Below are 65,171 nucleotides of genomic sequence, written 5' to 3'. Positions count from 1 at the left end.
CTGGTGTCCATCAGGGGCAGTCCCCCAGCACAGTCTGGTTTACAACTACAGAAGTCTTTCTTAGGTCCAGTGGCTGTATTTGCTATAGACACCTCATACGAGAACGGGCAAACCCATTAGCTCTCCTGTGTCTTGGCTTGGCAGCCACAGAAATAGGGGTTAAATGCAATTTCCACCTCACAGCTGAGGTGGCAAAGATAAACTTATTACCATGAGACATCTAGATACAACGGACTTCTGGGCCACCTGAGAGGATATCCGCTAATGTGTCTGTGTTTGGCTTTGTAATATTTAGTTTGTTTTTATTGTACAATATATTATGATTTTAATTAAACATTTTGTATATCACTGGTCACAGGGGGATAGCTGGAACTTCACCTCTGTTATGCCCTTGGTGAGATGCTACAAGCACTTTTCTTGCAAAATTTATTATTATTTGCATTACAGATCCATTCTCACAATAAAAATTATGTGTATTGCCAGCATGCTGCAGCATTGCCAGCCATAAATCACAGAGAGCTATAAACATGTCACCCAATAAACTATCAGGAGAAAATCATGCCTGCTGGGAGAGCATCATAAATGGAAAAGATCATTTACTTCACACACTGTTTTCACTGGTACACCTCACGCTGTTTACGCATGAGGAGCTTGGGATCTGCGCGGCTCCCGGTTGATTGGACGGGGTCGGTCCTCGGGGCGCGTTATAAGCGCTGCCCTCCTGACGCTGGGACGCGGATGCGGGTTCTTCCTCTGCATCACAAGGGGGTTGTGCTGCCTGCGCAGGTCGTAAAGGCCCCGGGCCCCAGCTGCCGCGCTTGGTAAGTACCCTGGGCAATTACGAGACTCTGCATCATCGCACTCTTCTTTTACTAGTGCGGTGGCTGTGGTTTATGGGGCTGGGCACCAACTCGGGTGGGGAGCTGCATCTCCGAAGCGTTGCTCGGGAGGTCTGCACCACTCCATGGGACCCGCTGGGTGGGACGTGCTGGAGGAAGCGGGCGGCTTTAATTTCAGGCAGTGCTGGCACCACGGTACTTCAGGGAATATCTAGCCATCGCGGTGCCGCTTGCCGTTGTGCTGTGGGCTTTGTGCAAGAGTCAGCCTGCTCTTCCAACGTCTGCAGGCCTGGCTCAGCTGATGGGAATGGCACATTCCTGTCCTTGCCTGTAAAGTCAACAGAAATTCAGTTCTGTGGGTGCTGTGTCCCCAGAGTCCCTTTGCTAAGCCTCCTCCCTGCACTGAGCGGCTGAGCCCTCGCTTGGATGCTTGAATTGGCAGCGATGCAGTTGTGAAAATAGCAAAGTCTCGTCTTGGGAAAAAAGCGGCTCTTTTGGTCTCATCCTTCCCCAGCTCCCAAGCCCCTGCTCTTGCCTACGCTGAGAAGAACTCTTAAAGCACCAGTACTTTGCTTAAGTACTAAGTCAGAGACAGCCGAGAAATCAGGAGGTGGCTTTTGAAGGCTGGAGAAGGAGGGACTGCACCATGTCCTCCATGAGGCATCTGCATTCACCCCTTCCCCCAGGCAGTCTGGAGCAGCTCCTGGGGAGCAGAAACGCCTTGGGTGCTGAGCAGGCGGAGAGTTTTCTCTCTGTGGTAGGATGCCTTTCTAGGCTAACAGCAAACACCGCCTAGGTGCTGCCATTAATCTTTAAATTTGTATCCTCTGCTAACTGGAGGTTTGTTTCCTTGTCAGCACTTGGCTGCAGTGTGAAAGGTATATTTGCTTTCCCATGATAGTCAGCTGGGAGGTGTAACATATATATGTGTGCTATATGTTATGTATACACATATAAATGTACATAAACATAAATAAGCATGCATGCTTGTTTATATATTTTATATATGATATGTATCTTATATATTTTTATACATATCTATATTATTTATAGGCACATATATATACACACACACACACACACACAAAAAACCATGGAGGGGAAAAAACTGCTTGGAGTGGGATCCGTATCAGTAACGCACAGGAGAACATAACAAACGAGAGCAGCTCAGGGAGGAGCAGAGCTAGTAAAGCCCATTTCTAAATAACTTCATATAACGTGGTAGGAGCTGCCGGTGTCTAATAAACTCAGATTCGCATGAAGGTTTTCTTGTAGTAGGAGTATCCCTTACAGACCCCAGTGAGTTCTCACCAGTCCTTTCTTTCCCACTGTGCTCTAACAGTCTCTCTTCTTTATCCACCTCCATATTCCTGGAAACCTCTTGAATCTCAATATCTTTGAGAACTCTGGATATCTGCCAGATGCTGCTGTAAAATAGACAGTCAGACAAACAGGCATGCACGCACACTTTTTTTTTTAGTTTTTTTTAACCCAGCCTCCAGAAGAGACTGAATTGCAGGAGTCTGCAGACGAATTCTCGCTGCTCAGATGCTGTTGGATTGGCAGAAAGGGACAGCTCTTACCTTTGGGGAGCTCCAAGCCGCCACTTAGGACCAGAGGGACCTCTGGACAGTTTCCTTTTGCCAGCCTCGGCCGCTGTCGATGCGTTAGGGAAAGCGCTGGCTGCCCGTCCACGCCTGTGCCGTCCCACGCGCCAAGGAGCCTCTCCTGAAGAAGGGCTGCGGCTTGTCCCTTCAGCAGCTGACATGGCAGGGCGACCTGCTGGCCAGGCGATTCCTGATACTAGGAATCGTGTAGCTTTGCAATGAAGGTAAAGTGACCCTGCCTGGAGGAAATGAAATGATTTTGGGTCTTCCCCAGTTCCCGTCAGTTATGTGTGGCTTTTGCCCTGGAGCAGGAAGATGTTTATCCTTGTTAAGCTTTGGGATTTATTGCCACATTCGACTTTCAAGCAGGCTGAGAGTCTAATGGAGCAAAATCATATTAGGAACATAATAAATATGCCATGGAAGATACGTGTGTTTATTCAAAAATGAACTGCATTATAGTAAACACTCTTGCTCATAATTCAGGCATTCTTTGACCCGCTTGTTTTGTATCCTGCAGAAGGTGCATTAAGACTGAAGCCACAAGTATTTCTTTTCCTTTAATTAGCTCGTTTTTCACATTCACTGCTTTCCCCCATCCACCCAGCCAGTCATTCTGTCACAGAAGGCACAGAGAGGGCTCGGGGACCCCGTCAGCCTCTCCGGCATCTCTGCTAGGGTGCATTGGCATGTACAGTGTAGGAACCTGGATTGTGCTGAGGTGGCTGGATCGTCCAAGAGCACTGAAACCCATGGTAAGATCACAGGCTCATAGGTTCGTTGGATAATTCAGGCTGGAGAGACTTCATAACATCTCGAGCCCAACATCCTGCTCAAAGCAGGGCCAGCTATAAGGTCAGACAAGACTGCTCATGTTTATCCAGTTGGGTCTTGAAAACTTTTAAGGATGGAGATGCACAGCCTCTCTGGGCAACCTGCTCTGATGCTTGACGGTCCTCATGGGGAAACATTTCTCATTATATCCAGTCTAAATGTCCCTTGTTTCAACTTATACCCGTTGTCTCTCCTCCTCCCGCCATGCACTGCTGTGAAGAGCCTGGCTCGGCCTTCTTGACAGCCTCCCTGTAGGTAGGGGAAGGCTGCTGTTGGGTCCCTGCAAAACCTTCTCTTCCCCAGGCTGAACAAGCCTCTTTCCTTAGTCTCTTATCCCAGGACATTTCTCCAACTCCCATCCATCCTAGTGGCCTTCTGCTGAACTCACTAGAGTAGACATCTGCTAGATTTCTGTAAAGACCTCACTCACCTCATACTCTTGATCCCTGTGTAAAAACCCCACCATTTCCCCTCCGATTCAGACCCAGAGACTTTCCGTGGATGCTTCCACAGTGCTTCTGACCCTGCAACTTCTTGTGCTTTGGCTTGCACTTGCCTGTTATTAATAAAAGTCATGGGCACCACACAAGTGGGGTTTTGCTCATTTATTTCCATTCACTTGATAGTAAGGTAGATGATTGTGAAATGAGCAACAACTTGGATGTGAGAGCCACTGAAAATCCACCTTACCCTGGTGGCCACCTTCTGAGCTGGGAGCAGTAGCGTCTAAGTGCCTGATTCTCTGTTATATTTTGCATTTTCTTCCAATGTTGATTTCTTAACTAAGAAGTCAGAGTTAAACTTTCACCATTTTCATGTCCTTTGATCTCCAGCTAGCACCAAAAAGAAGGCAGCTGCTTAGCAGCTTAGTCTTGGTTGGGATGACTGTAGAAAAAGCATTTGCTTACTCAATAGAGCATCTCAACCTGTGGAATTCAAGGACAACTGTAAAACAGTAGCACTTACCAGGAATGTTTTCACCTGCATTTTAAGAAAAAATGTTTTTCTTTTTTTTGTTTTTAAGAAAAAATGTCCATCCTTTTCCTTCATTTTATAATTGATAAACAAGAGTGTAGTCATATGTGACACTATGGTAATTACAACAGTGTCCTAAACCGCATGGGGGCATCTGCATAGGTTGGTGGGGAGGTGGAGGGATGTGGTGCTTGTCATTACCCACTTCTATATTCAGTAGAGAGTCCAACTACGTGGAGTTTCTGTTGATTTGTTTTAGGTATAGGTCATGTGAGAGGTGAACTGGGATGGAGCATGACTCACATACCACGTGGGAATTCAATGGCTCTTTCTATCAGCCTTCAGCTTTCCTCATGATGGGCATCCCAGGCCTGGAAGCCCTTCACCACTGGATCTCCATCCCTTTCTGTGCACTGTACCTTATTGCTCTCTTGGGAAACTGCATGATCCTATTCATCATAAAGAAGACCCCAAGTCTTCACGAACCAATGTACTACTTCCTCTCCATGCTGGCAGTCACTGACCTGGGCTTGGTTCTATGTACGCTGCCTACTACTCTGGGCATTTTTTGGTTTAATATGCGAAGGATTGGGTTTGATGCTTGCCTCACTCAGATGTATATCATCCACCTACTGTCCTTCATTGAATCCTCTGTGCTCCTGGCAATGGCATTTGACCGCTTCATTGCCATCTCCCATCCACTGAGACACTCATCTATACTGACCAAGACGACTGTCATAAAAATAGGTCTGGCAATTATATTGAGAGGTATGGTCTCCCTCCTTCCCATACCCTTCTTGCTCAAGAGACTAACCTATTGTGGGAAGACTGAGCTTTCTCATTCTTTTTGCTTCCATCCTGATATCATGAAACTAGCATGCGCAGATATAAAAGTCAATGTCTTCTATGGTATGATTATTCTCTTATCAACGGTGGGGATGGACTTCATTTTCATTGTGCTGTCCTACATCCTGATCATTAAAACTGTTATCAGCCTTGCAACCAAGGAGGAGTGTCTCAAGGCATTGAATACATGTGTCTCCCATATCTGTGCTGTTCTGGTGTTCTTCATCCCAATGATCGGACTGTCCATGATCCATCGCTTTGGAAAGAACGTTCCTCCTCTGGTTAACACTTTGGTAGCCTACACTTACCTTATAATTCCCCCTGCTCTCAACCCCATTATCTACAGTATAAAATCCAGCCATATCCGCGAGGCTTTGCTCAGGGCACTGAGGAGGAAGAGTGAATCTGACTGGTAGCTTCCTCCACCAGTTCTGCCAGAAAGTGCTAGTGGACTGGTTTCTTGGTCAGAGCTAGTGGACTGGTTCCTTGGTGCTCCATCCACGTGGGTCACTGCCAGATGAAAGAACTGCAGATCCACTCGGATGCTATCCCTCAACCTACAGCTGTGATCTTCCATGTTTTGTCCTAGCACGACGCTTTCGTCCCTTCCAGCAGCCTGTGAACACCCCAGGTATTAATGCCAGTGATACATACAGATGGAAGCCCCAATTCGAGAGAGACAATTAAAGAAAAATGGGCTGCGTGACTTTCTCTTTTCAAGGCATGCGATGGGATGGATCAAGGAACATCTGCAACGCATGTTATGCAAACTCTAGTAGCCAGATAATAGTGTGTAAGCTTCACTCAGACTCCCTTGCATGGGGTCATCATTCCCTCACTGAATGTTAGAGCATAGCTAACCCAGGCAGCAAGATCAACACGACAGGGCTTGGGCCAAGAGTTTGGAGCCACTCTGAATATTCCAGTTCAACTGGAAACATCCCACAAGATGGAGCTAAGCTCCAGAGGCTGAGCACAGAGTGTTTTCTGAAGATTAGGTCCTGTTAAGTGGGCCTGCAGCAGTCCCACTTCTAAAAAAAAGGCTCAGCCTTCATCTTCGTCTGTGTTTCTAAAGTGCCATACACATCTACAGCGGTGGAAACAGCGCTGCTTTTGCATCTCTTTTTGACGTCATTGAGTCTTACCATCTTGCCAAGTCTAATGTTCAGCCACTGTTTTGCATTGGATGTTATGTATGTCTGCAATATCTTCAATAAAAGACATCTATTCGATGTAAAAGGTCAAAAGACTTGATGAAGCCATTTTTTCCTGTTTATATGATGCAGAGTTATTAGGTTGGAGTTGCTTAAAATCTTCAGGATTTGCTGTAGATGAGCACAGGATTGTATGAATTAGATATGCATCAGGCTGGTTCTTGGGGGTCTGGTGTGGCTAGCTCTCTTGCTGAAAAAAAGGGGGTTTCAAAAATAAAATAGAAATGGCTAAACTTCCTGACACTAAGGACCACATACTACATCTTCCCGCTGAGATCTGCCAGGTACTGACTGTACCCCTCAGAGGGATGGGAGGAGATGATCTCCAGGGGCACTCCACGGACGGGAGATGACGGTGTCTCCCAGCATCTTATTGCTCTGCTGCAGGATGGGTCTCAGCCAGGCATGCAGAAAGGTTTTATGATCCTCCTGGCTTGCATCCTCCCACAGACAGAATAAAATGGCCCAAAATCTTTCATGCATCCAAATTATGGAGCTGTATTTTTGTTGATCTTAAGCCATGTTTTGGCCAGTCTTGGCCATGGTGGAGAATAAGAAGAAATGGTCATTGTTCACCCTGGAAGGGTGAAGCAGCAGAAGGTATTGCGACAGGATTGCACACCAGAACTGGCCTGTTTCTGCCTGCTGCTAAGTGCTTCACACTTCAGACTAACCCAGGATTAGTGTCTTTTTCTATTCTGCTCTACACATAACTAACATACCTGGAATAGAGAAAAAAGAATAATGAGAGAACATCTCCATAAAAAAAAATGAAAAGGGAGAAGGGAAGATTCCCGAGGGGAGGATTCCCAGGCCACTGTTTGCTTTGTGTTGTGCGAGTTATGTTGCTGAGGATCCCAGTGGGCCCTTGCGCGGGGTGAAATACTGTTCAGCAGCCCACCCCCAGAATCTCTGCCTGAGCGCTGGTGCAGCACGTCTTGGGGTGGAGGTCCTCTTTGCATTGAGACAGCATGCAATGGGAGCACTCTTTACTCAAAATATCTAAGGTTTAACCTGGTGCTTGTAGCCAGCTATTATCAGAGGAAAGATTAACATACAGGAACAAACACAACTTCCAGCAGAAAAGCCTAGAAAAGAGCTTTGCTGGAGAGATGCTTAGCTTGCAGGATCCTTGCACAACACTGCTCTCATTCTGAAAACTTCAAGAGTTTCTCCCTGGACGTCCATCCTTCCTGGCTACGGCCGTTCTCTGAAACAGCAAAAGCCCAAGGAGCCTCTGCTGCAGCAAGCAAACGCTCGGGGGGACAGCCAGGGAGAAAATCTGTGGGAGAGTTATTAGCACATTTATTAGCACAGCTGGAGACCACGGTGTAGTGAGGCTTGCAGCGCATTTGGTGCATCTCCATCACCCAGTTCAGCAGAGCTTCATCTGCCACCCAGTTTCCTTCCCAGCCTGTGTAGCTGGAGGGTAACCAAACAGATGCTCAAGATTTGGGAACCTCTATATAAGGTACTGTCTTTTAGGAACATATGTTCAAAAACCTTTGTGGCTGCCTCTGGGAGTGGGAAATTTAATTGTGGTTTAACATCTGTGTGAGAGAAAAAAGAGATAGATGAACCACTTAAAGCTGCTAATTCCTATTCTGTGATGCTCTGAGCTCTGCACTTTGTACCATGGGATCAGTTACAGTAGTTGACAATGGATTTATTTCCTGGAAGGCACAGGAAGAGCAGTGTGAGACATATCAGAGGCATATCTTGGAGACGAGAGGAGAGGAGAAGGAGGAGAGAAGGATGGGAAGAGGAGGGAAAGGGGGGAATGAGACATGGAGAGACAGAGAGACAAAGAAAGGGAGAGAGGGGAAGAGGAAGGGCAAGGAAAATGGGGAGAAGGAGAAGGAGAAGAAGAAGGAGAAGGAGAAGGAGAAGGAGAAGGAGAAGAAGGAGAAGGAGAAGGAGAAGGAGAAGGAGAAGCAGAAGGAGAAGCAGAAGGAGAAGGAGAAAGAAGGAGAAAGAAGGAGAAGGAAGGCCATTCCTGCCACCTCCATTTGGTTCCCACTGCCAGCTCCTCCCATCCTGAGCCCTCTCTGAGCCCTGCACTGTGCATCTCCTCTGCCCTAGGAAACTCTCCCGTCACCCTCATTCATGCGGAGCCACACTGCAGCCCCTGCTGTGCTCTGTGGCTTTGCCCACACGCTAATTAAAAGAGGGATAAGGACAGTTTCTCTGTCCTGGAGACACCTGGTACTTCTCGGCTACATCCATGTCTATCCTCTCTTCCTTTCCTAACCAGGATGGCTTTACTCCGTAGCCCACTGGACATTATTCCCTGTCTGGTGCTACCCCCTCTTTCGTGCCTGGGCACTGCCTGGGGCAGGGCAAGCTGGCAGCAGCCAGGGATGTCCGTGGAGGCGAGGAACAGGATAACGGTGTGGGTGATGGTGGGATGAAGCTCCAGCCTCTGCACTTTAGTACAGGCATATCTTGTATGACTCCAAGTACAGCACGTGCCTGCCCAGAGTGACCGACTGAGCCAGGACCTGGGCATATTTATAAAGTAGCAGCAGAGCTACAAGCAGGTACAGCTTTTCTGTTTACAAGTGATGATAAACAGCTAGAAAAAAAACCAAAAAACCCCACATTTGATCAAACCATCAATGAAGATGAACTTTAATCTTGGTTCAAAAATGCTTTGATTTCGAGTGATGCCTTGTGGTTTTAATTTTTCTTTTCTCTTTTCCCTCTGAAGTAATATTTTGGCTTGATGTATGCTTTTTTTTTCTAGTGAGATGATATGGGAAAATGGCTACTTATTCAAAGTGGCTCAGAGGGCTTTTGAGGGGTATATATATTCCCCCCTCACTGCCACATCGCAGGAGGGAGCAGTGGAGAGATGGATTCAGATGGTGAAGACTGTCCCATTGCCTGCTCCGTCCTGGGAAGTTGGTCCCAGACCAATTTTGGCTCCGTGGGACAAGTCTGGTCAATGTTTATGAGCATTTACTGAGATCAGCTGCTGGGGCTGCTGCTAGTGGTCCTCTGGCTTGGATGGTTTTGCTGTCTGAATGTGCATGCCTCTTGTTACAGTCCACCTCTGCCGTTAAATGCAGTTACTGGGGCTTGCTGGCGGGAGGATCACTGTAGGAAAATAAATCTGCCTTTACTGGTGTTTTGTAAGACACAGATATAGTTTTCATCTCTACAGAAAGCAAGGTCCTTACAGTACCTGGTCTTCATCCCACTAGCAATCCAAAATCATTAGTCACTTCTGAAAACATTGGTGCATTTATCGATGCCAAAGAACTAAAGATGAACTGAAACATCCAGGGATTATTTACTTTCTGTATCTGTCTCTTACAGTCACATTTTCTCAAAAGAAATCAATAGGATGGCAGATATTTTACAATGAGACTCATATTGTCATTACACTTCAGTGGCTGGCAGGTAAGTTGGCTCAGATACTTGTTGGCAATTACTGAAACGTTTTGTTCATTCAGCTTGCATCTTAATGTAAGTGGTTTGCTGAAAATTTCATCACTAAAATAGCTTTTAGGCAACTTGACAGTAACAGTCCACCTACGCTGTTTGTAAATTGTGTATAAAAAGCTAGAGTATGAGTCTTATTTGTTATAGATTCAAGATGGAAAAAACCCACATCAGGGAAATAAATCATGATTGCTATTTTAGGATAAGGACTTCACCACAGATGTGCAGTACAAAAAAAAAAACAAAACAAAACACCAAAACATTTTTACAACCAAATGCTACTTTTAAAATAGCTGTATTAATAGCCTGCAGAGCTTACCATAAAAACATTTTGCATCCTTGTTTTACATGGATAGGACATGAAAGAAATAATCGGAAAGCTCAGTAATGTTGCAGATAGCAGTTATGTGCTTGACCTCATGCTGTCCTTACAGGGCAGGGGAGATGGTGGGTTTGTTCCAGTGCAGGTACAGGCAGCTACTGACTTGCTACCTGATCCGTCGGGGTGGATGGATGAAGCCCCATGCCGCCCAGGGAGTCGAGCTAATCCCCCTCTTCTCTTTGGTCAGAGCTCGGGGCTGTGGGTCAGGCAGGGTCTGCACCCCTGTCCCGAGCCCTCCCATGCCAGGCTGGGCTGTGCAGCACTGGGGCTCTGACGCTGCCTTGGCATCAGCCTTTGACGCTCCATCCAACACTTTTTAAATCCCAATATTTTAAAAAACCTGATCCCTGAGAATAGAAAGACACCTAAAGCAAAGGCTTTTGCATATCTTCCTGGCCCTTCTCCTTGGATCACAGCACTCCTGGAAAGTTTACAGATACAGAATAAAGTGAAAAATCAGAATTCTTTTCTCTACAGATATTCTGATATTTCCATATGTGTTTTCAGACAGAAAGGATGAAAATCCAATTTGTGTGTGCAAGCAAACAAATAAATAATCGTGTCTCACTGTGGGTGTCTGCAGTACTTGGGAGTGGTGGAGCGTGGGAGGCAGCACAGCCAGTTTCACAGAGCACATTTCTGACAGGACAGCACAGCACATATGGAAAAACTCAAGCAGAACTGAAGTTTAACAGGAAGCGCTAAAAAAATCTGTTTGTTTGTTTGTTTGTTTGTTTTAATTTTTCCCTTTAAAAACAAAAGAAAGCAAGTTAGCTGTTGGGTTTATCATTTAAAATGTTTATTTTACAGTGTCTTGCATTTAAGAGAATTCAAGCAATTCCTGTTCAAATTAAAATGCCACCGTTTTGTGGCTGCATATGTTATTGTATATAGCGATAATGGGCTAAAGAAATAAGAGAAGAGCTCTCTGTATCAGTATGGCAACTATAAGATTCCCTTGCATTTCACAGGCACAGCCCCATGGGATTCACAGTCATGGGAAAGGATTTATAAAGCTGCCCTTTCTCTTTCCCTTGCAGCAGGGGATGTGCCATGGCATAGCATGACTGCTCTTCACCCCACGCGCCATGCTCTCCCCCAACAGCTCTGAGATCAGCCCATCCTCCTTCATCCTGGCCAGCATCCCGGGGCTGGAGGCTGCCCATTTCTGGATGGCGATCCTTCTGTGCTCCATGTACGTCTTGGCGGTCACAGGCAACTGCGCGGTGCTCTTCATCGTGAAGATGGAGCCCAGCCTGCATGCTCCCATGTACTTCTTTCTCTGCATGTTGGCTGCCATCGACCTGGCCTTGTCCACGTCCACAGTGCCACGCACCCTCTCCTTTTACTGGTTCAACACCAGGGAGATCAGCTTTGACGCTTGCCTTGTCCAGATGTTCCTCATCCACACCCTCTCAGCCATCGAGTCCACTGTCCTCCTGGCCATGGCTGTGGACCGGTACGTGGCCATCTGCCACCCGCTGAGACACGCTGCCATCCTCACCAACGCTGTGACAGCAAAAATAGGGCTGGTGGCCATGGCCAGGGGAGTTCTCTTCTTCCTGCCTTTGCCTTTGCTCCTCCTGCCCCTTCCCTTCTGCAGCTCCCGGCTGCTGTCACACTCTTTTTGCCTGCACCAGGACGTGATGAACCTGGCCTGTGCCAACACCACCCCCAGCGTGGTCTACGGCCTCACCGCCATCCTGCTGGTCATGGGGCTGGACGCCATCCTCATCTGCCTCTCCTACATCCTGATCCTCAAGGCTGTCTTGCGGTTGGCATCATGGAAGGAAAGGCTCAAGGTGTTCAGCACCTGCATTGCCCATATCTGCGTGGTCCTGGCCTTCTACGTGCCCCTGATTGGGCTCTCCGTGGTGCACAGGTTTGGGAAGGGCCTGGCTCCACTGGTCCATATCATCATGGGGAACATCTACATCCTGGTGCCTACTGTGCTCAACCCCATCATCTACGGAGTGGGGACCAAACAGATACAGAGGAGGATCCTGAATTTAATTCATATATGCAATGACAGCACTGCCCATTGACCTCTGCTCGGCCGCAGTCTCCTGTATCCTCACACCAGCTCATTTTGTTTTACACGTAGAGTCTTTGGTGCAGGACTGTCCTCTGTTTGTATGGCACCTAGCACATGGTAGTAGGCTCTGAGGTGCTACCACAAGGCAAAAAGTAAACAGCAATTGTAAACTCCTTCCAAGAGTGTTTACCCTCACCAAACTTGGAGAGAATCTACTACAATGATCTAAATCCAACCCTGATCCAGCAGGTAGTGTAATGGGAAAGAAAACTGGCTCAGCATACTAATAAAGATGTCTTGATATTGCACTTTGTTCCCATCTCACCTGTAACAACGGCAGAGCTGACTGAATGCTACGGTGTTTTTTGAATTGTTTAGTTAATTCATGGTTTCCACTTCTACACATTCACTTTCCAAAAGCATTTTAGCAAAATTTTTGCCAGAAGCTTTGGCTGTAACAATAATCTCAGTAAAACAATTACAGCAAGTGACATTATAGATGCAGAAATGCACTTCAGAGGACGTCCTCCACCTCTGTGGCCTTGTTCTGACCTATTGGGTGTTCAGTCATTCTCTCAGATGCTCTGGAAAAATTTCAGACCCAGAGTTATTGGTAGCAATTGTAAAAATTGTAAAAATACCTTCAATTAATAATTATATTCAATAAAATGACAATGTCTCAAGAGAAAAAATAAGCAAGTTATAAATGTTAGTGATACTTCCAAGCTGAAGGAAGTGGTATTTCCAAGTCAAAGGTGTTTCATACCTTTGACTGCACACATGCTTGGAATTCCTAAGAAGTTCTGAATTAAGTTCAAGTTCTTCAGCTTTCAAGCTTTTTTAATACTTCCTGGGTATTCCCCATGAAGCAGAGTACCTGACAGCCTTTCCTCTCTTTATTCTCATGACTCTTCTACCAGTGGGACACTACTACAAAACTCTTTTAATACAATGAAAGCCAACAAGCCTTAGGGCCAATGAAGAAGGCCTGAAAGCAAACTGCATTTGTTTTCACACCGTCACGGAATCACAGGATGGTGGAGGTTGGAGGCACCTCTGAAGGGCATCTTGTCCAACCTCCCAGCTCAAGCAGGGCCAGCCAGAGCCAGGTGCCCAGGACTGCGTCCAGACAGCTTTTGAATATCTCTAAGGACAGAGACACCACTTCATATTTTGGAAAAAGGTTAAAGATCCTGGGAAAGGATGTTGTGCAATAGGACTTTACAAAGAAACATACAGATTTGAAGAGTGTTCACTTCTAGTTTTTTTTCTAATGTTCTTTGTCTTTTTAAAAATAAATCTGTTTCTTTATAAATAGAAAAAAACAAGCAATTTCTTCTTTTTCCTCTCAGTTTAAACTCTTGCCTTGTTGTTGGCTAGCATGAATTGTGGTCTTCATCCTTGAGGTGGCTGCATGGCCATGCACAGGGAGGTGTTTGCTGTTCCCACTGCAACAGCCCCTGGGATTCCTCCAGTGAGAGGTGCCGGCAGGGTGTGATCTCTAATTTGAACACACTGGCTTTCACTACGCAAGAAAGTAGTGCAGAAAGCCTTGCACAGCAGGACCCTTCACAGCTGACTAGAGCAGCACCAGGTACTATTAACAAGGCTGAGCTATACTCCATCAGGAGGCCCAGGTGCTCTTGAACACTGCTGTCTCCATCAGCAGATGATGATCACAGAATCATGGGGTAATTCAGGTTGGAAGTGACCTCAGGACATCTCTAATCCAACCTCCTGCTCAAAGCAGGGGCAGCTCTAGGGTCAGACAAGGTTGCTCAGGGCTTTATCCAGTTCGGTGTTGAAAGCTTCCAAGGATGGATGTTGCACAACCTCTTTGTGCCTCTATTACACCGCTTGATTGTCCTTACTGTGAAAAAGCTTCTCTTTATAGCCAGTTTGAGCCTCTCTTGTTTCAACTTATGCTTGTTTTGTCTCATTCTTTCTCCTGCCATGCCACATTGTGAGGAGCTTGGCTCCATCTTCTTGATAAAGGTAGAGGAAGGCTGCTCTTCTGTTGTTGGGTCTTCTTGAAACCTTTTCTTTTCCAGGCTGAACAAGCCCATTTTCCTAAGCCTCTCCTCATGGAGCATTTCTCCAAACCCAGCTGCCCTGGGAGCCGTCAGCTGAACTCACTCCACTTTGTTGATGCCTTTTTTGCACAGGGGCCCAAAACCAGATGCAGTATCTAGATGTGGTTTAGCACGTGCTGAGTAGACTGTGGGATAATCCTTTGGGGCTGTGGCAGATCACCCTCTGGAAAGGTCAACACAGAGCCCAAAACAATGATTATCAGGAGGAACTGCTAGAGAAGGAGGAAAGAGAAAAATAAAAATTATAGAGCATGTAAATCTGCACTGGTTCACACCATGCAAGTGGAAGTATGCTTGATGGTCTAAGATTTGCAGGGAGAAGTTTCATTTAGTGTTAGGCCAGTTTGCTCAGGGTTTTATCCAGTTGGGTCTTAAAACCCTTCAAGGATGGAGGCAGCACAACCCCTCTGGGCAACCTTCCTTTGCTTGGCATGTGCTCCTGTTGCCCCTGCACAGGCTGGCATAATATAAGCAAGTTTAGCTGTGAAAAAGAAATAAATTATTTGAGAAAAACAGGGAAATATGTGCAAGCAGGCAGTGAACAATGAGTTCTATCAGGGAGGACAGAAGACATGTCTAAGTGCTGCACGCAGGGCCTCTTGCGTCTTGTCCATAACTTCTAGGTGTGCTAAAAGAGGTGTCTTACCAAAGACACATGCTGTCTTGCATTCGGGCCTTCAGATGACAGCAATATTTGGTGGAGTTTGGTGCAGTGTCTTCCAATTGCCAGCTAACACTGGGAGTAAAATGGGTGTCGTTTTTGTAGTCTGTGCTTGTATAGCTTTGGTCTCCATGAAACACATCTTGTTATAACTTTTTCTGCTAAATTAAAGCACATTTTATTTCAAAATAAATACTTTCATTTAAGTGAGTTACAAGTAGTTGCCATCTGGAACTTAAAGGCAATTTTGCCCCCTGCACTTTTGTCGTATTTTGTTTTATTAGAGCTTAGAGGGGTAAAAAAGTTTCATAAAAATGAAAACAATCTGTACCTGTCTAATGTGATTTGGGAAGTGTGAATGAATTTTTCAGAGGCGTGCTATCAATCTAAACTCTTTTCAGATGGCCGTGGCATTGAGAAATGGCTCCTGCTCATTCTCCATATGTTCCTTATTTTTTTCCCTTTTGTGCTGAGAGAAAAATTAATAAAGAAAAATGAATGAACCACCCTGAAAATGCTGTATTATATTTCCGAGCCATCTATTTCTCAGAGAGTTAAGAGAGCCTCTTCTCTTCTCTTCTCTTCTCTTCTCTTCTCTTCTCTTCTCTTCTCTTCTCTTCTCTTCTCTTCTCTTCTCTTCTCTTCTCTTCTCTTCTCTTCTCTTCTCTTCTCTTCTCTTCTCTTCTCTTCTCTTCTCTTCTCTTCTCTTCTCTTCTCTTCTCTTCTCTTCTCTTCTCTTCTCTTCTCTTCTCTTCCCTTCCCTTCCCTTCCCTTCCCTTCCCTTCCCTTCCCTTCCCTTCCCTTCCCTTCCCTTCCCTTCCCTTCCCTTCCCTTCCCTTCCCTTCCCTTCCCTTCCCTTCCCTTCCCTTCCCTTCCCTTCCCTTCCCTTCCCTTCCCTTCCCTTCCCTTCCCTTCCCTTCCCTTCCCTTCCCTTCCCTTCCCTTCCCTTCCCTTCCCTTCCCTTCCCTTCCCTTCCCTTCCCTTCCCTTCCCTTTCTCCAAGTACTCCTGGGACTGGACCTGGGGACCCAGTGCCCTTGCACACTCTGGCATTTCTGCTGTCCCAGACTCTCTCCGTAGGCTGCCTTGGGTTTTGATACAGTTCCCCAATAATGGAAGGGGGGTTTATTTGCATGACTTGCTTTTTAATTGAAATTGGCATTGCCACAGATCTGGTACAGAAATGCAATATTGCGTGAACTCCACAAAAACAGCACAGGGAGGTGCAATGTGCCACATGGCAGTGAGAGTTATTTAACAAACATGCGGAGGGCTCTCAAATCTGCCTCTCGTTATTTCACCATTCTCCATCCATGTAACGGGGATGATGTCACTGACTTGCCTCTCTAAGCCTGTATTAGAGCTATGGATGAAACATAGCAGAGAAAGGATAGATTGCTGTTGTTTGAAAAGTACTTAATAATTCATGCTGCTGCAGTTTTAATTACAAACCCAGTCCTGTGATTTAATCTTGAACTGCTGCATTGCTCTTATGTCTCCCCCAAATAAACACACTGCAAAAAAACAGATACAAAACTGGCCAAAATGCAGCTGTGTCTCTGAGGTCATCAGCACTGAGGGGGTTAAAAACTGTCTATTTCTCTCTCTCTAATTACACCTTAAGTAGCAGGGGAAATGCAGAGCTCCCTGCTGGGATTTATCTGTCAGACAGATAAATATCTCCTGGTCTCTGCAGTGCAAAGTCCCTGCATGGAAACCTGCAGGAGGCTGGTGAGTATTTACAGTTTGGGCAGCAACTTATTGCTCTGCAATAAGGCCTTTTATGCCACCGCTCCTCCTGGGCAGCAGCAGCAAGCATTGAACAGCCCCCAGTTAGTGAAGCTTGCAGGCACGGTCCTGCCGCTCACATTGCCTTTGCCTGGGAATTGCTTTCCCTGTCCCAATGTTCTCCGTGGAAGAATAAAGTTTTAGGTAAAGCAGCACCAACAGAGGCAGCTGGCAGGAAGGAGATGGAATGAAGAAAGAAAAATATCAGGAATTTCAGTTCCTAGTTATCTCCTGTTATCTCCTAGTTATCCTGTTATCTCCTCCATCCCTCTGCTCCCTGCAGCTCTCCAGCACAAGTGCGGTCGGCCCCAGGAAGGCTTCTGAAGAGTCTTATCAGGAACATTGGCCTAATCTGTGCTGCAGGGCTCTTCAAGGAATCCTTCTTCCCAGGTATTAGGGAAAAAACATGAGCTGAGCAATGTGCAGGGGCTGAGCGAGCTGCGGTCTTTTTGGAGGGGGAGAATGGACATCACTGGAGCACTGCGTTTGTAGGGGGGGGTGTCAAATACTGTGGCAATGGCTCAGTTTTTTGCCCTGAAATTGGATGTTTCTTGACTGAGGCAAGCACTCGTTGCCTCTGTTTACACTGGCAAGCAGCACAGTGCTGTTAAAAGCTTCTGTAGAGCTATGAGGCTGGTGCTAGTGACTTCATATCCCCACTACGCACATTTCAAGAAGGTTTACTTCAGACCAGCTTTCATCTGCTCTCTGGGGTTGGACACCCTTTGGACACTGGAGAGTATCAGGTGTGCACCTCGGGCATTCTTCTCGTTCAGTTTGATCCAGGAGGAATCCAGTCTGCGTGCTCCAGGACCACTCCACCAAGTGGGCCAGAGCACTTTCAGTGGAAACTGGCAGGACATTTGCCTCAGAAGCGCTCTCTTGAACCAGCTCAAGCAGCTGTCATGGGGATGGATGGCCGTGCGGGGAATGTGAGCTTCTAGACTGTACCTCTTGCCAGTCTCTGTTTGCCACTGACTAGACCAAGTCGAGGGTTTTTGATGCTTTTTTACAGGACACAAGAGCCCTCAGTGTAGGCAAGAGACAAGAAGGGTTTCATGTCTCTGAACTCTACTGCCTTCTCCCACCCTCCCTATTTCCTACTCACTGGCATCCCTGGGCTGGAGAAGGAGCAGTTCTGGATTGCCTTCCCCTTCTGCATCATGTATGCCATTGCTGTGCTGGGGAACATCACCCTTCTCCTCATTATAAAGGCAGAGCCGAGCCTGCATGAGCCCATGTACCTCTTCCTGGCCATGCTGGCCTTCACTGACCTGGTCCTATCAACATCCATGCTACCCAAAATGCTTGGCATCTTCTGGCTGGGGTCCAGGGAGATTGGGTTTCTCTCCTGCCTTGCTCAGTTGTTCTTCATCCATACCTTCTCATCGGTGGAGTCGGGCGTGCTCATGGCCATGGCCTTGGATCGCTACGTCGCTATTTGCCACCCACTGCAGCACTCCAGCATCCTCTCTGTGCCGGTGGTGGTGGCCCTCGGGAGCCTGGTGCTGGTGCGTGGAGTCCTCCTGGTGAGTCCCTTCTGCTTCCTCCTCCACAGGATGCCCTTCTGCCAGCATCACGTCATCTCCCACTCTTACTGCGAGCACATGGCCATGGTGAAGCTGGCGTGTGGGGACACCAGAGTCAATGTCATTTATGGCCTCTTTGTGGCTTTCATGGTGACAGGATCTGACACGATCCTGATTTCTGTGTCCTACACCATGATCCTGCGGGTGGTAATGAGGCTGTCATCCACAGAGGCACGACTTAAAGCATTCGGCACTTGTGCATCCCATGTCTGTGTCATCCTTGCCTTTTATGTCCCTGCCCTCTTCACATTCCTCACCCACCGGTTTGGGCAGAGCATCCCTCCCCATGTCCATATAATGGTGGCCAATCTCTACCTGCTAGTGCCCCCCATGTTAAACCCCATTGTTTATGGGGTAAGAACCAAGAAGCTTTGGGACAGGGTGGTCCTCCTCTTCCAGTGAAAGGGAATCTGACCCATATGTATGTACCTCAAACTGCGCTCATAATTTACTGGTGATGCTGGTAAATTTAACCGCGACTATTTATTTGTTCAAGGAGGAACTCTTCCTCAGTGCCTGGAGTTTAAGCAATGCATTCTGGCAGAAATCAGTAGATTGCCTCTTCCGTTATCACTGTCCAGGAGGTTTCATCCATTTAGCGATGAAACTTGACGTAAAGACATTCAGTCTGACTTCTACACCAGTAGGAGATGGAGAGTTCACCCCTCCCAGAAGTTAAACTCCTCACTGCTAAAATTCTTTCCCTGTTAAAAAAATATCCTCTCATGATTAAAATATTTACACTGTAAGGCTGAGTATTTCCAAAATATCCTCCTGCAGCAACTCTCATTCTATGACGAGTGTTCCCTGGACTGTGTGATGGTATTCAAAAGACATATAGATGTGGTGGTTAGGGACATGGTTTAGTGGTGGACTTGGAAGTGTTAGGTTTACAGTTGGACTCAATGATCTTAAAGGTCTTTTCCAACCTAAATGATTCTATGATTCTATGGGAAGGTGCTCAGATGGGAATGATGACTGTCCTTGTAGAAGGAAATCGGTAGAATTCAATTTTAAGCATTAACCTTTTTTTTGTAAGGAAGGCAAAACCTAAAATAATCCTATGCTAGAAAATTCCAAAAGTCCTATGTAAATGTAAACCCTTTCAAAAACATCAGAAATCCTTGCTGACGCAATTATTTGGAGTGACCTATCACAGGGAGATCGTTGCTAACAGGATTGCACTATACATAAGTCAACTATCCCAATAAATAGGCAAACATGTTTTGCAAAACCACTGCTCTATATCTGAAAAAGGTAGGCATCAAAATGAGGTGGAGGTCAGACAACCCAAACTCAGGTTACGAAACTCAAGCACGTTACAGACCTTTGCTCTAGTTTTAGTACAAACTGAAGAGCACTAATGGATGGAGAGGAGATCTCTGGCCTGGCCTGGCATTTCTTGGAGCTCTCTATCTTCCTGAGCAGCCCTGACTATCGTGGCCACCCATGAGGAGCCTCCGGGCTCTGCTATCTCTCCGTGAGCTGGATACCAGTGGGGAAGCAGGAGTGGGGGGGCCCAGGAAGAGAACATGCGCTTCTGCTGAAGCAAAGCAGATGCTAGGCTGCAGACAAAACGGGAAATGAATGATTTTTTTTGGCACCATTTCAGTAGAATACTTAAATTTCAACTCAGTTCATCCTTTTTCTTCAGATAAAACAGAAGTAGCTTTTCACAGACCACAGACGAGAGGCAGGGGAAGCCAAAGGAGGAGAGAGACGACTGCCGTTCATCTAAGAGCCTGTCTCAGAGCACCCACTACATAAAGCAGGGCTGCACCTTTTCTTGTGGACTGATGCTCACCCGCCACCACTCTGGTGAGGTAGAACCCCCATTTTTCTGCAAGCTCCACAGAAAATGTCGTTGTTTTCATTTTTATTAAGTACATGGGAGCTGCCCTCATGAGCAATGTCCATCCATTCCACCACGCTGCCTCCTCCAGTGGCAATGGGAAAGGTCTTCTAAGAGCTGCCTTTTTAAAGTAAGAAATGACAGCAGGGGATCGTTGCTGCTCAGATACATGCAAAGGTGACTGGCTGACTCATATTGGTCCTTGTGACCTATGAGATGTGTGCATACAAGCCATCACCGCCGCATCATGTCAGATACTCAGCACCAACAGCTTAGGCTCCTACTTTAGGATTCCCTTCTCTGTAAACAAATAAAGCTGTGACATCTGGATCACTGCACGTGGGGTGGTTGCTGGGGTGGGAGGGGGTCAGCAGTGCCCTCCAGTCGATGCTAACGCTGCATGTGAGCTGCCTGGAGAAAGTGGTGGGAAAGCCGAGGAGGTCTGTACCCAAACCAGGGACACAAGCACGCTTTCATGGGGGGGTGTACAACTTTGGGGTGGTGCTTTGAAATCCAAAGGCAACAAATGGTCCTATTGCTAAAAAAGACCAAACCTGAACATTTTGACGGGTAGCCCAGTGTTCTCAGGAGTCTCATCTTCTGACAATGGTGCCTGAGGCCACAGCTGCCAGGAAAGGGAGATCTTGCCACCATCACCCTCTCCTCTTGATAGGTTCACATCTGTCCTTCTCACCCCTACAGAGGGTTAGAAGCCAACACCACATGCAAGTCCTGCTTTGACTTCACACCTAGTTTCTAGTCCTATTTAACTCCTGGTGCTAACCCAAGGCAATTCCACAGTAGCCTTCCACTTGACACTGGGATTCACCCTTAATAGTGTGTTTGCATCATCTCCCTTGAGATAGTGGATCAACCAAAAAAAAAAAAAAGAAGCAGAAGTATCCAGTGAGCCTGGGAGTCCTGGGGGATTCTGTGGAGTGGCAATATAAAGATGCGTTCACTGGCAGCCTGGAGGCAAGATGCTCAGACAGCTCATATTTGGGTATTGCTCCACATTTAAGGCAGAGTGATTTGCTTTTTCTGAGCTGCTTTTCACATCTCAGCTGTTAGATAATGTCAGATAACTGTCAGTGTTACTGTAGCATTAGTGTTGAAGTGATTATTAGTTTTAAAGGGAAGATGTGCGTGTAATGAAGAGCTTGTTACCCTCAGACCTTTTTCTTGTCAATGAGGGCTTTACGCACCATTTATCTGACGAGGGTAGACATCAGGGTGAGATAAACTGCCTTCTGGCACTGCCTGTTCCCCAGTGTGATTGGTGGGGTCCAGACAACCAGCTGAGATGTTGATACCTACACAGCAGGCACCTGCGCCCAGGTGAGGGGACGGTGACCTGTAAGGAAGGACAATCCTTGCCTGTGTTACGGCTTGGCAAGGTGGATAATTAGGACCGAAATCTTCTCTTCTCAGCATGCAGAAGTGGTTCCTGTACACCAGAGGGAGCTGCCAGAGCTCTCCTCCCTGCAAGAGGGTGATTTGGTTACTGTTTACTTCATTTATACCGGAAAACAACATTTGCATTTGTACATACAAGAATATCCAAGTCCAAAATCTTTCGCTCTTGGGCTAGCAGATGTTCACAATGCTGCTTTTTGGCTGGATACTGCAGAATGTTGCTGTACTATCTGGGTTCTCAGCTGTGCACAGCGCTCAAAGACGCAGAAACCACTTAGTGCAAAAGCACTTATATCAGGTCTTTGCTGCCAAGGTTATTTTTAGGGAAGGAAAAGATCACCAAGTCTGATATTCATTCACAGAAAGAAATAAAATAGAGGTGCAAAGAATTAAAAAAAAAAAAAAAAGAGACCTAAAATGAGGGTGAAGCTCACAGCCAGCAGAGAAGATGTGCTCTGCAACACCCGCAGAGAAGGCGTATGGGAATCACATTCATAAAGCAGTGGAAGCCACGCTCGGTCACCTGGCAATGTCAGAGCACAGGTGTAGGTATCTGCATGGTGCTCCTTCGCTTGCTCTTCTACAGGACAAGGAAAAGCCAGAGCAAGGACCGGTGAACTCCCTCCATGACTCCCAAGTCCAGAGGTGGGTTTTCTGTATGAGATACAAGTCTGCTTTCACCCCACATCCAGGGTGCCACCTCTCAAGTCTTTTCGCCCCCTGGTGCAATGCAGTCAATCCAGTATCACATCTGTCAATCTAGTAAACAGCTCTCTGTGTCCTGGCATAGAGAAGCCCATAATTCAACCATCAACTAGGTACTGTGTCTCTCCATCTTCATAAGCTTTTTGACTTTTGGGAGCTGTAGTTCTCTGTGACAAGAACTGATCACAAAGGTTAAAATGCCCTCTTGCTGTCTCAGCAAACTCAGAAGTCTGGATCCCCATCACCGCAGTGAGAGATGTGAAGAAAGCTTTGCTTTATGGCATGATTACTCTTTTATGATTTCTGTGAATTTGTAGGATGAGTGGGATCTGCTGCTTGATCTTTGACAGGACAAAGATGCTGTACTAGGAAAATGACCAACAGTAGCTTCCTTAGACCTTCTACCTTCCTTCTAACAGGAATCCCAGGAATGGAAAGTGGGAACGTGCGGCTTGCTGTCCCTTTCTGCTACATGTACATTATTTCCATCCTGGGAAATAGCACGATCCTCTTTGTCATCAAAGCAGAGCGCAGCCTCCATGAGCCCGTGTACCTCTTCCTGTGCATGCTGGCTATCACAGAGCTTGGCGTGTCTCTGTCTGTGCTCCCCAGTGCTGAATGTGCTGCTCTTTGATTCACAGAAGATCAGGTTTGACGCCTGCCTCACCCAGATGTTCTTCATTCACTGCTTCTCCATCCTGGATGCTGGGGTGCTGTGGGCCATGGCCTTTGACCACTTCATGGCCATCTACAGCCCCCTGCAGTATGCCTCCATCCTGACCAACCCCAGAAGAGGTGTCATTGGGCTGGGGCTCACAGTGAGGAGCATTAGCCTCTTGCTCCCCTTGCCAATATTTCTGAAGAAGCTGTCATTCTGCAGGTCCCATGTGCTGGCTCACTCCTTCTGTTTGAACCCCAGCTTACTCCAGCTGCCCTGTGCAGATATCAAGGTGAATAGCATGTATGGGTTATTTGTCGTCCTGGGTACCTTTGGGCTAGACTTGCTGTCTGTCATCCTGTCCTATGTCATGATCATTAAGACTGTGCTGAGTATCACATCCAAGGAAGAGTGTCTCAAGACCCTGGACACCTGAGTCTCTCATATCTGTGCTGTTTTGATTTATTATATCCCGATGATCGGCTTGTCCATGGTGTACAGGTTTGGGAAACCTGCCTCTCCTCTGATTCATGTCCTCATGGCCAATATCTACGTCCTTGTACACCCTGTGCTAAACCCCATTATTTACAGTGTAAAAACTAAACAGATCTGTGGAGGGATACACAAACTTCTCACTCCAAGAAGGTGCTGATGTAGGACACAGAAGACCCAGGAGGTTTTGCATATGGTAGAACAGCTGGTGAATAATGGTTTAGATACTCTCTGCTCCATCTTGTCATCCATTTGACTGCTGAGGATCCTGAACCTTTAAAATCTTCTTATGCAGTGGATGAAGTATAACTTGTTTCTAGGCCCACAGCATTTTCTTTGCTGTATAAAGGAGTGTTGCAGTATCTACAGTCTTCTATACATGCAGGAGCTGTAACTGCCTGAGGTTCCTAAGCTAATGGTCCTTCTTTTTAGATGAGGAGGACATAGCAATGAACGTGTGGGGGTGAGTTTCCCACCTTCACCATGGCACTGGGTCAGCTGGACCCAGAGCTCCTGCCAGAACAAGGGAGTTGATCCTCCTGGCCAGCAGTGCCTGGGCATGTATTTGCAGGGAAAATCTGATGCTTCCTAGATGTGCTCAGCCATGCAGCCTCTAGTGCATCAGCAGGCACTAGAGCACAGATCTACATATGTGCAATAGCTGTTTATTCGAGCTTTTTACACCTGCAGCTAGACTTGCTAAGGCTGTGAAGTGTCTAAGGACCTGGGTGTATGGCAAAGCCCTCTTGTTCCAGCCACGTGACATTTCCAGCAGGAACAAGACATATCCAAAAGCTGTGATTCATGCTGCTGGAGCTGAAAGTCACCATACGTTTCCCTTCCCAGGGACTGTAACCAGCCCACTCTGGGGTGCTGCAGACTCACAGCAGCTGGGATGGTTCATCTGCTCTGCCTGGACCAGCCACTTAATGCTCAACGCAGACCCCCGATGGAAAAAGAGACTGTGCAATATCACTGCAGCAGCACCAGGCTCACGATACCGTCAGGTCGTAGTGGGAGCAGAATTATACGCAAAAAGGGTTCAGGTCAGATCCCCATCTGGTGTGAGAGGGTCCAGCTCAGCCACTGCACTGCAGCTCCACCATCCTGTATTACAGCAACGGGAGAGCCAGCTCCCACTGGGGACTCCTGACATGAGGTGCCTCCATGCGCACTGGGTGTTTAAGCTCCTGTCACCCAGGAGGAGATCTAATTAAGACAGAGCCTGGAGAAGAGTGGTTCAGATCACCCTAAAGCAGATAGCTGAGGTTGGTTTCACCCCAGAATACCCTGTCTGCTCCCCATACCTCCCTCTGCTTTGATTTCCATCTCTTTGAATAGGATTGCTTTGGCATAAGGTTAGAAAGCAGAGAGGCAAAGCAGTGCTATGCACTTAAAACAAAACAAAATCATCAGTAGCAGTGCTGGTCGCAGCCCTGCTGTGCACAAGGCTGTACATCGAAGGTCTTCCTCACAGCTCTGCAGCATCCACCATCCCAGGAGGGACTAATAAGGGCCAAAATAAATCCTGCCTTCTTTTTTTCCCTTACATAAAGCTGTCATTACTGAGAACAACCAAGGAACACTGGTATTTGCTGAAGCCTAAATGGGCACATGAATACCCAAGGGAAATTACAGAAAAATAACAAAAAATACCCTACACATTCCAAGTCAGACTGAGAACTGAATGGTCGTTACTGCTTTACAGGTGCCCTGGTTTCAGCTAGTTTTCTTCTTAGTAGCTGGTAGAGTGCTGTGTTTTGGATTTAGGCTGAGAATAATGTTGATAATGCACTGATGTTTTGGTTCTTGCCGAGCAGAGTTTACACCAGTCAAGGACTTTTCAGCTTCCCCTGCTCTGCCAGGTGCATAAGAAGCTGGGAGGGAGCATAGCTAGGACGGCTGACCCAGACTGGCCAAAGGGCTATTCCATACCATATGACATCATGCTCAGTATATAAGCTGGGGGAAGAAGAAGGAAGGGGGGACGTTTGGCGTGATGGCGTTTGTCTTCCCAAGTAACCGTTACGCGTGATGGGGCCCTGCTTTCCTGGGGATGGCTGAACACCTGCCTGCCCATAGGAAGTAGTGAATGAATTCCTTGCTTTGCTTTGCTTATGCGCGTGGCTTTTGCTTTACCTATTAAACTGTCTTTATCTCAACCCATGAGTTTTCTCACTTTGACTCTTCTGATTCTCTCCCCCATCCCACCGGGGGGGAGTGAGCGAGCGGCTGGGTGGTGCTGAGTTGCTGGCTGGGGATAAACCGTGACAACAGGTTACCCGATAAGATTTCGCTGATGTGACCCAAATAACAGAAGCCGCCTTCCTCAGGCTGAGCCCCCTTCCTAGAGTTTCAGGGTTGAGCACTGGGTTTGACAAACCTTCATGGGATTTCCCTGTCTCTCATGGCAGTCCAGGAGAACTATCACCAGATGTATTACATATACCTACCACCATGCAGCAAGAGCTTCTTCAAACTCCTTGCTTTGAGACCCCCATCTGTCAGACTCGTGATCCAAATAATAGCTTATCGCATTCAGGTGTTACCAAGCCTCAGGCTGGTTCTGTGTGTGCTGGGGCTGTGGTACACTGAAAAGCTTGTTACAGCAAAAGGAAGCACACCTTCTGCGTGGAACCAAGAATTTATTGTTATTGCAATTAAAGTTTTAGCAATCTTATAAAACCACAGAAAACAGTTGCTATCATTCCAGTGGCTGACCTAGTGTCACCTGCAAGCTTTGAGAGTTCACTGTGCACTTCTTCATCCAGGTCACTGATGACAATGCAGAATAAAATGAGTCCTAGCAGAGATCCCTTGGGGAGGCCACTGCTGACTCTCCTCTGGACTGACAACGAACTACCCTTACTTTAACCAACTTCCCATCCCTAGAAGAGGGTTTCCTCCAATCCCCCTACAAATTAATTTCATTAAAAACATTTAGTCAAAGGCTTTTGGGCATCCATGTGCATTATGGCCATGGGATCCCTCCAGCTGGAGCCACTCTCACAGCAGTCCAGCAGACCGTGGTGGCAGGATTCCCCCTTGCAGTGGCCTGGCTGACTCTGCAAGAGCCTTACTCATACGTGTTTCCCCACATGCTTAGTGATGTTATTCTTTATCACAGCCTCTATGGTCCCACCAGTGATGGAAATCAAGCCCACTGGTCAGTAGGTCTCAGGAACCCCTTTTGCAGGTGGAGTTGAAGGGATGATCTGCCCTGCAGCACCATGACCATTTGCAATAGAGTGATGCACCCTGCCCAGCAGCTCTGCAGCTTCACATCTGAGCTCCTTCCAGACTCTCAGGTGAATGACACCTGGTCCTGGGAGTTAGTGATATTTAACTGATATTTCTTTGATGTAACACCTCCTCCATATTTACTTAGAACTGATCAAGATCCTCTAATCCATTTGCTATGAAGACAGTGTAGGGTATAGAAATCCAATGCAAAGAATTCACTAAGCTTCTCTGCTATGGCCTTATCACCCCTGAGTATGCTTCTTACCCTTGGTCACCAGGTGGTCCACCTGTTTCCTAGCTGGGTTCCTGCTTTTGATGCATTTAAAGAGCATTCTGCTGACAGTTAGAGCATCCTTTGCAAGGCGCTCTTCCTATTAATTTTTCTCTCTCTTAAACTCCTGCTTATGTTCAGCCTGTCACTTTTTATGGGCATTTCATGCAGGCAAGCTTCCCGCTTCTCTATGACTCCTGGACTGCTGGCCACGGCCACGGCCACGGCCACGCCAGGCCAGTCTTTGACACAGGAGCCTGAGGAGGCCTTTGCGAATGGGCTGGTTTTTCATGCTGTAGATGATGGGGTTCAACACAGGCGGGACAAAAAGTTAGACGTTGGCCATGAGCATATGGCTGAAGGATGCAGCATTCTTCCCGTACCAGTGTATAATGGACAGGCCAACCACGGGGACATAGAAGATGAGGACAGCACAGAAGTGAGAGACAGTGAGAGACAGAAGACAGCGCAGAAGTGTTGAGGGTTTTGGTCTGCTCCTCTCTGGAGGTGATGCCCCCCACAGCCTTAATGATCATGGTGCAGGACAAGGTGATGAGCACTGAGTCTAGGACCACAAACAGCACCGGGGTTAGGCTGTACAGGCTGTTCAGGGTGGGGTCTGTGCATGCCAGCCATATCATGTCCTGGTGCAAGGCAGCGGAGTGGGACAGCACGTGGGAGCTGCAGAACGGCAGTTGCATGAGCAGGCAGATACGTGGGAGCCATGCGAGAGAGCCGCGCATCATCCCCAGCCCAGTCTTTGCAATCCTGCCACTGGTGAGGATGGAGGAGTATCTCAGCGGGCAGCAGGTGGCCATGTAGTGATCAAAGGCCATGGCCAGAGCACCGAGGACTCCGTGAGGGAGAAGGCATGGCTGCAGAACATCTGGGTGAGGCAGACTGGGAAGCTGATCTCTCCGGTGCCGAACCAAAAGACACGCAGCACCGTGGGCAAGGTGGACAGAGTCAGGCCCAGGTCAGTGGTGGCCAGCATCAGTGGAAGTAGTACATGGGCTGGTGGAGCCTTTGATTTGCTCTCACAAGAAGCAGGATGGTGCCATTTCCCAGCATTGCGATGAGATACATCAGACAGCAAGGGAAGAAAACCCAGCAGTGGAAAGGAGCCATGCCGGGAATGCCCGTCAGCAGGAAAGCCAGGGCACAGCTGCTGTTCCCTGGGGACATGCGTGCTCCATGCTGGTGCCCTGCCTTCGATAAAGGCCGCTTTTTCATTAGCAATTCAAAGGTAATGCAGGATTAGATTCCACAGAGCAATGAAAACAGTCTGGTGTCTCACAGAGACGAGCACTTTGCAGTGCCAGTTCAGTCCTTTTTCCTGCTTTGTTTTCCCCAGGCTCCTCACCTGTAAAGTCAATCCCAGGACATTGCTACAACCTCTCCTCTCAGTTGCTGTAAGCACCATTGCCATCCTTCCCTGGCACTCAGGCCCTGGTCTCTGCTTCCATGTGGGACCCTCTCCAGCTCTCTACATTGGATTTGCAGCCTTTCCCCTTGGTCCCCAGCCTTTTCCACACCTCCACTCTCAGTCCCTGATGCACACAGCCTCACCCCATGCACTTCCATGCAGGACGTTGCAGGAGGACAATGGTTCCTCTCACCATCCTTGCTCCTCCGGGTAGCTCTCCCCTTGCCCATGGGCTGCCGCAGCAGATGACAGATGCCTGTTTCCCCTCCCAGGCTGTGCCTCCAGCCTGTTGTCTGTCCTTGCTTGCAGGTACCAGCCTGCCCAGCCAGCTCCCTCAGCCTTCTTGCTGGATTTTCAGATTTTCATCTTTCACCCTGTGCACGATGCCCTGTCTGGAGCTCTGCAAACCACTGCCCCCTGCCCGGCTGCTGAGTTTGGACCATGGCTTGGCTCTTACGGTCCTGCTTGTCCTCCTGTCCTCCACCTGCACCCTTTGCTATCGCTTAACCTACCCTTCAGTGGAAGGGAAAGAGGAAAAGGTTGCAGTTTTCTCCCTGTTTTGTGCCTGTGCAGCACCGGGCACCACGGGACACAATGGTCCCCGGGAGCTACAGAAACAGCAGCAATTACTGAAATTTATCTGTCACCCACTCTGATCCTCGAGGGGATATGGTCACTCCTGCAAGTCTAAATTTGGTAAGGCATTGGCAAATTTAGAACATTATTGTTTCCCTTCACTTTGGAGATTATTTACTATTCTAATTGTTGCTGTCATCTTACTAATAGCCCATTAAGCTATTCAAAGTGACAGGTATTTCAGCCAATATGTGTGTTAGTGATAAACACAGCAACTATAATTCTTAGCAGGAATGTTGTTATTACAGCTAATAGTTATGGGTAAAATTAAGCAATGTGTACACAAACCCAGCTCTCAATTCTTCTACAGAACTGTCAGCCAAGGTCAACCCACAGCCCACAGACACCTCAGGGAAATACAGTGCTATGTGAAATACAGATCATAAAAGAAAAGCTATGCTTAAAGGGCTTAAGCTTTGAATACAAGGACCATACTTTTTGGGGTTGTAAGTAAAAAAAAGTTATAAAATGCTCCTCTAACCTATGCTAATTATTTGCCTGGCTTGTCTGCTGCTCTTTTCAGGGACTGCAGTGGCTGATGTGGAAGAGGTTAAACTTTTCCAGCCCTCAGCACTCAAGGAATTCACACTCCATCTGTCTGTGTAAACAGGGAACATGGCATTGTTTAATTGGAGGGCATGTGGCTAAACTCATTAGTGTGGCACGAAAAATGAATTAGTCTATTTCCAACTGCCCCACTTCTCAGACAAAGCTCCAGACATCTGTGCCTCCCCGCTTTACTTCACCAGCTAAATAATTAGCTTGATAAGTTAAATTAGCAGACAGCTTTCCAGGGTGCTCTAATTATCTTCAACATGAAAATATAGATTTAAGTATTTGAATCTGGGTGTGCAGACTTGAACGTGTACCTCATCCTCATCATCTGTAAATGTGCTTTGGTTGTCCCACAAAAATACGAAAATTGCTTTGTTTACCCTGCGCATCATCGACTGTTCTGGCCTGGGTAAATATTCATTAAACTGGGAAATGTCCCATCCTCCACCCATGGGGCTGCCCCAGAGGCTGGGCGTCCTGCCCCCCCAGTGCCCCTCCATGAAGCTGTTCACCTTGATTGCTCCACAGCAGGGCTGAGGAAGGAATATTCCTTGCCTGCTCTTCCCATCCTCCTTTTATTTTTGTCCTTGTTGAGACACGTAAGCAGTGTGTCTGCACACAGGGAAAGGATGAATTTCCACAGCCCAGCGGGGTGCCGTGCCACGGGGGAGGATTGGGCGCTCTGGCTCCGGTGGATGCTCAACTTCTGCCCAGAAGAATGAATGCGGAGCCTGTAGACAGAGTATAATCCTTGCTTGGTCATGCTTCATAGCACCATCTGTCAGGCTCTCAGTGAGTAAAGACCAGAGGAACTGCTTCGCCATCTCCAAGTGTACAATCCCCAAGTGTGCAATCTCCAGGTGTGCTCAGCACCAGCCACTTCAGAGACAGGAGCAAAACATCATCCTGTCGACGGATGGGGCATAATCTGTGCTTTGTGAAAGATCCCACGAAGAAACACAGTTCTTAAAGCTTAACTTTGGGGCTTTAAATCCTGTCTGAAATATGCTGTTACAACACTGGATGTTACTTTCTATAGGAATGTCCACTCCCTCCTCCAAATATCAGCAGTTGCATCCCCACAGTGTCCCTGTGTCCAGCAAGAGGCACCTGGGCTGTGAAAAACACTGAGAGGCGGCAGTGCGGTGGGGAAGAAATACAGGTAGATGATGAAGATATATGTGGATAGGTGGATAGATAAACAGGCAGCCAAAGGGTGTGCTGGCAATAGCTGCCTGGGGGGCAATGTAGTGGGTTTGGAGGGTGTACTGATTTTGGCTGGGACAGAGTTAATTTTCTTCATAGAATCATAGAATAGAATCATAGAATCGTTTAGGGTGGAAAAGACCTTTAAGATCATCGAGTCCAACCGTTAACCTGTCACTGCCAAGTCCGCCACTAAACCATGTCCCCTCCATGGAAGGAGGTTCTTCCCTGGAAGAAGGTGTAGGACAGAGAGAGGGCAAAGCAGGAGCAAGAGCAGTTTGTTTGACTGTTCGAGACATGACCAGGCAGCACGTGGCCAGTACATGGAGAAAGTGGCAGGAGTGCCAAGTAGGGCAGGGTGAGCATATTTGTAAAAAGTCTCCATCCAAGCAGGTGCCTTCCAGTGTTCACGGCAGCGTGGTCTGTGCAGCTCTGAGTGCTGCTGCAGAAGTAACGGGAAAGCTTTGCGCATGACTCAGGGATTTGCTCCGCATCTGTTCCTGCAGATGCAACCCAGAGGACCACTACAGCCACCCGCTGCCAAAAGGCTCCTGTGGCCACAAGGGCACATGGCTGAGCACCAAACCATGGCAGGCTTTGCGCAAGTGTCCTGGTTTTGGCTAAGATAGAGTTAATTTTCTTCCTAGGAGCTGGTATAGTGCTGTGTTTTGGATTTAGGATGGGAATAACGTTGATAACACACTGATGTTTTAGTTGTTGCTGAGCAGTGCTTACACTGGTCAAGGACTTTCCAGCTTCCCATGCTGTGCCCGGTGCACAAGGAGCTGGGAGGGGGCACAGCCAGGACAGCTGGCCCCGACTGGCCACAGGGCTATTCCATACCATATGATGTCATGCTCAGTATAGAAACTGCGGGAGTTGCCCGGAGGGCAGCGATCGCTGCTTGAGGATGGTCTGGGCATCGGTGAGCGGGTGGTGAGCAATCGTATAGTGTATCACTTGTTTTGTATATTCTTTTATCATTATTATTGTTTTATTATTATTATTATTATTATTATTATTATTATTATTATTATTATTTATTATTATTATTATTTTCCCTTCCTTTTCTGTCCTATTAAACTGTCTTTATCTCAGCCCACAAATTTTACCTTTTTCCCCTGATTCTCTCCCCCATCCCACTGCAGAGGGTGGAGCGAGTGAACGTCTGTGTGGTGTTTAGCTGCCTGCAGGCTTAAACCACAACGGCAAGCTTAATCGTCACTCTGCAACCCTGCGGTGAAGCTAGGTAGTCTCCAGAAGACGATTCTCCCATTTGTGATCCGTCAGGTAACAAGAGGGAATATGCCCTGTGGTGAGATGGTGCCCTGCTTTCTGGGGACCAGCGTGTCCTCCCTGTCAGTCACACATCGCTGCTGTACGGACAAAGGTGGTGCTTCTCCAACCACTGTCAGCCCCTGCAGTTTGACAGTGTGGATTTATATAAATCACATTAACTGCCGCGGCATTTGTTACTGCGTAGTGAATACGTGGGTCTCTAGTGCAGGAATTCTTAATTTCTGTGGGGTGAGCACGGGGACCTGTCTGCACAGCAGCGGCCATTTAGCCTGGACAAAGAAATATTGAGGCAGAAATGATAAAAGGCTGCCAGCAAAAACAAAAAAAGAATAATTTGGTTTCTGAGTTCACTTTGTGCCAGATAGTGAGAACTCTTGCACTTCTGGAGAGATGAGTCTTTGGGATATGAAAGAGAAACTCCTCCTCATCTCAGAAACATTATACCTGCCACTTCTGGTTTGGGATGGAAAACGAGCACGTTTCTGGTTCTCTTATTGAAGAGAATTTGGTCTGGAAGGGCACTAAGCAGAGGTGGGAGGAGGTAAGGAGGCGGAAAAAAGGAAAGATGAGGCAGATCAGCAATGATAAGTCACTCTGGGGTTTCAAACCTTCATTTCTCCAAAGTTACCAAGGGGGATGGATCAAAAATCTCTTAATATCTAAATGATATTTCTCGAGGTCTTTGCAGCAGTATTGCAGTTGCCATGACATCAGATTTTGCTAGTGACACAGGAAAAAATTTGTGGTCCTGTTCCCAGCCAGTCCTCGCACAGCGTGGCTCATGGAAAAGAGCCAGCGGAGCTGGCCCCCTCCCTGCAGTTTCACCCGTGGGACTGCTTGTGGCCCTGTAGATTAAGCCCTCTCCTATGGGCTAGGCAAGCTGAAAAGGATCCCCCTCATTTTACAGGCAGATAGATTTTTTTGTCCGAATATCTCCATAACGTAACGTGCGACGCAAAAAACTACCAGAAATTGTTGCTGCAGGAGCACAGAGCCATTAGGCAGCTTGGGTATTTCCATACTGTTTCTTGGAGAAAACAGCATCTTTATTTACTCCTCAAAAGCAACAAAACATCTTTTGCAAAAAAAAAAAAAAAAATATCAGAACAAGTACATTGCCATTCATCCTCATTTCAATTAGTGGGGGAAAACACAACAAACATATCACATGGATGGCTGAATTCTGTTGTGATTATATTACAATCCCACCAGCTGTAAGACCTGTCTCCTGAAATGCTCTATTATGCTGACGCTCCTGAGAATTCCCTCTAGAGGCATAAAATCATGCCTTTTACACTATATATAACCCCAGCAGGGGCAGCACAGAGCCAGTTAAAGAGTATTTTTGGCTTATGCTAAGTGAAGAGAACTGGTTTTTTTTTCTGCTCCTGTTATTTTGGTTAAGTGTGGGGATCAGGACAGATAAAAATAGTTATACCTGATAGCCCTCTGGTTAGCCTGCTCCTTAGACTGAAATTAAACTTTGAATAAGAATTCCTTAAAAGGCTCTGGGGTTTGATTAATTCATTATATTTTTAAGCAGGAGTTTTTAAGGTTCCATTTCCAGGCAATATGCCACAGCAGTTAACAACAGGGTTTCACTGTGGAGAAAACACTAATGCTTCTCTCGTAAGCACAAAACACACCACCATATTTTTCATTGCACAGACTCCATTAATTATCCTAGCACAGATATTCGACTAATTATTTTTCTTAACACCTGTAAAAATTGCAAACAATGTCTATTATGAGATAAATAAGAAGTTTTATCTTCCATCCCACCATTTTCAAACCTGGGGGCTCCATTTTCATGGTGGGTCTGCAGGGGGGCAGGCTCCAGGAGGAGAGGTGATGTCTCCCAATGGCTGAGGAAGAGCAGGTATCGCAACCACCCATCACAACTGTTTTCTGATTTATATAATTTAACACTATTTTCCTAATCCTTCTTCTATCAATTTTCACAAGAAGCAATCCTCCTCTCACAAAATCTGTTCAGTTATTACTCTGTGCTGCTGTCGTGGAAATTCCCTTCCTTTCTTTCTAAAGCAACATGGTGTACTCATTCATCAAAGGTTTGCAGTGCTGTCTCAGGTTTGAGAGAAGCTGCCATGAAAGAGGAGAACAATCCATCAACCTGCTAGTGTGAGCTTCGATCATTTCAGGGCTGCATGATGGAATTCACAGGGATTCAAGAGTTTTCTATCATTTCTAAACTAGACCTGAACCAAATCTGGGCTCTGCAGATCGCAGTTCCTAAGAAGTGAGAGGACACCAAGAGGACCTCATGGGGGTGAGCACTGGACCAGCCTCATGGTCACAGACTTTCTGCTGTCCACATTCCTAGGTGTGAAGGACATCTTACCCCAGATTTCCACCTCAATTGGTTCTGTTCATGTCACTGCGAGCACTGGAAACTGTGTTATTCTGTAGGCTAGAAAAGCAGACCAAAGCATCCACCAGCCCTGCATCATCTCCTCTCCATGCTGGCCCTCACTGACCTTGGGCTGTGTCTCTCCACCATGACAGGGGTGCCATGGTCCTTGCTCATGGCGATTAGCCTGTACCCCTGCGTGTCTCAGCTCTTCCTTATCTGCTCCCTCACCTTCCTGGAGTCAGCACTGCTTTTTGCCATGCCCCTTGACAGGCTGATGGCTCTCTACCCCCCATGGAGCTGTATGACTATGCCAACAGGCATGAGGGCAGCCAAAATATTGGATTTTGGCTTGCATCAAAAATAGTGTGGCCAGCAGGAGCAGGGCAGGGATGGTGCCCCTGCGCTGGGCACTGGTGAGGCCGCCCCTCGAGTGCTGTGCTCAGCGCTGGGCCCCGCACCCCAAGGCGGCCATGGAGGGGCTGGAGCGTGGCCAGAGCAGGGCAGCGAGGCTGGGGCAGGGGCTGGAGCACAAGGCTGGGGAGGAGCGGCTGGGGGAGCTGGGGGGGCTCAGCCTGGAGAAGAGGAGGCTGAGGGGAGCCCTCATCGCTCTCTGCAACGGCCTGAAAGGAGGCTGGAGCCGGGGGGGTCGGTCTCTGCTCCCCAGGAACAAGCGCTGGGACGAGAGGGAACGGCCTCAAGCTGCGCCAGGGCAGGGTTGGGTTGGGTATGGGGAAAAACTTCTTCCCCAAAGGGCTGCCAGGCCCTGGCCCAGGCTGCCCAGGGCAGGGGCTGAGTCCCCATCCCTGGGGGGATTTAAAAGCCGGGGAGATGTGGTGCTTGGGGCCATGGTTTAGTGGTGGCCTTGGCAGTGCTGGGTTAATGGTTGGACTCGAGGATCTTAAGGGTCTTTTCCGACATAAACGATTCTATGATTCTATAAAAATAGGGCTGATATGCACACGGAGGAGCATAGTCCTGATCATACCCCAGTCCTCCATCTCCTCTGGCTGCCTGGTGACCGGGGAGCATCTTGTCCCATCCCCTTTGCCTCCATCCCACAGTGACCTGGCTGCCTTCCAGAGAGATGACGTTCAACAGCGTCTATGCCCTGGACCTCCTTTTCTTTACCATGGGTTCAGATCTCCTCTTCATTTTGTTGTCCTCCATTGTGGTCCTCGTGACACCTCTCAGCATTTCCTCCAACGATGAGGGCCTGGAAGTTGTGTGGTCTCAGTCGTCTTCGTCCCAGAGCTTGGCTAGCCCATCCTGCACAGATTTGGGAAAGAGGCACCCCCATCTTCCACAGTGTGATGGGCAACATTTACACCCTCCCCCCACCCCTCTTCAATCCTGTCTTTTACAGCATCCAAACAAAGCAGATTTCTAAAGGCACCTTCAACTTGTTTCTTTATGGACCCCTTCAAAACAAGCCATAGGTGAGAAAAGCAAGCAAATGTCTTGCAAGCTCAGCGTGTAGAACCACAGGATAATTTGGGTGGGAAGGGCACTCCAGGGGTCTCTGGTCTGATGCCTTGCTCAAAGCAGGGTCAGCACATGGACTGCGCTGCTGTAGGCTGCACAGTGTTTCCAGGAGCTGCACTGTTCTCTGCACAAAACCCTGCAGATTTGACGCACAGGAAAAGCCTGCTGATCCCAGGTGAGATGAGAGCATGTTTTGAAAGATTATGACCTAAAACAATGATGTCCTCCCTGGTAACTCCAGAAACGTCTATCACAGCCAGGACTCTGCTGCGCCAGATGCTGTAAACAGCACTGCTTGTCAGCCCCCTTGTGCAAGGAGTCTCCGGTCTTGGTTTAAGACAAGATTGAAGAGTAAGATAAACACAGTCCTGACCATTTTTATGTTTTTTCTTGTTTTGTATAATAAAATAGTTAAAAAAAAATTGAACTTGTCACCTTTGTCCCGATGAATGAACAACCAATTCTGACCCACAGCCTCGCTCCATGCACCATGAAGGCCCCTTGGATGGGGAGAAGGAGGGCCAGGCACAGCAAAGGCCAGATACCAATCAGCGTGGTGGGTTTTGTTTGCCAGGTGATGTAGGGAACTCAGTGCCCTCAGTCTGGAGAGAGGAGATCTTTGGGACTGTGGGTGCCTGGGGATGAGGGTCTGCTATGTGCATTAGCACGATAAATCCCCCTTGGGGAAGCAGTATCTCCTGTTAGGCCAGCTGATATAGCTAGAAGAAGCACACAACTCCTGAACCTCCCAAGAGTCAGAGTTCAAAGGTTTTCTCCTGTATCAGCTGCTCTAAAAGGAGATCGGGCATCCCCAGCCCTAGAGCAGGGCAAGGCAGGTGCCAGCTCCCGGAGTGCAGCAGCAGCTTGGCTGGGAACTCTGTGCTCCGGATAGTGCTCGCTTCACCTTATTTCACATATCGTAGAACTGGGAGAACAGATGTGGATTCTTTGCAATCCCTCATTATTCCTGTGACCCTCTCGGAAACGCTCCTGGGTGTCAGGGCCCTTTGCATGGGTTTTATCTTCACAGACCCCTGTGGATGCACTGGCAGAGAGCGCACATGAGAGAGCACTGCGGAGTTAAGGAAACTCTGTCTGCAGCAGCCCTTAGAAACAAGAAATACACCCACACGCGGATGGCATTGCGTTCGACAGCACAAACTCCCCTGGCCCCCCTCCTTCCCCAGCACAGAGACAGGGAGACTGCAGACACGGTGCTGGGAAGCATTTATTTGGTGGTTACAGCCTGTCAATACCCAAAGGACATCTCCTTGTGCTCAGAGGTGCTTGTGGTGGAGCAGGGACTCTTCCTCACACAGCCAGTCCCGGGATGCTCAGTGGTACTTGCGGGCCAGAGCATGAGCCACGACACCAACCAGCTTTTGCCAGGCAAACTGGCAAGCAGGGGTGAAATCCCTGGCAAAGTGGGAAGCCAGGACGATGATTAGGATGTCTCCAAGGAGCTGGAGGAGAAGGAGGAAAACAGACAGGGTTAGTGCTGCTTGAACCGCTGTGCTGCAGCAGACCACGGAGCAGGGACCGGACATCCCCAAGCTGGGGCTGAGCTCTTGGGCCCACAACCTCTCAAAAAAGGCTCTGCGCCCTTGCTGCACACAACTCCACCAACCCCAACCTGTCCTACCATGTCTTTAGCTCTAAACAGCTTCTTCCTTTACGCAAGCCCTCTGTCTCCCTGGTTTTCCTGCTGCAGACTTCCCTCTGGTCCCTCTCCTTCCCGTGTTTCCTTTCTCCTGACTTCTCCCTGAGGCTCAATTCCCCTTCTGAAAGGACTCTCACATGCTGAGCACTCCTCCTCTTCCTCCTCAGCCCCCCTGCCTCATCTGAGTGGCCCTCGGGCTGCAGGGCTGGTACAGGGACTAGCTCACTCCTGGTTCCCTGGGCCTGCTACAGCAACATATATCAGTCTTTGCGTAGAAAGCTCTGGGTTTGGGGAAAACAGTGTTTGCTTCATTCTTTAAAAAAAAAAAAAAAAAAAAAAAAGAATGAAAGAAAGAACGTTGGAACTATTTCCCCCATTTTTGGGATGCTAAAGCAATTTGGCCTGAGTCCCACCCTGCAAAATGCTGGGTTGTTTTTTCTTTTTCTCTTTAGATGTAAATGAAGAAAACGATCCATTTTTATTTAAAAGTGTTGTAGGAGGAGGGACTGTCCCATCTGGACAGGCAGCCCATGCTGGACAAGGCAGAAACCTGCTCTGTGGTTTTCAAGCACACAAGCTGCTTATCTTGCTATAGGACCTATGATTTCCTTAAATGCTCTGCTTAGCTTCCCTCTGCCTCCGACTCCTCCAGCGCATACTGCACCTTCCCCTGGGTTTGTTTCTTTTGTCCCCAGCCAGATCTCCTTCAGGTAGCAATCTCACAATACCTTCTCCTCCCCATTGCTGTGCAGGTACTAAAAATGGGACTTTTTAGTGTGAAAGTTACCCACGCTCTTGCAAACACTCCTGCACAAGCAATCATCTCGCTTGGGTCCTACACAGGGACTGTGCCTCCACCAGCCAAACAAAGTACCCCTAGACAGCGTTGTTGGAGGCAAGACCCGCAGTTTCAAAGCAAAATCTGACCTTCCCCACATGACACAGGGAAATGGCTGGGACTGAAAACATGGCTCACCCTGAAGTTTTCAGGGTCCACATGCAGCTTCTCACAGTGCAGCTCGGACAGCTTGGCGTAGGTCGTCTTAATGTTGTCCAGGTTCTTGATGGCTTCCCCGAAGGAGGTGAGCACTTTCTTGCCGTGGGCGCGGACCTTGGGGTTGCCGACGATAGCGGTGGGGCTGGAGAGGTTCCCGAAGGAAGAGAAGAACCTCTGGGTCCAGGGGTAGACGATCAGCAGCCTGGGGAGAGATGGAGGGACACAAGCAGACACGGACACGTTAATGCTCCCAAATGCAATTGCCATGGTTTCTCTCTCCAGGGTGCAGCTGAGCAGATGCCCGGGAGCTGGACCTACCTGGCCAGGGCCTCGGCACCGCATTCCTCCACATTGACCTTGCTCCAGATGCTGGTGATGAGCTGCTTCTCTTCGGCTGTCCAGTGCACCATGGTGGCAGGCGGCTTTGCTCAGAGCTGCAGGAGGACACAGACCCCGTAGCTGGGCTGCAGACCCCGTGGAGGCTTTTATCCACTGCCAGCAGCTCCTCCCCGTCCTGCGCTGCGGGGTCATTGGCTGGGGCCGGGGTGGGGGTCCCCACCAGCGGGGGCCAGAAGGGGATGGCCAGGGTGTGGCACGCTGAGAAGGGGCCTCAGGTTATCCTGAGCTCAAGAGCTTTATCCCTTCTCCTCTGTGCAGGCAGTTCTCTATTTCACCTACCAGATGTGGGCCCCTTTTCAGAGAAAGGGCTGCACAAGCCACTGTGCAATAGTCCATCACAATTTAACATGCGTGCATGGGACTCAATGGGGTGTGAGCCTTAGAATCACAGAATCATAGAATCGTTTAGGTTGGAAAAGACCTTTAAGATCATCAAGTCCAACCGTTAACCCAGCACTGCCAAGGCCACCACTAAACCATGGCCCCAAGCACCACATCTCCCCGGCTTTTAAATCCCCCCAGGGATGGGGACTCAGCCCCTGCCCTGGGCAGCCTGGGCCAGGCCCTGACAGCCCTTTGGGGGAAGAAGTTTTTCCCCATACCCAACCCAACCCTGCCCTGGCGCAGCTTGAGGCCGTTCCCTCTCGTCCCAGCGCTTGTTCCTGGGGAGCAGAGACCGACCCCCCCGGCTCCAGCCTCCTTTCAGGCCGTTGCAGAGAGCGAGGAGGGCTCCCCTCAGCCTCCTCTTCTCCAGGCTGAGCCCCCCCAGCTCCCCCAGCTGCTCCTCCCCAGCCTTGTGCTCCAGCCCCTGCCCCAGCCTCGCTGCCCTGCTCTGGCCACGCTCCAGCCCCTCCATGGCCGCCTTGGGGTGCGGGGCCCAGCACTGAGCACAGCACTCGAGGGGCGGCCTCACCAGTGCCCAGCGCAGGGGGACCATCCCTGCCCTGCTCCTGCTGGCCACACCGGTCCTGACACAAGCCAGGGTGCCACTGGCCCTCTTGGCCACCTGGGCACCCTGCTGGCTCGTGTCCAGCGGCTGTCGACCAGCACCCCCAGGCCCTTTCCCGCCGGGCAGCTCCCAGCCGCTCCTCCCCACGCCTGCAGCGGTGCCTGGGGTTGCTGTGCCCCCAGGGCAGGACCCGGCCCTGAGCCGTGCTGCCCCTCACCCCGGGGCCTGGGCCCATCGCCCCGGCCTGGCCAGGGCCCTCTGCAGAGCCTCCTGCCCTCCAGCAGGTCAACGCTCCCGCCCGACTGGGTGTCCCCTGCAAACTGGCTGAGGGTGCCCCCCATCCCCTCGTCCCGATCAGCGATGAAGATGTTGAACAGAATTGGCCCCAGTGCTGAGCCCTTGTGCCTTGGCTCTCCCAAATGCTGGACTCTGCCTCACCTTAGCTCTATCAGCAAAATGATGAATGCCCCTGCCAAAATGCAGCCTGTGGCAGAGCAACCCAGAGGGGTTTGCCACCAGCAAACCGTGCAGATACCCACGCTGCAGGACAACTCCGGTCTCCTTGCACCACCAGGAGCTGTGGGCAATGCTGGGGTTGTTCAGAGGATGCTCAGGCTTTGCAGCTGAAATCTGCATTAACCCTATTGTCCTCCTCCTGTAGCAGAACTTGACCTGCTTGGTTTACTTGTCCTTTTGGAGCAGGAAGAAGCTCACCCAAATGTTCTCCCCTCAGATGGAAAAGCACCAGCCAGATGCAGTGCTGCTGGACAGGGAGCAAGTGTCAAACAGGATCACCCTTTTCATCCCATTTCTGCTTTCATTCACATCCAGAAAGGGCAGGTGAAATGGGCTTTGAACGCAAGGTTTGTCACTGCAGGATCTGCTGTGGGCTCAAAAAGCAGCAAAAGCTCAGCTCAGGGACGTCCAGACCGGGGGGAGCCCAGGGCCTTTCCCTTCTGAGCCTGCCCTGACAAGGCTGCCATATTTCACATTTTCCCCCACGTTCAGCCAGGCTGTGCCCAACCTCCTTTGGCAGGAGAAGATGTTTGGAGTTCGTGTGAGTTGCTCCCCCGGGACACCCCCGAGCACGCTGGGGGTGATGCACCCTCGCCAGGAGAAATGCCCTTGCATGGTGGGGGCTCTCCTGTTTTGTTTTCTGCATAAAACCCCAAGAAACACTGTCCATGCTGAAAGCGCAGGGGCTTTGATCCTGATCCCAAGGCACCTGGGGAAATCCGCTGTCTTCCTGTTGTTTTCCATAGGATTTGTATTGGGCTAAGTAAGAGGCACTGAATCTTGTCGGACTAGCGACTGGGTAAGAGGCGGGACGTTTGGATGGCCAGGCTGCAGCAGAGCTGAAGAACTGACCAAGCTCCTCTCCAGACACGGGGGCTTGCCTTACTGCATGGACCACCTCCTGCTACGTGTCTTCTTGGCCTTTTACTGAAAAGACAGGAATGAGCAGAAAAATCAATTAAAAGAAAGAAAATACTGAGGGAGATTTTCAGCCTGATAATATCTCTCTCCCTCTTTAGTTGCAGACTTTTTTCCAATGGAATAGGGATGAATAATCTTCATCAAAGTTGCCTACATCTGCCTTTTCTCAAGAAAATCTAGTGCACGTGGGCTGGTGTGCTGGAGCATGATGATAAATCAAGTCGAGCACTGCCTGGGTGCATGCATGGCGGGGAGAACACGCAGGCAAAATGCTGCCAGGCTGCTGCCAGCGCCCACCCTCCTGCACCATCGTATCGGCCCCTCCAGGACCTGTGGTGCTGCCAGCACCGCACTGCGCCGGGCATCGCCTGCGGGGTTGTCAGCTCCTGCAGCGGCGTTGTGCCACCACGCAGGAGTCAAAATGGGAGCAGGCAAAGCAGCACGGGGAGAGGACATCCCACAGGACCTGTTTGCTGGGGGGACAAGGACCAGGGTGTCATCCCCCAGCTGGGGATGGGGCTGGGGAGTGAACTCACGGGCAGTGCCGGTGGGCACTGTTCCCACCCTGCCATGCTGCTGGGTGTAGGGGATGGAAACCCTCGTCCCTGCTCCCGGGAAGGGAACCCCAGCAGGAACCCCAGCAGTGGGAAGAGCCCAGCCCTCCCCTGCTGCACTGACCTGTAGGGTCTAACCTCAGAGGTCTGCTTGGCTCATTTCTACCAGGCACCTTGCTTGCAAGAGGAGACCTACTTGTTCAAGTAATTCAGTCATTTCTGCCTGAAGTTTGTGAACAATCATGTTCATATGAAAGTCTACGAATATCTGTCATGAAACCTATGAAAAACCATGTGAGAATCTGTTTTTTTGTGACCCTGGACACCTGACCAAGACACCACACTCTGTGCCTGGCCAGATTCCCTGCAGGGAGAAAAGCACTTTGGGACTTGCTATGAATCATATTCTCACCTTTCCAGTGTCTGCCTTGACACCAGAAACAAAATGCCTCTTCCTTCGAGTAATGTGTATGAGAGGGGCAGTTATGGGTCACAGAGGGCTTTTAATACCCTCCAGTGGGTCAGGGGCAGAGAGTGGGATGCCCACAAATGTGGATGAAACAGGGACAGGAGACAGTGCAAACGGGGTGTCAGAGAGAGTGGGATATATAGCTATGCCCTCTTTTTCCCCTTTAAAAAGTAAGCATGTCTTTTCCGCTAACCGTTGCTTTTACTGCGTCACGCTTGGTTCGGACAGGGCAGACAGTGCTTCCCATGCCAAGAACAAACTCTACCCTAGAGAGTCCTGCTCTGCAGACACTTAAACACCCCAAACACTCTGCGTGCACAGAGCGCTGGCTGATACTCACATCCAGAAAATTATATAGTAGTCACCACTATTAGCAGGATTGGCCCCCCCATAATTGCAGAATGGGCGGCACAGGGTGAAAAAGAAGTGCGTAAACAAAGTCTGGACAGGTCTTGATAGCAAAATGTTTATCTAAAACCTACCCCCACCCAGCTGGCTGCTTGGCCAGTATGAGTCAGCTAATTTTTTTGTAGGCTTTATGCCAAGAATAAGCCAGGGTAGATTAAAGTCTTCACTTTGTTTATCCTCCCTAAAAAATATGAATCCTCCAAGTTCCCCTTGCCTGCAAGAAAACAAGCAGGTTTCACAGTAAAATACCAACTAGCCCCTCAATGCAAACTTCCCAGTGCATGACTGCAGACGTAGCAGGGCTGTAGCTACCCAACACACTGTAAGTATGATTTCCAGAGGCAAATCCCACACGAACCCCCCAAAAATATACAGAATAAAGAGAAGCAGTATTTTCTGGCAGCAAAATGCCTGCCCTGCTCCAGCTTACACCCCAGTCCGCCTGCAGGTGCCCCAGGTCCCCGTCCCCCCAACCCCTCCAGCCCCTCAGGGACACACAGACTCAGTGGAGACTTCACAGGTTGAGCTTTATTTGGCTGTTACAAGCTGTCAGCTCCAGAGCAGCATGTCAGCTGGTGCACGACACACAGCTGGAGGATGCTGCCAGGGCTTTCCTGCTGGCACTTTAGTGGTATTTGCGGGCCAGAGCGTGGGCCACCGCACGGACCAGCTTTTGCCAGGCAGCCTGGGCTTCGGGAGTGAACTCCTTGGTGAAGTGGGCGGCCAGGACGATGATCAGGATGTCACCCAGGAGCTGCGGGGACAAGAGCACCCTCGGGTTAGCAATGCCCAGGAGCCTGCAGATTCCCACCCAAGCACTCGCATTAGACCCAGGGAAACCTCCAGGCATTTTGTAGGCTTAAAAATCTCCCTGCAGTCCTGTTTAAGATGTACCTGCTATGGGAAGAGTAACCAAAAATTCTCCAGAAATTTTGTTGATTAAATTTTTCTTTCTCCCTTCTGACTTCGTTTGGGAGTTTCTCCTGAGCAGAAGACACAGTTGAGCATCTGCCTCATGGCAGGGAGCTGGCACTTGGCACTGCAAAGTGCCCTGGCATGAACTATGAGCTCGTGCTGACACAGGGGGATCTCTACCAGCCCCGGTGGCAAATGTAGGGGTTACTTCCCACTGGGAAGCTCTCAGGTGCAGAGATGCAGGAGCCAAAGTTTTCTCTCCCTCTAGGTCCCATTCCTCTTTTGCTTTTGGCATCTAACTGCCATCTCTTGCTCCTCACTCATCTTGCCTTTCTGCTCCATGCCAAGCTTCACTCTTGCTCTGTTGCTTTCCCCTTGGCTCAAACCTCTTCTTGCTCCACAACTGCTTTCGCTTTACTCTCTCCTTCCCCTTCCACACTGAAACCACCTCCTTGCCACCCTCCCGTCGTCTACCCCCGCTTGTACCTTCTGGACAGCCTCTCCTTAACCATCACCACTCAGCCCCTTAGGTGTTTTCACACCAAGCTGCAGGTTGGTCCCTTCCCTCTCTGTCCCTCTCCTGCATCTCCCCCTCACCTCGACCACCAGCCCCTCTTCCTCCTGTCTAGCGTAAATCCTTCAGGGCTATGGGAGAAACTGCCCGCAGAGACGCAGTGGGGAGGATGGGTCTCCTGGTCAGGAGCATGGCTCACCCTGAAGTTCTCGGGGTCCACGTGCAGCTTGTCGCAGTGCAGCTCGGACAGCTGGGCGAAGGTCGCCTTAATGTTGTCCAGGTTCTTGACGGCATCCCCGAAGGAGGTGAGCACTTTCTTGCCATGGGCGCGGACCATGGGGTTGCCAGTGATGGCAGTGGCGCTGGAGAGGTTCCCAAAGGAAGCAAAGAACCTCTGGGTCCAGGGGTAGACGATCAGCAGCCTGGGGAGAGATGGAGGGACACAAGCAGACACGGACACGTTAATGCTCCCAAATGCAATTGCCATGGTTTCTCTCTCCAGGGTGCAGCTGAGCAGATGCCCGGGAGCTGGACCTACCTGGCCAGGGCCTCGGCACCGCAGTCGGCCACATTGACCTTGCCCCAGATGCTGGTGATGAGCTGCTTCTCTTCGCCTGTCCAGTGCACCATGGTGGCAGGTGGAGGGTAGCGTGTGGTTGCCGGCGGGTACGGAGGAAGTCTCAGCTCTTGCTCCCGAGGGGATCGCACGCTGGCGAGCGGCTCTCCCCGTCCCCGCTTTTATACATTACACTGGGCCCCTCCTCTTCCCCATGCACCCCTCCATTGGCTGAGGCCTCGGGGGGGGCCTGCAGCCCTGGCACCCCGAGGGAGGGGACGCAGTGTCAGGGTGGGGCCCCAGGGCAAGATGCCCAGATCCACCGCTGGGATGGGCTGGCAGGCTGCCCTCCCCCTGTCTTTGATTTCCAGCTCTGCAAGTCCCTACTGAAGGGTGGCATTTATCTCCATGCAAAGTCCGAGCATGGCACCGTGCGAATCCTGCATAAGCCCTCGGAGGAAGGTGCATGCAAGTCTTGGTGCCCCTTGGATGGTGCAAACCACGGCAGGCTGCGTGGCTGTGAGGCAGAAGACTCAGACTTGGGACTGTTGGGTCCTCCCTGTGAATGCATCAGTGGTGTGCAAGTGGTTTCTCTGTCCTCTTCTTGCAGGAGCTGCCAGGCTTTGGGTTCTCCTTGTTCTTTCCTATCAGCTATTTAACAGTTTGCTAACTTTAGGGTAACAGTAAGAAAACCATGGGCAGTGGCTTGCAGTCAGAGAGAGCTCTTGTCTCAAAAAGCCTGCTAGAAAAGGTCAAGCGAGGCTGGAAGGGAAATGTTACAACAGAGGGCACACCAATTGCCTGCAGGGTGTTAGCTCGCAGGGGCCCCAGGAGAGGTGGGGAAGACTGGGTATACTGGGGTCTGTGCAGGTGCGCAGCAGGCGACAGTGCCTGACGTAGCGATTTGGCAGCTGGAGGAGCAGTGGTCCTCCCAAGTGGTGGGAGAGGCAGCTGGGTCTCCTGGGGCTGCACATCTGCTCCTGCTCCCAGCCCAGAGTGGGCTGGAGGTGTGGGGGTGGGATGCAGGCGCTGGGGCCAGGGATGGAGCTTGTGGGGCTGGACCCAGGCAATGCACAGGAACGCCAGCTGGTCCAGAGGGCTCTGGATGACCTTGTTTGCATTGGCCATGGGCTGCGGGCTGCCACTGTTTCTGATGTCTGCACTGGCTCTCCTTTGCCTGCTCACTTCAAGAGGGGGTTTGGCCAAAGGACCTCGGGGCCAGGCCTGGGGAGTGACGCTGTTCCCCAGCCCTCCACGCTGAACAGTGCAGTGTTTACTGCAGACCTGCTCTGGAGCCATTCGCTCTGCCTTCTCCCTGATAAGGAGGCAGGAGGGGTTCACCACCCAGAAACCCCAAACGTGTCCCTGAGCTGCTCTCAGTGCTGTGGGGATGCTGTGAGTCTGAAAGAAGGACAGGAGGCTGGTGAGGGCCATGGTGCTCTGCATAGCATGGAGACTGTTCAGGGAATTTCAGTTTGCTTGTGGAAAGTTAGATGTAGAGACCAGTGAAAGCAGATGCTCTGTCCTTCCTGTACATGAAATTACCATTCTTGGCGTATTTTTTGCCATAATAGATAGTTATGTCTATTACTTTCTGCCTTTAATAATCTGAGAATGATAATGATTTAGACAAAAAAAACCAAAAAATGCATTTTTCCTTCCATGAAGGAAGCTACAAACGATGGACCTAATTTCACTGCCATTTCCCCAATGCACATTTTTGTACAAAGTTTTGTTCCACTTAATCTGTGAAAGAGTTAAAAAATTAAACCCAATGATGTTACCTGATGTCTCAAAAAAGCATCAGAGTATTTCTGTTTGTATTTTGTAGTGTGTTTATTTGTTTTTTGTCTTGAATGTTCCTCTGGGTTCGCCAGCTTAGATGAGTCTCACTTGCATGAACTCATAGACAAGACCGTGGCTCATGTTACCCTCTGTGTGTGAGCATCCCCTTCCTGTTCCCCAGCACCCTGGGGTGGTCCCCACCCCATTCCCACAGAGAGGCAGACACCTCTTCATGTCTGAAGCAGTTGGTGTTTATTTGGCAATTAGAGACCAGCAGAACCAGAGGATGTTTCCCTGTGAGCTGGGAGCATCTCCAGGCACGAATGATTGCGGGAGGCTCAGTGGTACTCGTGGGCCAGTGCATGGGCCACCACATTGACCATCTTCTGCCAGGCAGCCTGGCAGGCAGGGGTGAAGTCCTTGGCGAAGTGGGCAGCCAGGACGACGATGAGGATGTCACCCAGGAGCTGGCAATGGAGGGAGGAGAAGCCATCAGCCCGGTGCTGCACCCCACCTCCCTCCCCACCATCACACCGCCCAGGTGTCCGCGTGTGGACACTGGTTATTGGGGATTCATCGCAAAGCAAGGAACGGATTTATTGCGGCCCCGTGCAGAACACCAGGCTCCTTGCACAGCTTGCATCTCTGGCACTCACCAGGATGCCTGGATGTGCTGGATCCTCCTTCCCTTTCTTTGCCTGCTGTGCAGTGTCCTCCCTCTGCTTCGACTGGGTTTATCCTTTCCTTTCATATCCCTACCCACCCTTGCTTTCTCTTGGCTCAGATCCCCTCCTTCTGCTGAAGTGGCTGTGTTTATTTTCTGTCCTGGTTTAACCACTCCATCATAGCCAAGCTCAGCTCTTCCTTCCAAACCCTGTCTCAGTTCCTTCCCTTCTGGTCTCTGGCTGCTCCAAGCCAACATTGCTGCCTGCCGGAACGTATGCAACTCTGCGTTTCATCCCCATCCACCTTGCCTGCCTGGGTCCCTCCTCTCACGGATCCATCCCCATAACTCCTCTCTGTTCTCCCCAAATATGCCCATTCACTCCCCCTTCCCCTCCACCACCCCTGCCTTCAGCAGGCTCCCAGCTCAGGCAGCCTCAGGGTTTCTCTCTAGGTCTCACTGACTGTCAGACACCTCAGAAACCCCTAAAGCCCTCTCCAAAGAACAGAAACCTCTGCCCAGCTGAGGCTGGAGTCCAAGCATGGCTCACCCTGAAGTTCTCGGGGTCCACGTGCAGCTTCTCACAGTGGAGTTTGCTCAACTGAGCAAAAGATTTCTTGATGTTGTCCAGGTTCTTGACGGCATCCCCGAAGGAGGTGAGCACTTTCTTGCCATGGGCGCGGACCATGGGGTTGCCAATGATGGCGGTGGCGCTGGAGAGGTTCCCGAAGGAAGAGAAGAACCTCTGGGTCCAGGGGTAGACGATCAGCAGCCTGGGGAGAGAAGGGGGGACACAAGCAGACACGGACACGTTAATGCTCCCAAATGCAATTGCCATGGTTTCTCTCTCCAGGGTGCAGCTGAGCAGATGCCCGGGAGCTGGACCTACCTGGCCAGGGCCTCGGCACCACATTCGGCCACATTGACCTTGCTCCAGACGCTGGTGATGAGCTGCTTCTCTTCGGCTGTCCAGTGCACCATGGTGTCGAGCAAGAGGGTTTGCCTGGGGCTTCCCTGAACAATGACGACGAAGTGGAGCTGAAGTCTGCCCCAGGGATTTTTATACACTAGTAACGGCTTGTCCTAATCTCAGTTCATGTAGCTATTGGTTGGGGCTGGGGAGGGAGCTGGGCTGCGCAAGGAAAGATAGCAGTTTTGGATGCTGTCCAAGGGGAAAAGAGGCCCTTTCCCCCCTCTGTCTTTGAGTGGACAAGCATCATCTCATACCCATGCACTTGTATTTGCAGCCCCGAGTGCAGGTGGAGCTGCCTGCACGGCTCCACCCCGGCTGTGGGTCTCCAGTATTGCAGAGGCGGCCGAGGTCTGGGGGCTGGACATGCAATGCAGACCCAAGAAGACAGGCACTGACATTCAAAGAGGTTGCAGTCTCTGCCTTGACCATGTTTTCAGACTCTTAATGGTGCATTGGTGCCCTGCACTTCTGAGATTCACCCTGAACAGCTCTAGGCATCACTCACCCCAGCTTGAAGGACCAGAGGCTTACTGGGAAACAAGGATTGAATGATCACTCCCAAATCTAGGCCCCATGCTTTAAATGCAAGAGCCTCCTTTCTTGTCTGTCCTAGCAAAGAGCTTCAGAGTTGTTGTACATGTTGTTTTGAGCCTAAGCTTTCCTATTTCCCATCTCTAGTGCAATTCAGAGAAAGCAGATCCACCTCGAAGGCATGACTCTGAGTTACGGGTCTCAAGAGCACAGTGTTACCCCTAGCCTTAGTCCTATGAGCAGTACAAGCGGACATGTCACCCATGTGGACGGTCAGGCCCACCTGATGCCGGTGGGAGTCTAGGACCAGGCTGTACTGTGCAAAACCAGTCCAATGTTAATTTTATCTGCTGACCCCCCAGGAAGAGGACAACAAAGCATTCATTTTATTTTAGATTTTGAATGCATCATTACTGTATGGGGGTGATGACTGTCCCTTACCCTAATAACTGGGTGACTTTGGGGCACAGTTCTGAGCCTGACCAAATCAGAAATGGGGTGTACACCAAATAAAAGGCAGAACCAAATAGGGAACCATGCTTATTTTTTCAGATTGCTAGCAGAAATATGCAATAAAACCTTGTCTGCATGGCAAAAGTTGGATGGCTTTGCTATATCAGGCACTAGCACCGACAAACTCTGGAGTGCAGACACTGCACATACCGGAAAAAAGAGTTCTTTCGATATACAGCATGCCTCATACCCCAAAAGAAATAAGCTGTCCTGGCAAAGTAGCATTTCTACTGTTGGTAGAGCCGTCTTGATCAGATTGCTTGTTCACATAAAATAATTCAGCCCTAAGAAACAGCTTTGCAGGGATGACCTCTCACTGCATTCAGGATGAAGTCTGTCCTCTTGTCTTCTTGGCAACCGTCTTTACAAATCTGAAGAGCACTATCTTGTCTCTTATCTGCCTGCTCCAAATAAAACTGTCAATAAGTTCTTCCAGCCTTACCTCTGGTCAATACCATTACTCCCTGCAGTTATGTCTTCGAAAGTTGTGCCTTTTTCCACCCTCCTACTTGACAGGGCATCTCGATCCAAGGTGTTTCCTACTAACAGGGGAGGCTGCCAAAGAATAAAAGTATTCTTACTAGTATAATTTTGTAGAGAGGGTCCTGATGCACTGTAGGATGCAGTGATGCACTTAAAATCTTACAAGAAGTCTGTGATACAGTCAGGTACTGAGCTCTGCCTTCAGCTGTAACCGGGGACCTGACCTTAAACTGAATTCTCCAATTGCAACTCTAGTTCTGCTACGTGTGCAAATCGGTTCATGCACATGCTTTCTCAGTTAATAGAGACATAACGAATGAGGAGGCTGCAACATCAGTAAATTGCTCTGTGGACACAGCTTCCAGATTCTTTATTAGCAGAGTGGACTGGTGAACTGGCGGCATCAGTCCTGTGGTACCTCGGCACCAGAGCAGCTCGGATGCACCATGCCATGAGCGCAGTTTCAAATGCCCATCCCAGGTGTGAGGTGAGATGCAAAGCAAGAGAAGAAGCAAAGGATGAACAACGCCTGGGGCTTGCTGAGCTCCACCTTCTCTTTCCTTCCTGCTCCTTCAGCCCTGTCCCTTCCCAGCCTACATGGCTCCTCCTCGCTCACTGCTGTGGGCAACAGCATCTCCAGAGCTTGGGGTGTCCCTGCTGGAGAGCATCATCCCATCCTGGCAAGTGATTCCTTCAAAGTGCTTTTCACACCGTCTCCAGCAATTGCAGTAGTGCCACAGGGCAGTTAGCTGACAGAAGGAAAAAGCATGAGATTAAACTCCCTGTAAAAGACTTCCAAGGGTTTTTTAGTTTTAAGATTAGTCAGCCACAAAGACATTTTAAGGAAACCTGCTATGTTGGGCAGGCGCAGAGGCTGTTTGCAACAGTCGGGCAGTGGTCCATAACGCTGTCAGAGGCACGAAGTCTCAGTCAAGCAGACACAGCCCCAAAGGAGCCTGCAAGGTCGGCGGGGTGATCTCAGCCAGGACACCACGAGCGTTCACCGTAAGCAGCCCTGTACGCTGTGAGACAGCCGAGACACTCGGCAAAAAACAAAGGCACGACAGTCCCAGCCCCGTGCTCTGCTTGGGGCTTCTCCAGAGGATCCATTCATCTCATCCATTTTTATAAGAAAGAGTTCATTTTAAGTTCATTTTAAAATCAACTGCTTTATGGCTTGGGGGCAGAGGCCTGGCTGGCAATTTTTGGATGCTCTGAGCTCCCAGCGCAGGGGTTGTCTGTTGAGGGGGCTGTTCGGTGGCACAGGGTGGGAGGGGAAATGTTCACCACAGCATGCCAAGCAGAGGCAATTTCTGTAGCTTTTTTCCAGTTCACAGAGTCAAAGGGAGATCTCCTTTCCCTTAGTGCACCCACAGCAATACCTTGCAGCATGCTTATCCCCAGCTTATCCCCAGAAGGAAAACTAGGGGCCCTTTTGCTGTCTGCCTGTGATGGATTTCAGGACTCTTCCCTTGAGCATCCTTCCAGCTGGCTGTTCCCTTTGTTATGGGTGGAAGATCTCCTAAGTCGTTCTTCATCTCTTGGCCCCACACTGGGCCGTGCTCACTTCCATGGACAGGAACCTTCCCTTTTTATGGATAAATGATCCTGACAACGACAAAAGTCAGCTACGATGACAGCCTTTCCAAAACAAGCAGAATTTATTGGTCACTCTGATTGCAACAGGCAGTGTCCCGCGCCAAGCTTTACCAGAGCCCTTATCAGCAGGAGTGGCAGCTGTACCCAGCCTCTGCCGCTCTGGATCCAGGCCAGCCTCTTCTCTCTCCTCCGAAACATGCAATTCCTTGTGTCTTAAGCCAGTAGGTCTTGAGGGTGTCTTTGCTCCCACTTTATTTGCTGTGAATATGAGCCAGCAGTGTGCCCAGGTGGCCAAGAAGGCCAGTGGCATCCTGGCTTGGATCAAAAATAGTGTGTATTTAAAAGCCAGGTAGATGTGGTGCTTAGGGACATGGTTTGGTGGTGGACTTGGCAGTACTAGGTTAATGGCTGTACTTGATGATCTTAAAGGTCTTTTCCAATCTATGATCCTATGATCCTATGATCTTCCTTTCCCAGCTGAGAGCCCTGTCCAGGCTCATCCCACTCTGTGCCAGCATCTCATGGTCTCCCAGCTGAGGGCAGGAGCTCGCTCCTTCCCCCTGGAGTGGAAGCAGCAAACAGCAAAATGGGAATGCGTGTCAGCCAGCCCTGCCTTGGTCAGACCATGGATGGCTGGAACCCCTTCGAAGGGACTCTGGGCTCTGTCTGCATCATGCAGAGATCCTGGGGCTCATGGCGAGAGGGCAAGGCAGAAGTCGGGTCCTGAACAGAAGCCAACTGCTGCCAGGCAACTGCTAAGGACCAAGCCGGTGGCTCACTGTCCCCTGGGCACTTCGTGGCTCCCAGCCCTGCCCGAGCATCCCAGCATCACTCTGCTCCACTGCTGCAGAAACGCCCCAATGGCCATTTTATCTTACGGTAAAACACGAGCACTTCTTTTGCCCCTTCTCACTGTGCTGGTGAGGCTTGGCTTTCCTCCCCAAAGAGGACAGTCTGCACAGCGTGATGGCCTGGAAATGCACATTTGATTCCTGCTTTCCCACCAGCTGCTGGAGGTGCTTCGGTCAAGCCATTTCCCCAGCTGCAAAGGAAGGAGGCACTGCTGACACCGCTTCCTCTGTAAAGAACTGTTGGAGCTACTGATGCAACACTGCTAGGACTAGGCAGCGTCACTTCAGCACCAGGCTTGAGGTGGCGTTCGTCTAGCCTGCGTCCAGGGCTCGCCTCTGCCCCCACTTTGGGGTCACATGGGCTGTTGGTGGTCATAACTTTGCTTTTGCTTCACACAAGAGAGGAGCAGCTCTCGCTTGGGAAGCCTGGCACACTGGCTCTGCAACACCAGCACCGCATCCTGCCCCTTCCTTGCACCTCTCATGGCAGATTAAGGCCAACAGGACCATCCAGGTGCTGGCCGTAGTGCACGGTCAGGGAGCAGGACACGCTCCACATCCCCACTGGGATGTGTCCATGGTACAGGGTGGGAGAGGAGGAACAGAACAATTAGGACATTCACAGGCTCTGGGGCAAAAACATATTGCTGAGGTCCACAGCCACTGTGCAAGCAAGCGTTTGCTGGTTTGGGACCCAGAGGTACAAACAAACACACGAACAGACAGAGTGTGCGCTGCTGGATGCACCCACAGGCATTTTGTTAATGTTACGTCCGCCCGTGCCGCAAGTGCAGGAGACCTTTTCTGTTTGCTGGCAACTTCCAAGGTTTTGACCTGCACTTCTGTGCTAACTGGAACAAGGCATTGAGAATGCTCTTACCTCCTGAAATCCTGCTGAAATGCCCGTTTGCTGACTGAAAGGAGAATGGCGTGCTGCAGGAAAGCTGGACTGGTTTCTGGGGTTTTTTTCTTTTCCCCCAGCCCAGGGTGTTCTTGGCACTGCCAGCGGGGCTGCATCCTTTGCCTGTTAGACAGGCTGTCTCTGTAGGGTAGAGGGGTCATAAGTGCAAACCTATGCTTTATCAGGAGAAAGGCAGAAAATTTATTCCTAAATCATGCAAAACAAGGATTTCATCATTCTGAGACACCGACTTGTCTGTCCTTGTTGCTTTTTAAGTTATTCCTGAAAAAGCATTGGTGAAACTGATGTGCTTACGCAGAATCCTTCCATTCCAGTCAAAAAACATTCTTCTGTTAAGCCAATCTGAGTAAAAAAAAGCTCTGACTGGTCCTGTTTAAAAGCTGCCCTCATCCTCTCCTCTTGGGATCATACACATTTTCTAATAGATATCGTATTCTGATCAAAATGCACAAGAGTAATGGTAAGAGCATTTTCATTGCTGATTCAGAAAATGCTTTTGATCAGCTTCTTAAAAATATATCAGTACTACAATACGAAGGGCCAAATTTATGCCTATTCTAAGCTGGCTTCAGTGAATCTCTACAAATTTATATCCTTGCATGCATCACAGGTTGAGAGGTTTAGGGCCAGAGGGGTCCTTGCTTGCCCTGCAGCTTGGCCTTCTGCACAGAATAGGTCAGAAATCCCCTCCCGCCCGGGGGATTTCAGCGAGCTCAGAAGTACTAGGTGGGCTGGGACGTGCCCATTGCTGGTTTAGAGGCCAGCATCCCCAGATGTCCCACTGGAGCTCCATATGCGAGGGGCACCCCAGCATCACTTTGTACATGGAGGTCCAGGACCAGCCCCGCCGGGCAGGCAGGAAAGGGCAGCAGTGAGCAGGCTGATGCCTTTTGGAGAGAGCCCAAAGGCCAGGAAAAGCAGCCTCCCCTTTGGCCAGCCTGGCTGCCTTTCTGGAGCATGATGCTCCCGGCAGCCCGGAGCCCATCTTCCTCCTTTCAGGCCCCTTGCTCCCTCCCTCCCACCCCACAGGCAGCCGCAAAGACACAGGAGCACACTAAGAAGTCCAGAAAATGTGTTTTTTTAATTGACTGTTACAGACGTATCTGCCTCCAGAGGGTTTAGTGGTACTTGTAGGCCAGAGCATGGGCTACCACACCAACCAGCTTCTGCCAAGTGGCCTGGCAGGCAGGAGTGAAGTCCTTGGTGAAGTGTGCGGCCAGCACAATGATGAGGATGTCTCCCAGGAGCTGGAGAAGAGAAGAAAGGAAATCAGGTCAGCGTTGAGCACCCCTTCACCCTGTGCAAGACCCAGGGACCAGGGGCTGGAGGGAACCCAGCTGCTCTGCTGGGTCCTGGGGGCTGTGACCCAGGGAAGCTCTTTTAGCTGAATTTTCTGTGCAGGAAAATAGTCCTGTGCTGACTGCATGCACCAGTATCCACCTCTTCTGTCTCTGCTTCGTCTCACACCTGCTTTTTCTAGCCTCTAGACTTTATTTCCAGACCTTTTCCATCTTTTTTTCTTTTTTTTTTCCTGCTGTGAAACCCCATGCCTACTTGAGCAGAGGGTTAGGTCAGTGCAAGGTCTACCTGATACATCCCCAAAACAGAGGCCATCACCCACATCCAGCCCCCTCAATCCCTTCCAGCCTGAACTGCTCCCTCTCTTCCCCCCCCAGTGACTTCTCGCCCCCCTGCACCCTGACCTCTTTTGCTTCATTCCTCTCCTGCTCCTCTCCCTCATCTGCTGACCTTGTCTCCACGCTCAGACCTGTCCTCTCTGTCTCTAATCCCAGTCTGCATCTCCTCCCACCAGTGTCCAGTCCCTGACCATCCCACACTTGCTTTTCCCTCTCCTCCCATGTCTGCCAGCCTTGGAAAAAGAGCAGAGAAAGCAGTCCCCATCCCTGGGGCCAGGAGGTGCCAGGGAGAGGCTGCGCATGGCACCGACACAGCGGCAGCACCCTTCAGGCACTTCCTTCCATGCCCCTGGGCCTCCCTGCATCCTCCTCCCGCTTTTCTCAAGCCATGCCTGCACTAGCCTCCAGGCTTTCAGACCACCTCCCTATATTTGTCCCCAAACCCCTCACAGCCTGGAGCTTAGCCTGGCATTTTCCTGGCATTATCAAATGCCCAGCCTTCCCCTCTCCCGCAATTTCCATCCAAGACAGCTCCTTTCTGTTTGGTAACTAAAATACATGTCATTTATGCTTGTTTGAAACCCTCCAGGCACTGAGATACTCTGCAGGATGGAGGGAGAGAGGGTCAAGCCCCAGGTGCAGCTCACCCTGAAGTTCTCGGGGTCCACGTGCAGCTTCTCGCAGTGCAGCTCGGACAGCTTGGAGTAGGTCGTCTTAATGTTGTCCAGGTTCTTCACGCCTTCCCCAAAGGAGGTGAGCACTTTCTTGCCATGGGCGCGGACCTTGGGGTTGCCGATGATGGCGGTGGGGCTGGAGAGGTTCCCAAAGTTGTCAAAGAACCTCTGGGTCCAGGGGTAGACGATCAGCAGCCTGGGGAGAGAAGGGGGGACACAAGCAGACACGGACACGTTAATGCTCCCAAATGCAATTGCCATGGTTTCTCTCTCCAGGGTGCAGCTGAGCAGATGCCCGGGAGCTGGACCTACCTGGCCAGGGCCTCGGCACCGCATTCCTCCACATTGACCTTGCTCCAGACGCTGGTGATGAGCTGCTTCTCTTCGGCTGTCCAGTGCACCATGGTGGCAGGCGGCTTTGCTCAGAGCTGCAGGAGGACACAGACCCCGTAGCTGGGCTGCAGACCCCGTGGAGGCTTTTATCCACTGCCAGCAGCTCCTCCCCGTCCTGCGCTGCGGGGTCATTGGCTGGGGCCGGGGTGGGGGTCCCCACCAGCTGTGGGTCGGTCTGTCCATGGAGTGGTCAGTCTGCAGTGAGGCGTGGTCTTCAAGGAAAAAGCCCCATGACTTGCTTAACAGGCAGGCTCAGGACACAATGCCCGCTTATCTCCCTCATTCCCCCCCATGACTGCCTGCTCACCACAGGCATGCACATGCCTGCACCCCATGTCCTGCAGCCTGCAGCACGCACTGACCCACGTGCAAGGCGCTGTACAACAGCTTCATGCCAGCAGCACCCAACCTTTGAGTCCCCTGCAGGATTTACAGCCTCTCTAAACTTGAGGGATATTACTCTGATGGGATGGGTGACCTGATTTATGAACTTAGGCACTTCACAGGCCCTTCTGCATGGGAGCGCGCTCTTGGGGATGCCGAGTGCCGATGCCCTTGGCCGCAGCTCTGCAGCTCTGGACACAGAGACCTGCAGGGAAGCCCTTGTCCATTTTCCTAAGCAGGCACCTTTCATCAGGCGAAAGTGTGGAAAACATCAGCCTGTCAGTCCAGTTCCTCCACACCTGACCCGTGTGCTGGAGATCAAGAGATGTGCAGCCATGCTTGGTGTTAACGAAGCAGAGGTCACTCCTCGTGTTCCAGGTTTCGAGGAATGCCTGTGTGGGATGCCGGCGCCGGGGCAGGCTGTGACTGGGGGGCAGGCTCCTCTGCTCTTTTAATGCGTGTACAGCATCAACACGGCAGGCACTTCACTGGCCTCTCCCTGCTGGGAGATTAAATGCCTTGCACAAGCATAGCAGGACCCGCCATGTTACAACCAGACCAGCAACATCCATTTCCACCAGTTCAAGGTCTGACCAAAGGCTTTTGGTTGACTCTGCGTGTCACTTTCCCGTTGAGCTACACAGGTGTTTCCCTGGTTTTCAGGCTTCAGGTGAAGCTGTGCTCCCGGGCTCAGAAAGGCAAAGCCAGGATGCATGAGGTGTAGGGCATCCTGACAAGACTGTGGACTGTCTGTAGGCAGTTTAGGAGGTTTCATCCAGACCTCTGACCCGTTCCAGTTACAGATCGATACTGGTCCATTGATCTCATTGGAGCCATACTGAGCGGTGGCATAAGCCCACCACTATGATCCAGCCGGGGTGGTTCATGTCTGTAGTCACATTTCAGCTCCTTGCTGCAGGGTCCTAGGAGGCATTATTCATTTTCTAAAATTTCTGAATCCTAGGCAAGGCCCCTTTCAGCAGCAAGTGAGCCACCAGAGTGGTCTGATAACACAATGTGGAGCGGAGGCTGCTCAGTGCAGATAAACGTATCGTGCAGGTGGCCAGCGCTTGCTTTAGTTCCTCACCTAAAGAGCAGACACACGGTCACACGCCCTCGGTTCTTCAGGAGATCTGCAGACTTCAGAAGTTGTCAATTTTCAATAAGACAGGACTTAAAGAGTGAAATCAAATATGCGCAACCCTAAATTCACAGGCAGATATTCACATCATGTGAGTCAGCCAGCCCATACCACTGAGCACAGAGCTGACCAAAACAGCTGTGCGCTCAGCTGGGGGATGACAATAAACGACCTAGCACGGCCTTTTCATTTATTACTTCTCTTGTCCTGTGGTCTGCATTTCCCCGCAGACCCACACTGAAAATAAAATCCAAGCTACATCTGGGTTTATTATTAGCAATGCATTTGCCTCATCTGTGATAGGAGTCTCATTTTCAGCTCTGCAGAGCTGAACTTTAAAAGAGAAAGGATAACGATGCTTTTCTTCTGCATGTGAACCAGCAGCATGAAAAAGCTCAGTGAAGGGTGGCAGAGAGCAGGAGTGTGAAGCTGGGACAAGCAGGACAACATCAAACACAGAGGCTTGGAGGAGAGTAGTGACTGCAGTATTAGTATTAACAAGAATCTGTGGTTAATAAATGCTGTTTTTCTGGATTCTGTGAGAAACCTCGGATCCTGGTCCCGTGCTTTGATCCGTTCAGGGTCTGGTTTTGCTGGTGCAGTCGCAGGAGCAGGACCACTCCTTCACAGGACGGGTAATGATGGCCACGCAGAGCGAGGGGAAGGGGGAAGGCAGAGGAAAGAGAGGAGGAAGAGAGGCTGAAGTCATTCCAGCTCATTGGGTGCTGCCTTTCTGTATTGATTCCTTTTAACAGTTTCTTTTAATACCCACAGTAATTCTTTAAACTCTTTAAATCCCATAGGATCTGCACTCATAGAAAAGGAATAATAGCAGGTGAATCAGCCAGCTAATCGGGTTAGGGTCATATCGGAGACTTGTATGCCTCTGGATGTGGAGAGTCCATAAGAGCAACGACCCTTTGCAGCCACTCTGGGCTGTAAATTCATATACGAGCTTCAGCCTACTCCTACCCCACTGGCCCTGTGTCCAGTCTAGCACAGGTCCCTTGATTTAACGTGAAGGCCAGAGCTAACTTGCCCCCACCAGACTGCTAACGCAGATACCCTGTAAAGGGTTGCTGCAGAAATGGTGCTTGGGGCAAAAGGGGACTTCAGGCTACTGTGCAGGTGAACCCCAAACTCAGGACCAGAGCAAAGCCTTGCAAGATGCTGACAGACCATAAGGAAACCAGCAGAGGGGCGGCTCTAAACCAGTTCAGGATGTGGTCAATGACAAATTCAGGGAAATGCAGAGCAGCAGCAGGCTGGTCTGAACCACCATAATTTATACAACTTTCCCTGGCTGGGACTGTCTGGTTGCTAGCCTCAGCATGAAAGCCAAAGAGAATTTCTGAAAATGTAATTTTTTTCCTTAGGAGGGAAAGGGAGAATAGGAAATACCACAAACAGAAGAGGTACAGGCACACCACAGTGGAGATTCGGAGCAGATTGGAGTTTTACAGCAAGCAGGCAGAGAGCTTGATGTTATTACCGCAAGGGAGTTATCTAATTTAGCTGTGGCTCATCGCCCGAGGCACTCCGCCTTCAACACAAAGATATTTCAAATTGTTTCTGTGCCGTAACAATAAACTAAGGGAAAATATAACTGCAGGATAAATGAATGCCTCTCTGCCCCTAACATGGATCTCTAAGTTCAGGATCCAGGTTTAACCCTTTGTACCCTTCAGGCCTGACTCCAAGAGGTGCAGAGCACCCCTTACCCTGACTGCTCTGGCCTGTATTTCATACCACATCACGACTTACTTACCATGCAAGCATGCGCCTCAGTGTTTTAATTGACTAAGAGCCTTTTACTGTATTGCTTTAATTTTGTAGGAAATCTCCTGTGTCTGAAATTCGGGTCTCGGGTGACACTGTCTGGAGGTTGGGGGCTGGTTGCAACAGAAGTGCACAGAGGCACGGCAGGAGATGCGACCTGACCCTGTTCGTACACCCCTGTCCCTGTATCCCTGTAAAGGGATTCACCAGGACATACCCAGCCCTGAAGCCAGTCCAGTGCCATAGGCTATGGGGGGGGTCAGAGCTGAGTGAGGTTAAGGGATGAGAGGGGCAAGGTCAGGCATAAGAGCCAGGATATTAACGGAAAAGCTAAAGATTTAATTAAACAGCTTCTGAGTTATCCCTCAACACAAGAACTTGGGCAGAAGCAATCCAGAAATAAGCAAAAGCAGCTTTTTTATTCATGACAAGCTGTCTCCAAGACAGTCTCATTTAAGGCAGTGTTTTTCCTGCCTGTAACCGAGTTGATGTTTTGTTCTCACCCTTCATCCTCACTGGGGTTTTCATCTGCTTAGCACAAGGACACAGGCTTCTGGCAAGAGGGTCCAGCCCGCGGCTTCCTACCAGAACCTCTGCCCTGGGCTGCAAAGCGATCCCGCACGAGCTCCGGCTGGAGGGGACACCCGAGTGGGACAGCTCCAGAGGGACATGGTGCAGAGGGCAAGAGCAACAGGGCAGGGGCTGCGGGAGCCGGATGGGGTTTTCCAGCCATGACCAGGTGTGTGATGAGTCTCCATCACAGCACGGTGCACGCTTTGCTGCTGGACCGTGCTGCACCATTGCAGCACCACTTCTCCCAGACCAGGGCTCTGCTTTGCTTTGCGTTGCCATGCTTGAGTCGGTGTAGCATCCCCGGCCGCGGCAATGTAGCACAACACCCAGCTATCAGCCTGACAGAGGCTGGTGGGGACCCCGCCGCCCTGGCCGTGCCCAGCTCCCCCTCTATCACCCGCGGGCAGCCCACCGCCGCCCACGCCCTGGGAGCCCCGCGCCAGATAGCTCCTCACCACCCTCCCTGCAGCCCGAGATAAAAGCCAGCACCCAGCCGTGCTCAAGATGTGACAGTCTGTTTTCTGCCCCTGGGTTTAGCAGAAATGGGCTGCATTATTAGCGGAGCTGGGGTCCAGCTCTGCTGCCTGCTGACATACGGACAGCCTTACAGGCATACCTCCATCCGCACATCAGCTGCCGCTGTTTGCTAGTTACACCAGTGTGCAGCCCTGGTATCTATGGAGTAAACTGAGTTTTCCTATCATTTCTTCTCTTAGGGCAAGAGAGAGGTGTTACAGGACAGGATTTCAGGATCTCCTTCATCACTGTCTAGTGCCCAAAGGCAGCTTTCACACCAGTGAGAAGTGTGTACCAACCCAGCTGATCAGGAGGATGGGAGCTGACTCTCAGCAAGCCCTCCCCTCTGCTCCTGTAGTGGTGTGGGGATCCCTAAATGTGTGTTCCCCGGGGCCCCGGGCACCGCCAGAGCAGAAGGCGAGCAGAGGAGAGAGAAAGGGACGGAAAATCAGACCCACAGAAAAGGTCCCTTCTGGGGTCTCCTGCCCACGCAGATGAAATAAGTGATTATACCATGGGATAACACAGTGCTGTGAATTATAGTGCCCTGGGTAGGAAACCTACAAAGCAAAAGGCCCTCGGGCATTGATGCAGCCCTGCGTGTGACTGCATCCCTGTGCTCACGCACTAAATCCTGCAGTGCAACCGCTCTGCTGGCTCTGGCTGGCAACTCAGCTGAACTGTGGCTGATCCGAAAGTCCTGATCCCTGGTGGTTTGCAGTATCCCTGCCGTTCTGCAGGCAGTGTCTGGAGCTGGGGGCCGTCCTGGTGCCTTCGCCCTCCTGTGTCTCTGCACTCTGACAAGTCAGCAGGGAATTCCCCTGGGCTCAGCTTTTTTGCAAATGCAGCTCTGCTGAGGCAGGGCTCAAACTCACAGTCATCAACTCAGGAGAGCAGAAAGAGGCCAGAAAGACCCATTGCCCAGGGCTGGACCCTGGGTGCTTCACAGGACCAGGAAGGGAAGAGTCGCGGACCGAATAGGTGCTGGCACAGGAGGTCAGGATCAGCCCACGGAGCACAGAGGGTCTGGGCTTGCCCACTGTGGGATGGACTGGGGAGGGAAATCCCTGTGGGAGGGAGCCCGGCCGTGCCAGACAGGTTGGAGACCATCCTCGGGACCTTAGACAAGAGGCGTGAAACCTCTGCCTCTGAAAATCCTGGGGCTTTTGCAGTGCTCTCAAGGCACACATGGCTCCAAATCTCAAGAGCGGGCACCGGCCGCCTCCTTCGCTCGGCCGCTGATGGCATCTGATGCTGCCTTCCTCCACCGCTTCCCCCAGCCCTTGCCCGTGCTCATGCCTGGGGAGCATTCTCACACCTGAAAGGCAAGGCTGCTCTGCTCTCCTCCCCACATCTTTCCTCGCCTGTGGTCACTAAGGGAGCCCAGGGCTCCTTGGACACACTGAGCTGAGCCCTGCTGCAGGAAGAGCAGAGGAGCCCGCTGCTCTGGGAAAATGCTTAGTGGTACTCATGCGGGGCAGAAGTACAGCCTGGAGAGCAGGTAACCCTCCACACATTTAAACCCCGGAGACATCAGAGTAAGGGCAAATGGCCTCGCTTTCCCCCTAACCAAGGGTCCGGCATCCTTTTTTCTAAGGAGCAGGTTAGCTCCAAGGGACCTAGCCAGTCCTCCCACCTGCTGCAGGTCCAGCTGGCTCTGCCTGTCGCTGCTTTGCAGAAGGCTCCCTTAACCACAGACCCCCCAAAAAAGCCCCCAGCACTGGATGGGAACCACGAGAGCTGTGTCCTAGGCCTCACAGTCCCGGGGCACTTGCTAATGAAATATGTCCCTGTGAGCAAGAAGGCTCCTATGGGACCGAGAAGTGCATTGCTGAGCGCAGACAAGGACTTTTCTCCTCCTGTTTGTGGCATAGGACCAGCTGAGTCAGGAACACATTTCCTGTATGGGTTATGTTCCCCTGACGCCTTTCAAGCAGTTAATGCTGGCAATGGACAGAGCCAGACCTGTTTCCATGTTGGGACTTGGTTTTAGGAAGGCAGAAAGGGAGACCTGATGCCAACCTGGCACCCGCTACTTATTCAAGTAGCAAAAGTGGCTCTGAAAATGCGGTGGCACCTGGGGCAATCCCTCTGCAGCCGCTGAGTAGCTGTTTGAGGGCTGCCTGCACCACACAGCCCTCGCATGGGAGAGCAGCCCGCTGCCCTGAGTGGTGCACCAAAACCCTGTGTTTGGGCAGCCCTTGGCAGAGCCCCTGCCAGAGGCCCTGCTGTTCAGCAGCTCGTCCCAGCACCTCTGTGGTCCCAGGACTTGTGGGTGAATCAGGGACTGGCCTGAAGGTCATTACTAATTTTGCTCAGCTCTCCACAGCACCAAGCCATCATCCCAGCATCGTGCACTAGGCAGATACCCTTTCTCCCAGGGAGTCCCAAATAACAGCATCTCTGTGGGGCTGAGCTGAGACGGAGGTCAGGGAATGTCCCACAGACCCTGTTTCACCCCAGCCCAGAGGGACGCTTTATTTTGAGGGTCCTCTTCAGACATCCAGGCAGAAAGGCAGCTCTGAAACCAGCATCGCCTGCCTGGCGGACCCAGACAGGGCTCTCATTCCCATGCCCAGGACTCAAGCCCGTTTTCTGCAGTGGGATGTTTTAGCTGTTCCTGCCGTATTGCTGTGACGGGCTCTCCCATCATAAATTGAGTTCAATGAGTTTGCACCAGCACCGGGCCCCCGCGGCAGGGTGCTGAGTCACGGCAGCCTCTCCCAGCCCGGCTGCAGCGCGGGACTGCACGTATGCGATAACCTGGACGGCACAAACAGGAGCCCAGCTGCGCAGAGATAAGGCAGCCTTGGCCAAGGAGCAGCATTCCCCTTTATGCTGTGTCAGACTTCTGACGCAGCAGAAAATATTTCTGCTGAGGTAGTGTGGCAACCAGCTGAAAAATATTTAGCTTTTTTTTTATTTTATTTTTCTTAGCAGAACCAGGAGAGAGAGGGCAGCCCTGGATTACCCGGGCAAGCACGGGCTGCTCACCCCTGCAGCAGTGTGGTTTTCATGACTGCCCTCCATCCCTGGGGCAGAGCCCATGGCAGGCTCAGGTGACTCGTATTCCCAAAGGGACGGCAGTGCCTGTCCTGATAACCAGCCCCTCTTCTTCATCCTCCCCTCTTGTTCTGTTCCAAGTCTGGGGAGGCGGCGGGGAAATGTGCCGGCTGCTTTTGAAACCTTTCCTATTTCCACAGGAGAGGGAAGCACACCACCTTGCTCCCCATCCCAGAGAAAGGCTCTCACGGGATCAGAGGGCTCCCCTGCTTCCCCCTGCGCTGGCCGGCTGGCAGAGCTCCTTCTGGGGAAACTGAGGCACCCAACAGGGCTGCTGCTCACCCAAAGTGCCATGAAATGCTCATGGCAGGGCAGGATCCCCCTCAAGAAAGGGGGATGTTTGCTGTCCCATGCCCTCCTCCTACCCCAGGGATACAACCAGATATAATCTTCTGCAGCCAGGCTTTCGTTAGCATTGCAGCTGGAAGTTGAGGCCAGGCCTGTCTGGTGTTTGTGTATCGCCGTTGACCGTACTGAGCACGACTCCGTGCAGGTGGAGGCTGAGGCTGCTGTGCTTGGGGCAAGCTCTTGCATGTGCTGTAAAGTTGGCTGCTTTCGCTGAGATTGAGGAGCTTTTGGGTAAATGTGGTTTAGGGTGATCCATAGCACAAAACATTTGTGTTCCGAAGCATTAAGCTGTCCAGAGTGAGCTCCCATATAGCACAAAGCACAAAATTCGCCTGGGATCTCCTGTCATCCCAGGAGCTGGTGTTTTACGTGAGCCCCTTCCCAACAGGCACACAGTCAGGGTTTGAAGGCACCATCGCTGCCCTTCGCATTTGAAATGTGGCACTCCCCGGTTCATGCATGCAGCGCTGGGAAAAGGACCAACAGACCTTCGGGCTGGTGCAAATGAAAGGAAACTCTCCTTTTCCAGGCAGGGAAACTGAGGCATGGGTTTAAGGAAGGGAGGAGGAAAGAAAAGCAAGGCTGGCCAAGCCACCCTGCGAGAGTCGCCGGGGTGACAAGACCTGGCTTGTTCTCCCCGGGACCCCCGCCTCCCCGCAAACCCCCACGGCGCTGTGCGAGCTGTGTGTGTGGCTTTGCCCGGGGAACGTTGCATCGCGGCTGCGGGGGCCCGGCATGGCACAGCACCGGACCACAACCGCAGACCCCGTGCCCTGCGTGGGTTCAGAGGCAAGCGCAATTTTGGAGGATGGCAAACCCGGTGTCGGGGGCCCCAGCGGACACCCCGCTGCCGTGGGAGGGTTCCTGCTCCCTCTAGTGTCAGTGAAACCCCACGGCGTGCCGAGGCCAAACCGGGGCAGGACAGGCTGAGAGGGGAAACTGAGGCACAGCCCTGGAGACCCGGTTGTGCTGCCAGCCTGCGAGCATTGGGCAGGGGGATGCCCGGTGGTACTTGGGCTTCCTCCAGACCATGCTCCCATCAGTGACTGCATTTCCAGAGGAGGTGCTGAGATTCGGATGCCCCAAGCCCTTCCCCAGTTTGGGTGCTGATTTTCCAGCCAGGCTCTGTTAATCTGGGGCTTCATCCAAAGCCACTCTCGGAAGTAGAACCCAGGTTTGGTTCCCTGTGTGATGAAGGGCGGAGGAGTGCAGAGCAGAGCTGAGGGGAAATGAGCTGCCCCCAGCTCCTCCAAGGCTTGGCTTACCCCACTCTTTTCCAGAGGTGTCACCAACACAAAGCCAGAGCAGCAGCACGGCTGCTCCCCGGTGCTTTGCACTCTCATTTGCACACCAGCAGGGTGTGTGAAAGCCCCTCACACCCATCGCCCCTGCTGTGAGTCTCCAGCCTGTGGGGTCCATCCTCTCATGGTGACAAAGCATGGTCAGAAACCGCCCGCAGAGGCCAGGGAGGGAATGGAGAGCCTTGCAAGGAGCTCACTGCTCCCTGTGCACACAGGACCATCTGGCTGGGGGGGAATTCTGCTCCTGAGCTGACCTTGG

General features: G+C 50.5%; 8 protein-coding genes across 9 annotated transcripts; 3 read left to right on the top strand and 5 right to left on the bottom strand.

Moving 5' to 3' along the window:
* Positions 1-4,542: 4,542 nt before the first annotated feature.
* On the top strand, positions 4,543-5,517 carry LOC309586938 (olfactory receptor 51G2-like; the record flags this gene model as incomplete). Its single annotated transcript, XM_082304670.1, has 1 exon — positions 4,543-5,517. One exon carries the CDS (start codon positions 4,543-4,545, stop codon positions 5,515-5,517), a length of 975 nt encoding a protein of 324 aa, XP_082160796.1.
* A 5,715-nt stretch (positions 5,518-11,232) lies between these two features.
* On the top strand, positions 11,233-18,801 carry LOC309587072 (uncharacterized protein; the record flags this gene model as incomplete). Its single annotated transcript, XM_082304952.1, has 2 exons — positions 11,233-12,180; positions 17,758-18,801. 2 exons carry the CDS (start codon positions 11,233-11,235, stop codon positions 18,709-18,711), a joined length of 1,902 nt encoding a protein of 633 aa, XP_082161078.1. The 3' UTR covers positions 18,712-18,801.
* Positions 18,802-21,603: 2,802 nt separating this feature from the next.
* Positions 21,604-24,360, top strand: LOC309586943 (olfactory receptor 51G2-like). The gene is given in 4 exon segments (XM_082304674.1): positions 21,604-22,222; positions 22,702-22,891; positions 22,893-23,373; positions 23,377-24,360. Coding segments are annotated over 4 exon segments (906 nt in total). The 5' UTR covers positions 21,604-22,203; the 3' UTR covers positions 23,593-24,360.
* A 289-nt stretch (positions 24,361-24,649) lies between these two features.
* LOC309586937 (olfactory receptor 51A4-like) lies at positions 24,650-34,976 on the bottom strand. Its single transcript, XM_082304669.1, is given in 5 exon segments — positions 24,650-27,277; positions 27,281-27,392; positions 27,394-27,790; positions 27,793-27,945; positions 27,948-34,976. Coding segments are annotated over 5 exon segments (1,062 nt in total). The 5' UTR covers positions 28,180-34,976; the 3' UTR covers positions 24,650-27,109.
* A 2,211-nt stretch (positions 34,977-37,187) lies between these two features.
* LOC309586948 (hemoglobin subunit epsilon) lies at positions 37,188-43,171 on the bottom strand. Its single transcript, XM_082304679.1, has 4 exons — positions 40,368-43,171; positions 38,900-39,015; positions 38,561-38,783; positions 37,188-37,387 (listed from the first exon to the last, which is right to left on the bottom strand). The coding sequence occupies exons 2-4, from the start codon at positions 38,989-38,991 to the stop codon at positions 37,259-37,261; spliced, it is 444 nt and encodes a 147-aa protein (XP_082160805.1). The 5' UTR covers positions 38,992-39,015; positions 40,368-43,171; the 3' UTR covers positions 37,188-37,258.
* Positions 43,172-43,305: 134 nt separating this feature from the next.
* Positions 43,306-44,953, bottom strand: LOC309586946 (hemoglobin subunit beta). Its single transcript, XM_082304677.1, has 3 exons — positions 44,765-44,953; positions 44,426-44,648; positions 43,306-43,551 (listed from the first exon to the last, which is right to left on the bottom strand). Exons 1-3 carry the CDS (start codon positions 44,854-44,856, stop codon positions 43,423-43,425), a joined length of 444 nt encoding a protein of 147 aa, XP_082160803.1. The 5' UTR covers positions 44,857-44,953; the 3' UTR covers positions 43,306-43,422.
* Positions 44,954-46,852: 1,899 nt separating this feature from the next.
* On the bottom strand, positions 46,853-48,281 carry LOC309586947 (hemoglobin subunit beta-like). Its single transcript, XM_082304678.1, has 3 exons — positions 48,121-48,281; positions 47,782-48,004; positions 46,853-47,034 (listed from the first exon to the last, which is right to left on the bottom strand). Exons 1-3 carry the CDS (start codon positions 48,210-48,212, stop codon positions 46,906-46,908), a joined length of 444 nt encoding a protein of 147 aa, XP_082160804.1. The 5' UTR covers positions 48,213-48,281; the 3' UTR covers positions 46,853-46,905.
* A 4,912-nt stretch (positions 48,282-53,193) lies between these two features.
* On the bottom strand, positions 53,194-63,030 carry LOC309586949 (hemoglobin subunit rho). Of its 2 annotated transcripts, XM_082304681.1 has the most exons (4): positions 55,727-57,330; positions 55,388-55,610; positions 54,264-54,350; positions 53,194-53,223 (listed from the first exon to the last, which is right to left on the bottom strand). In XM_082304681.1, the coding sequence occupies exons 1-4, from the start codon at positions 55,816-55,818 to the stop codon at positions 53,209-53,211; spliced, it is 417 nt and encodes a 138-aa protein (XP_082160807.1). In that variant the 5' UTR covers positions 55,819-57,330; the 3' UTR covers positions 53,194-53,208. The 2 variants fall into 2 exon arrangements, with proteins under 2 accessions (XP_082160807.1, XP_082160806.1); XM_082304680.1 differs by lacking the exon at positions 53,194-53,223 and having other exon boundaries at positions 54,207-54,350; positions 55,727-63,030.
* Positions 63,031-65,171: the final 2,141 nt, after the last annotated feature.

The sequence above is a fragment of the Platalea leucorodia genome (genome assembly GCF_965183815.1).
Source record: "Platalea leucorodia genome assembly, chromosome: 2".
Lineage (NCBI taxonomy): Eukaryota > Metazoa > Chordata > Aves > Pelecaniformes > Threskiornithidae > Platalea > Platalea leucorodia.
Note: the sequence above shows the minus strand (reverse complement) of the source record. Positions and strands in the feature narration are given on the sequence as shown.

Coding starts and splice junctions, on each gene's coding strand:
- LOC309586946 (XM_082304677.1), bottom strand. CDS start 44,856: ATGGTGCACTGGACAGGCGAAGAGAAGCAGCTCATCACCAGCATCTGG. Junction 44,649..44,764: donor GGTGCCGAGGCCCTGGCCAG/GTAGGTCCAGCT, acceptor ATCTCTCCCCAG/GCTGCTGATCGTCTACCCCT. Junction 43,552..44,425: donor TGGACCCCGAGAACTTCAGG/GTGAGCCATGCT, acceptor TTGTCCCCGCAG/CTCCTGGGTGACATCCTGAT.
- LOC309586949 (XM_082304680.1), bottom strand. CDS start 55,818: ATGGTGCACTGGACAGCCGAAGAGAAGCAGCTCATCACCAGCGTCTGG. Junction 55,611..55,726: donor GGTGCCGAGGCCCTGGCCAG/GTAGGTCCAGCT, acceptor TTCTCTCCCCAG/GCTGCTGATCGTCTACCCCT. Junction 54,351..55,387: donor TGGACCCCGAGAACTTCAGG/GTGAGCTGCACC, acceptor TCTCTTCTCCAG/CTCCTGGGAGACATCCTCAT.
- LOC309586947 (XM_082304678.1), bottom strand. CDS start 48,212: ATGGTGCACTGGACAGCCGAAGAGAAGCAGCTCATCACCAGCGTCTGG. Junction 48,005..48,120: donor GGTGCCGAGGCCCTGGCCAG/GTAGGTCCAGCT, acceptor TTCTCTCCCCAG/GCTGCTGATCGTCTACCCCT. Junction 47,035..47,781: donor TGGACCCCGAGAACTTCAGG/GTGAGCCATGCT, acceptor CTCCATTGCCAG/CTCCTGGGTGACATCCTCAT.
- LOC309586948 (XM_082304679.1), bottom strand. CDS start 38,991: ATGGTGCACTGGACAGCCGAAGAGAAGCAGCTCATCACCAGCATCTGG. Junction 38,784..38,899: donor GGTGCCGAGGCCCTGGCCAG/GTAGGTCCAGCT, acceptor ATCTCTCCCCAG/GCTGCTGATCGTCTACCCCT. Junction 37,388..38,560: donor TGGACCCTGAAAACTTCAGG/GTGAGCCATGTT, acceptor CTTCTCCTCCAG/CTCCTTGGAGACATCCTAAT.